We start from the raw sequence: 72,089 nt of genomic DNA, 5'->3' as shown, positions 1-72,089 counted from the left end.
AGATACTAACCACTGTATATAAAATAGATGAGCAACCAGGACCTACTGTAGAGCACAGGGGACTTTAGTCAATACCTTGTAGTCAGCTAGAATGAAAAAGAATAGGAAAAGGAGCATATGTACGTATAACTGAATCACTACGCTATACAGCAGAAACTAACACAACATTGTAAATCCTCTATCCTTCAATTCGAAAATAAAATGATATTTTTACATTGATAGTTTTGCACTTCAGAGGACACCTTTTCCTGGCATTCTTTTTTTTTTTATTGAAGTATATAGTCAGTTTACAATGCTGTGTAGAGGACACTTTAGTTAATACACAATGGAGCATTTTTACTTTTTTAAGTGAAATAGTAAGATCCCAGTAAACAACAAGCAGATAGTTTTAAATTATTGTTACTGTTATCTGGAGCAGGGTGGGTAGAGAATATGAATTTTAACACGTGGTGGGCGAAGCAAAGTCAGACAGGGGTTTCTGAGTAGCACTGGAAAGGTTCTTCAGAGCAGCGTCAGAAGTAAATGTTTGTCTCTGGAAAACCTCGCATACTGTGCAGATTCCGAGAGGAGAGCAAGCTTGCGTCCAGGCATCATGTAACTGGCCCCTGTAATGGAGGGACTCTATTGCCTGTGGGGTGCCAAACGTGGACAGAAACAGCCGACCCGTGACAGCGGAGTTCAAGGCTCATGAACACACGGTGCTTTAACCGACTGTCTTTGGAGTAAGTGTGGAGGGACAAGGGCTCATCTCTAATTAGGGTGTCAGTCCTCAGGCAGAGTGCCATCCATGTGAATGCTTTTAACTTAGCTTGGGACCTGGACCAGAGTACGTCACAAGGGATGTGGAGAGAGGTGTCAAAAGAAGAAACTCACCCGAAGGGCTGGGAGCAAGAAAACTGCATGAATTGCTTCTGACTACAATTTGCATTAATAATCAGGTAAGAATAAATGGAAACTGATACAGAAAAATGTTGTTGTTAAATTTTTGGACTACAGGTGGAGAGCAACACGTGTTTACACTTGGATTAAACTGCTTCACAAGCTAGATGTGTATTCCACAGCAGAGGCTCCCTGCCTCTAGTTATTTTTTTAGCATTATGTGGTTGAATGCTCAAAGAGTAGTTTTGAAGCATCATTTTCAGATGGTAAAATGGTGGGTCCAACTACTAATACTTTCAGACAAAATACTGATGCTTCAAGTAGGAAGATTCTGTAAAACAATATAATTGGAAATAGCCTATTAGTTAGATACATTGTTTTCATATACATTATCTCAGTACTAACGTGGCTTGTCAGTCGATGCTGTTCTGTCTCACGGCTCTAAGCAAAGAGCGACATCATCCGATTTACAATTTTCTAATCTCCTTTAACTGCTCTGCAGATAGTGTGTCACAGAGAATCCAGAATGGAAGTGAGGGAATCGAGCTGGATGCTGTTGCCATGGTAACATGGGAAATGATGGCTGGAAATGAGGACAGGAAGACTGAGGCTGAGGGAAATGGACAGGCTGCAAATATAGTTTTGATGGAGGATTGACAGGACATGACGTCACCATTTCCAATATGGTGGCGAGGATGAGGTGGGGTGAGAGGTGAAAGCTGACAGGCTCAAAATTGGAAGGCTCTTTGCACTAAACCCAGAAGTCCATTTCTAGGTACTGTAATACAGGCACCAAAAGAAAACGTCAAACTAGAAGGACTTGTTGGTAAATTGGGTGACATAAATTTTTGAATTAAAGGAGAGTTTTGATACTGCAACTGGGTAATAGGGTGAATTCCAAGGCTGAACAAAAATAAACTGGTTTTGAATCATTTCACAGCGGCTAGGAGGCCTCTCTAATGGTGGTTCCCTAACTCCTCTCCCTTTTCACCCACCCCCTCAACCAACTTTGGAAAAATACCACCCACGACCAATTTTGAAACAATCAGATGCTTCCTTTTTTCAGCCCCTCCTTGTAGACCAGGGTTGCAAGGTGGACTTGTAATTTCCAACAAGAGGCGAGTGGAAACATGCTTCTGCCACACGGGCTTCCAGAAAGGGTGCTTCTTACCTGATAGGAGAGAGTCAGAGGGTGAGAGGAGCTCGCGCTCCCTCCCTCTTCTTTCCCTCCCTCTTCCTTAAATGCCCCTTTGCTTTCTCCCCAAGCCCCCTAATGTGGGAGCTGGGAACCGTCTGGGCTAGCGACGTGTTTAGCTGTCTCTCCTCAAGCTGTTGCTCTGCCGTTCTCCTTGCTTGGATGGACAGAATGCGCGTGGATGTGAGGTGTCATATCTGGGTAGTGGCATTAACAAGTCCTGCAGAGTTACAAAATACCAACCCCAAAATTTGAGAAATCAACTCCAGACTTCTTGTTAAGAAAGCAACAAATATCTTCATACTTGAAACGACAGTTAGTAGGGTGTTCTGTTATAAATTAATCCTTGCTGATAGGTGGTACATCCAAGTGACAGTTTCAGTAAAAAAAAAAAACAAACAAAAAAAAAACACATAAATGGAGAGCAGGTAAGCCATGCATAGTGTTGTATGGGTCCAACATAACAGAAACTTTAATTGATAGTGTGTGATGGGATAAACTAGATTTTTTTTTCAGTTATTCTTCACTTAGAATCTCTTTCAGTAAACAAAGGAACTTAGTGTCATGGATTTGGGTTTGCCAAGCAGACAAACTTAATCCCCAAATCCACTCCTCTCTGTTTTAGCTTTGTGACTATTGGCAAAGCTGCCTGACCTTTCTGTGGTTACCTAAAGTTGTGAGCACTGAATGAGATAGTCCATGTACACTACACAGTGCACAGGCTTGGGATGTGGTAAGCAAGTGGTAAAGTCTCTGAGCATCAGATTCCTTATGATGAATCCACAGGCTTCCTATGAGAATCAGATGATATAATGCATATCGAATGTCTAGCAGAGAGCATATTCTTAATAAATATCCAACACTTCACCTCTAGAGCAATAACCATGGCTAATTTATGATGAGACCATTAATAAACGCTTAGCTAGAACTGTTTTCATATGTAATATCTGGTGGAAATAAAGTATAGAGTCCAGTAAAGTGTTCATTTTTATTATATGGTGAAATAATTTGAAACAAGAATCTACTTGGTTTGAAGTTCTTTGAGTTCAGGAATTGAGCCCAAAAATAAGGGGGCTATAGAGAACTAGACATTCTGTGTCCAGGGGAATAAACATGTGAATCAATATCAGATGGAAGAGGAAAACTTCTAGGTGTCCAGGCTAGGTGCTCCAAGAGGCCCTGCGATCTGCCAGCTTAATCTGTGTTGTTACAGCTCAGAAGTTTGCCCTATCCCAGCCAAGTATCTCCCTTTGGGTTCTCCCTCTTTAGAATGCTTTCCTGACCCGTGTTCCTGGCTTTGGATCATTAAACCTGTAGCTCTTATAGCCCCAGTTATTGGCAGCTGTGTTTCTAACTACGGTGCGCTAACCCAGCCATGAACCTTGAGAACCACCATTTGGTTTAACGATGTGGTTTTGTTGTTCTCTACTCAAGCCTGAAAAGTTCCACCATCATACTTGCTTGGCCCAATAAAGTGTGAGTGCAGGTAATGTGTAACTTCTGGGTGGCGACGTTAAAATCCAGGGTATGTATGATTCACTTAGTTTCTGCCTTTCCCAGGCAGAACCACGGCTGATCTCTGAGTGACTGCAGTGGGCAGAGAGAGAAAAAACCCTGCCAACCTGTGTAGTATGAGCAAGAAACACAACTTGGTTCTGCTAAGTTTCTGAGATGTTGAGGCTGTTGGCTCCCACTGCATAACCTACTCTATCCAGACAAAAAAAACCCATTTTTTTATCTTATTTTTTTTTGAAGTGTAGTTGATTTACCATGTTAGTTTCAGGTGGAGAGCAAGGTGATTCAGTTATACACACACATACATATGTACGTTTTCTTCTCAGGTTCTTTTCCATTATATGTTATACAAGAAATTGAATATCGTTCCCTATGCTATACAGTAGGTCCTTGTTGTTTGTCTATTCTGTGTATAGGGTGTATATCTGTTAATCTCACATTCCTAATTTATCCCTCCCTCCACCCCACCCCACTCCCAATTAAAGAACTCAGATACCCAGATCAGGACCAACCATCTTGGGAGTACTCAATAAAATGCCCTATTTGACTCAAGATGTCCAATAACAGAGTATGTTTTTGAATGTTCAATTGGAGCAGCCATGTTTTAGCCTCATTATTTGATTGATTATGTTCAAGGACAAAACGGAGCTAGCTAGGATTAGCTAGGATTAACTAGTGGAGTAGCTGGGATTCTCCAGAGAAAGACAGACAACCAACGGGGGGTGGGGGGAACTGGCTTACACAGTTACAGAGGCTGAGAAGTCCCTTGACATTTCCACGTGCATCACAAACTTAACATGATTTGATTCTCCCCAACAGCCCTTTTCTCTCCATCATTAACCATGTTAGAAAATTAGACCACTATTTTGGCCAAAAAGTTGAGAATACATCTTTACCCCTTCTTTTTCAAATGCCCCACATTCAATCTGTCAAATCTTATTAGCATCTCCTTTAGAATATTCTGGAACTTTGTTTCCACCTCCAGTGGTAACTACCCTTGTCCAAACTGGATTCCACTCTTGACACTTTACAATCAGTTTTCCACAGAGCACCTAGTATTATCCTTTAAAATACCAAGTCTCTTATTTTAAACACATCTTTACTAAAAATCCTACAGTAGTTTTCATCATCCTTAGAATGAAATGCAAAATCCTTCCTTCATACGAATCTCCTGTTACCTGAGCACCTGGCTCTCTCTCCAGTCTCACTTTCTCAGTCCTATCATCTGGCTGGAGCCACACTGACTTCCACATGTTCTTTGATGAGCCAGTCACGTTCCCATCATTGTTCTTAAATTTTCTTATCTCTCTGCCTCAAGTGTTCTTCCTTAAGATAGCCTCATGGCTCACCCTTCAGTTCCTTTGGTGTTTCTTCAAACTAATCACTCCTAGAGGGTCCTGAGAAACCTGTCCGAATCTACACTCTATTCTACCGTGATTTCTATCCCCTACCCTGCTCTGGGTTTCTTCATAGTCACAAAAAAAAAAAAAAAAAAAAGAGAGACAAAATAGATGAAGCAATGATCTTCAAGGTGTTGGACATCAGGCAACGAAGAAGAGAAATTCCTGAAAGACTGAAGACAGAGGAAGCCCTACGATTGCCTCAGCCCCTTACTTGAATGAGACTCCAACGGATGAGTCAGGAAAGAGCATCTCAGGGGGAGCCTCGTGTTGAGGAGACGGAACCAAGAATTTGGGGAGCCCAGCACAACTAGAAATGCTTTTGAGAAGAATGTTTATTCAAGCTTCTTTTCCCTTGTTGCTTTCAAGATTCTTTGTCTTTGATTTTTGACAGTTTTAGCATAATGTGTCTTAGAGAAGATCTCTTTGAGTTTAGTCTATGGACCTATGAGCTTCATGAGTTTGTATTCCAAATTTCTCCCTACTTTTGGAAGTTCTCAGCCATTGTTTCTTTTAAGAAGCTTTCCACCTCTTTCTCTCACTCTTCTTTTTGGGCCAATCCAAGAATGTGTAGATTATTTCTTTTAATGGTATCCCGTAAGTCACATAGGTTTTCTTCCTTTTTTATTTTTCTTTTTTTCCACCTGGATAATTTCAAAGGATCTGTCTTCAGGTTTCACTAGTTCTTTCTTCTGCTTGGTCCAGTCTGGTGCCAAAGCCATCTACTGAATACTTTGGTTCAGTCATTTTATTCTTCAGCTCCCAAATTTCTACTTGGTTCCTTTTTTGTCTCCCCATCTCCTTAAGGGACTTCTCATTTTGTTCTTGTATTGTTTTTTTGATCCTCTTAAATTATTTATCTGTGTTTGCTTTTTGCTCTCTGAGCAACCTCAGAACAATTGTTTTGATCTTTTTTATCAGGCAAATCATGTATCTCTATTTGGGGGGGAGGATCGGGTTACGAAGGTTTGTGTGTTTCTGTGTTAGTGTCACACTTCCCCCGATGCTCTGTGATCCCTGTAGCCCTGGGTAGGTGTCTGCACGCTTGAGGAAGCCGTCATCTCTTCTAGTCTTTACAGACTGACTTCAGTAAGGAAAGACCTTCATCTGTGGGTGGGGGATTCACTACAGCATGCTGGGACCCTGGGTCTAATGCTGCAGGGCAAGAAGTGCAAGGGCACATGGTGATTCTGGATCTGGGGTTCGTGATGTCTCAATTGCTCAGGTTGCTGGAGTCCATAACGTCAATAGTTTCATGGTCCTTAGTGAGCACTGCAGGAGACTTCCGAGGCTTCAAAGGCTGTTGGGTTCTTAGGAGCATCTCCAGGTGCACCAGCCAGGGACCAGGGCAGGCAGCAGGGGCAGCTTGAATGGTGGTAGACACATATTCAGCTGCAGGTTGGCTGCAGGGGCCTGTGTAGTGACAAGGACTGGTTGCAGACACATATTCTGTTGAAGGCCAGGGCCAGTAGCAATGGCCATGGTCAATGGCAGGTGCACCCGGTCAGCTGTGGGGCTTCACTGTCAGTGTGTGCTCCCGTGGCTGCTGGGCTGGTGGACCGCCAGCCCACACAGCGTAAACCAGTAACAGGAGCAGGGCAGGGCCATGCAAGTGCACAGATGGGTGGGTGAGCTGCAGGTAAGCCAAGCAGTGCGTGCCAGTGTCAAGGACAGGACTGGATCTGGGTCCACAAGCAGCTGAGGGGCCCTGGCTGTCAGTGTGTGCTTCTGCAGCTGCAGGGTCTCATAACAGGTACACGATGGCATGGAGGCCTGTGATGGGAGTCAGGCCAGTGGCATGCAGGTGAAGTGGAGGGTGAGCCCACAGCATGCACACAACAGTGATGGTTAGCTGCCATGGTCTGGATGGTGTCTGGCACCTGTGCAGCTGCAGAGGTCACGGATGGCTGCCAGTGTGGATCCTGGGCTCCCATGGGGGCTGGAGTGTAGCGAGGGGAAGTGGAGAGATTTTCAAGCTGCTGGCATCTGCACAGATGAAACTATAGCAAGAAAACTTCAGTGCTGGAGTCTACAGGCAGTCCACAGTGGCTGTGCTGGCGTTTGGTTTCTTCGGCCGCAAAACCTGCTGGGATTCCCTGCAGAGTCTGACGCTGGGAGCCATGGCCCCTCCCACCATGTGCTAGTACTGTTGCCACTGCCCTTTTCCTTGTGCCAAGCTGTCTCTATTCATCTCAGCTCTGCTGGTCTCTGGGTAGGGTGAATGCAAAGTGGGTTCTTCATTCAGTGCCCCTAAAAGGCTTGGGAAGCTGACCTGCCACCCGTTTCTTCCTTTCCTGGCAAGGGGAACTCTTTTGAGTTGGGGAGTTCCCTCTTAGCACTGAGCAGTTTCGGCCTGGGGGATGGGGGAACACAAGCAAAATGAAGCCGCTCTTCCTTCCCTTTTTGTGTGGCTATTCTTAGACTTTTTTGTTTCACTGTGTTCCCAGTTTCTTAAGTGGACTCTTGAGCTATTCCAGGGTTATTTTTGTTATGGACAGCTGCCTAATTGTTGATTTTTGTTGAGGAACAGAGGCTGGGGTCTCCTACTCTGTCATTTTGGTGACATCACTCCCTAATATGCATTTAATTGGAGTCCCCAGAAAGGAGTGAGCAGACAAAAAATTTAAGGGAACAATGGATGAAAAATTTTCAAGCTTGATGAAAACTATAAACCCACATGGATACAAGAAGTTCCAAAAAACCCTCAAAACATGAGAAGTATAGCAGGAACATCATAATCAAGTTTCTCAAAACTAGTAGTAAAGAGAAAGTATTGAAAACAAAGTAATGTACATACAGAAAACCAGTGATAAGGGTGACAACAAATTTCCCACTGAAGACAATAAAGGTGAGAAAAAGCACATTTGAAATGCTGAAATTTAAAAAAGAAAACTGTCAAAAATTCTATATGCAGTAAAAATATCTTTCAAAATTAAAAGTAAAAGACTTTCAGAAATTTAAAAGCTGATGAATTCATCAGCAACAGATCTTTTTACCGGAAAAAAAAAAAGTTAGAGGAAGTACTTCAGCAGAAAGAAAATATTAATGCATGAAAATATTAATCTACACAAAGGAACGAAGGCCACCAACAATGGTAACTAGGTAGGTAAATGTATAAAATTTTTCCTTATTATTTATTTAAATTTATCTAGAAGATAAGTAACTATTTGAACAAAATTAACAAAGTACTGTTGGATTTTTGACATACGTAAAAGTAAAATGTATGTAACAAAACCACACAGGGCAGGAGAGGGTAAGTGAAAATACACTATTGTAAAGCTCTGACACTACACACAAAGTGATAATCATTTGAAAGTAAACTAATAAACTAAATAGGTACACTAACAACCCTAAGTAATTACAAACCAAAGTGTGACAGCTAGTAAGTCAACAAAGATATAACAAAAACAAAACAAAAATGCTCATCAAAAAAAGACAAAAAAAGGGAACAAAGAGCAAATGAGACAAATAGAAAGCAAATAGCAAAATGATAGATTTCAATCTAACTATATTAACAACCACATTAAATGTAAATGGTTCAAACAAACCACTTAAAAGGCAAAGATTCATATTGGATATAAAAATAAGACATGATTATATATTACCTATAAGAAATGATGTTTAAGTAGAAATAGTTTTAAAATGGAATGGAAGAAAGTATGTCAGAATAAGAAATGTTATTGGAGGTAAAAATGATTAATTTATTATACTGAAGGGGTGAATTATTCAGGAGAATATAACAATCCTAAATATCTATGCACTTGATCACAGAGCCTCAAAATGCATACAACAGAAACTGATGGAATTACAATAAGAAACAAATCTACAACTGTAGTTAAATGTTTCAATACTCCTCTGTCAATAATTGACAGAACAAGTAGGCAAACTATTATTATTTAGAATACTTGTACAACACTATCAAGCAAATTGACCTGATACTCCATCTAACAATAGCAGGTTATACATATTTTTCAAGTGCACATGAGACACTTATCAAAACAATCTCAATAAATTTAAAAGATTCAAGTCTTATAAAATATTTTATGACAATGAAATTAAATTAGAATCAATTACAGAAATACCTTTGGAAAATCCCTAGATATTTGGAAACTAAGTAATACATTTATGAATAATTTATAACTCAAGAAAGGAAATAGGAAAATTATAAAGTATTTTGAAATTAAAATGGATTATGATGCATTTGAATAAAAATTAAAACCAGTATATTAAAAATGTGGGGATTCCTCAAAAGCAATATGTAGGTGAATTTGTATTACCAAACACATATTTTTTTAAAAAAGTCTTAATACCTAAACTTTAGGAAACTTAAAAAAGAACAGCAATTGAAACTCAAAGTAGGCAGAAGAACTTTTAAAAGATCAGAGCTGAAATTACTGAAATAGGAAACAGACAAAATAACAGAGAAAATCAATGAAACCAAGAACTCATTCTTTGAGAAGATCAATAAAATTAACAAAGCACAAAATTTCAATATCATAAATGAGTTGACATCACTACAGAATTTATGGGTATTGAGAATATAATAAGGAGATAATATGCAAAGTTTTATGCCTAGAAATTAGAAAATTTCAGAAAGATGGACAAATTCCTTGAAAGACACAAATAATCAACTTACTCAAGAAAATATAATCAGAATAGCCCAATATCTATTAAAGAAATCAAATTTGAAGTTAAAATTTTTCCTAAAAAGGAAAATTCCAGGTCCAGATGTCTTTACTGATGAATTCTACCAAGTATTTTAGGAAGAAATTATACCAATTCTACAAAAACTATTCCAGACAGCTGAAGATGGACTGCTTCTCAGCATTTTGTATTAGGTTAGCAATATCCTAATACTAAATCCAGGCAAAGATTTTATACAAAAAGAACTACAGACCAATATTCTTCATGAACACAGGATGCAAAAATAATAAACAAAATTTTAGCCAGCTGAATCTATGCTGAGTTAAATCCCAGAAACACAAGATTGGCTTAATATTTAAAAATCAATCACTCCAGAGACAAGGTGACAAAGATCATGGAATACGAAGACCCTAAACTCTCCTCCTCCCATGGACACACCAAAATTAGAACAACTTACAGAGCCATCTGTGAGAACACCCTGAAGACTAGCAGGAAAGATTTTCCACAATTAAAGACATAAAGAGGGAAGCACAATGACATGCAGTGTAGTCAGGACCCACACACCCAGGGCAGCAACAAACAGGGGAATAATCCCTCATTGCAGACGTTCTCCCCAAGGAGCAAGGGGTCCGGGCCCCACATCAGGGTCCCAGTCTGAAGCTCCTGCACCAAGAAGACAAGCCCTCAGAACATGTGGCTTTGAAAACCAGTGGGTGTTACTTTGGGAGAGCCAGATAGCTATAGGGAACAGAGACTCCACGTGTAAAGGGTGCTCACGAGATCTCACATGGCCGAGTCCCAGGGCAGAGGCAGCAGACTGACAGGAGTCTGGATCAGACACATTTGCCTATCTGGAGAGCCTTCTGGAGAGTCAGGAAGCAAGTGAGACTCTTCCTGGGGGAAGGGGACAGTGGTGGCAGGCACTCCGGGGAGCTCAGTCTGTTGTGATAACACCAGTGCTGGGAAGCACCATCTGGAATCTCACTCTTACTGGTGTTGAAGGCCCAGCCCCACCCTCGCGCAGGTGCACAGCACCCTGTGTCCCCGGGACCATGCGGCCAACCGCGGGGGAAGCCTACCCTGTCTTCCAGCGCGCTCACAGCCAACATATGAGGCAGGGCCTCCCAGCCAGCAGGGCCGGGGGCCAGCCCCACCCACCCACAGTGGCCCCACAGTAGTTGGTCCCAGAACAACAGAAGGGTGCAGGCAGCCCCCGTATGAAGTGAGCGTATTGTACACCTGAGACATATAAGACTGTACATCAACTATACTTCAATGAAAAAAAAAATGATCTTCTCCATTGATGCTGAGAATGAACTCGACAAAATTCAACATCTTTTCTGATGAAAATTATCTGCAACAGTTGAGAAAGAAAGGAACTTCCTTAACCTAAGAAAAGGCATCTGTGAAAATCCTACAGCCAGCAAGTTCTTAATGGTGAAAACTAAACACTTTCCCCCTGAGATCAGAAGTGAGATCGGGTGTCCACGCCCACCGCCCCCTTTCATCGTATGAAGGACTCCAAGCACTCAGCCCGGAGCAGCCAGACCAAAGCCGCCTCGAGCACTAAGAGAGAAGCGCGGTTGTCTTCATTGAAGACAACGTGATCATCTTCATAAAAAACGTGATGGACAGTACACCACTGGGGGAAAAGTTAATTTAGACAAGGTGCAGAAGAAGATCAAAATTGCATTTCTGTATAATAGCAGTGAACAATCAGAATTGAAATGCTTAAAAATACTATTTACAATAGCATTTAAAAAATCAATTACTTTGAGATGAATCTGACAAAAGATAGGTATGCTCTATAAACTGAAAGCTGTGAAACATGGCTGAAAGAAATTAAAGGGAATTTAAGCAAATAGGGAGAGGTTCTTGGCTTTTGGTCAGAAAATAAGATTTTTTTTTAATATTGATTTTTCTCAAATTGTTCCATAGATTCAATGTAGTCCCGATCAAAATCTCTGGACTTTTCTGTACAAATTGATAATCTGGTTCTAAAAGTTGCATGGAAATTCAAGGGACCTGGAAAAGCCAGAACAATTCTGAAAAAGAAGAGCAAAGGAGGATTCATTTTACCTGATTTCAAGACTAGAGAATTAAGGAAAGGGTGGCATTGGTATAAAGATGGACAAAAATCAATGGAACAAAGAGTGTCCAGAAACAGGCCCAAACGTAGGTGGACAACTGATTTTTGGCAAAGATGGAAAGACAATTCTGTGGTGGAAAGACTGTCTTTTTGGCAAATGGCACTCAGACAAGTGGATAATTATATTTGAGATGTATACTTTGAGTCACACTTCACGCCACATACAAAAATTAAGTAAAAAGGGATTCTACACCTAAATGCTAAACCAAAAACTCTAATGTTTCTGGGGGGAAAAAGAGAATCTTTGTTATCTTGTGTTAGGCAAAGATTTCTATTGATATAACACCAAGAAATATATCAATAAAGGAAAAAAATTGAATAACAGTATTTCTTTAAAGTTTAAAATTCTCATCTTCCAAAACTACTATTAAGATAATGAAATGACTGTTAAAATGATGAAAAGTCAGACTGGGAGAATGTTTTCAAATGGTAAATGAAATAAGAAACTTGTATTCAAAATATACAGAACTCCCAAAACTCAATAATAAGGAGAAAAAAGCCCAATTTTTAAAATAAAAACATTTTTTGAAAAGCCATTTCAACGAAGAGTTTATGTGGATAAGAAGAGAACCACATGAATGGATACTCAGTTTAATTAGTCATTGGGGAAATTCAAATTAAAACTGCAAGTTACCATTCCTCTTACAACAGCGAAAATTAAAAATGCTGACCATACTGAGTGTTGGCAGGAATGCGGAGCAAATGTGATTCTCTTACATCAAGGGTGGAAGTAGAAAATGGTGCAGCCACTTGGCAAAACTGTTTGGCATCTTTTTAAAGAAATTAAATGTATGTGTATTATATAGTCTAACCAATCCTCTTCGTACTGAGACTCATACAAAAGTGTTCCGAGCAGTTTTCTTTGTGATGGCCCCAAATGGCAAGAAGCCAAGTGCCATCACAGGGGAACAGACAAACAAGTGTAAGCCTGTCCACACGATGGAGTACTGCTCAGAAGGAAGTGTGGCACCGTCTGACACTTACACTCAGCAAGATGGATCTCAGAGCAAGTAAGCGGGGTGAATGAAGCCAGGTAAAAATGAGTACCTGCTGTGGGATTCTATTAACATAAAGCCAAAGGATACAACCCGCTTTATAGTAACAGAAGGCAGATCGGTGCTTGCCTCTGGGCAGAGCTGGGTGGGGAGACCCGGGACAGAAGGATCCGCTGGGCACCCTGGAAACTTTCAGTGGTGTTGTATCTGTTTACAGCCTTGAATACGGTGATGGTTTCACAGATACGTACATGTGTCAAAACATTAAATTGTACACTTTAAATATGCGCACTTTATTGTATGGCAATTATGCCTCAATAAAATCTGTCTTTAGAGGAGAAGTGTATGGGATTCAGGTTGCAGCTAGAGACGGTGTAGCCACTGTCTTGATGGTGATAGTTCATGAGTCTCTTAAGAGGAGTTCAATGATTCTGCTAGCGATGTGTGCGGAACCTGAGCGTAACTGTGTACTTATAGTTGGACTGCTGGGCTCTGAATCCCACCCGAGCGAACTTGGCAGGGGTAGCTCTTTGGCAAGATGGCTCCTCCAGCCTCATGAGGGAACTGTTGGGAGGATTTAGCTGATCCCATCGCAAGTGCTCAGTGAATGTTCACTGTTACATTTTTATGTTAAAATTTGGGTGGTTGCGGGGAGTGGGTTTCACAGCTTTGATCAGCTGCTAGTGGAGCCCCAGGACTCAGAAAGTCAACAATTCCTCTGATAATTGAAGCTGTGGAAGGAAATGAAAGAGGTTGGAGCCGTGGGGGAGCATCTGAGCACAATGGACGAGAAGAAGAGGAACCAGACGAGACAACTGAGAAGTGACACGGAGGAAACCAGCAAACGACAGGGTCCCAGAAGCTAAAAGAGGAAATATTTTCAAGAAAAAAAATGTTATTAAATCGTGCAGCCCTGTGATAGAAGCTCAAATAGAAGAAAGATCTGTTGGATTTGACAACACATGTTGTGCTGCCTTTTTTGAGATTTAATTGACATCTAACATTATATTAGTTTCAGGTGTACAACGTAATGATTTGATATTTGTATATATTGTAAAATAATCAGCACCGTAAGTCTAGTTAACATTGACCCTTGACAGAGCAATTCCACCAGAGAGGTGGGAAGCGGGCACGTGGTCGGGTCCTGCGAATAAATGGTTAGGGAGTGTAGCTATTTTTAGAGACCTTTTCAAGAAATTTAGAAATGAATGAGAAAAAGAAGAAGAAGGAGGCTATAGCTGTAGGTGTTAGCAGGGCAAAGAGAATATTTCCCATGGTAAGGAACACCTGAGCATGTTTTCAGGACAAAGGGAAGAGGCCAGGAAAGAACAGGTGATTGGAAACGGAAAAAACAAAACAAAACAAAGTGAACTCTTTCAAAGACAGGTTTTGAAAGAAGTCAGTGAGAACAGGAAATAGGGCACACATGGAAGTCCTAGAAAATACCCCAAATCTTACATTTTATGGAAGCTGGAGAGAAAAAAATGGAATAGTGAGGACCAGAGACATCTGAGCTGGACACTGTATTGTACAGCTGCGCCTTCTTCATCATAGTGGTTACCAAAGTCATTATCAGAGAGAGCAGAGAGCCCGGCTGATGTCGCCAGCACCAGAACGGTAAGGCGAACCAGCCTGAATTGTCAGGAGTTTGCCCACAGACATAGAAAACATACGTACGGTTACCAGAGGGGTGGGGCGGGCTAAACTGGGAGTTCAAGATTTGCAGATATTAACTACTATATGTAAATTAGATAAACAAGTTCATACTGCACAGCACAGGGAACTATATTTAAAATCTTGTAGTAACTTATGGTGAAAAAGAATATGAAGACAAATACGTGTATGTCCATGTATGGCTGGAACATGATGCTGTGCACCAGAAACTGACACAACATTGTAAACTGACTATACTTCAATTTTAAAAAAAGTTTATCCCCTCCAAAAAGAGTTTGATGTTACCACATAGGTGATGTACTGTATGTATATTTGTTGAAGAATTTAGACATAAAGAGTACTGCAATCTCATACACCTGCAGATATAATGAACCTAATAAAATGTTAGATGGCCATTATATCTTAGCTAGCCCTTGGTTCTGATTCTGATTCTGTCCCGTGGCCTTGGATGAGATGCTTTGCCTTGGTGAACCACAGGGTCCACTATAAACTTTGATTCAGTTCAAATTAAATATTTTTATTTCAATTCCAGAGATGAAAACATCCTTTGTTTAATGTGGCTTGCAAAGTTTCTTTTTTTTAAAATTCAAAACAACATATGTATTCTCATCAACTGATGAGAATAAATACATCAGAAAGCATAAAGTTAACTGGCAAGCCCTGTACCTGTCAGTTCAAGCCAGCTGCAGCTCCTGCAGTCACTTTAATTTTTATCATACGAAGCTAGAAGCGGCCGTCTGTCCAGCCACATCCTCCCCCACCACAGAGGCAGCCACTGCAAATACAATGCGGAGTTTTATTTTAGGAATAAAATTGTAGACAGTTTATCTTCATGATACTTTCCAGGAACTTGACCTCACATGGCGGAAAGGGGTCCTTTACTTGAGAAAGACTGGAGCTGAATAGTTACATGTATGAAGGCTCAGGAACCACAACCCTGGAGCTTGAACTCTGGCCCCACTGCCTACTAATTCCAGGTGGGCCCCTCCAAGCTTCCTTCTCGCCATCAGGAAGACAGCTCTGGCGAACATTTTAATGGTAACAGTTAACAAGGAATAACTTCGCTATTCTTAACAGTGATACATTGCATCTTTCCATCTGGTCCTGTTGACACCTTATGGGCAGAGCCAGAGATTCCTGGCAAAGCCGAGGGCCCCCGGCTCTAACAGAGGTCAGTAGCAGAGACTACGAAATTCTGGATTCAATCACACATGGGCTGTTAAACGCTGCCTTTATAAAATATAAATAAATAAAACCACGAATTTGTTGGCTGATTTTTGCCAGTCCATCTAGAACTGAACCGCCCCAGTCCCCTCTAACCAAGGCTGTAAACTGCCTGTGATTAAATTGTTTTTTCCTGTGGGAGGGAAACAAAGATACATTGAAGCCAGGCAGGTAACAGCATCCTTCTCCAGACTTTACGGAGCCAAATTTCACGTTGCCAATCAATACAGAGCCATAGGGTTGTTTTTTAAATATCTTGCCACAGGAGTTGGCCTGCAGCCACGGGAGCAGAGCTGTGTAAAGGAAGCTGATATGCAAGAAAGGAGCGAATGTGTTTTGCCTCCCTGAAGTCTGCGTACTGCTATATGTTACTATACAATCAGTATTTTGAAAGAAAGTTGTAAATTTAGATCCCCCAGGTCAGAACTCCTGGAGTATGGTTTTAGTCTAGGGAGGAAAATTCTGATATCACACTCTTATTTGAAATCTTTTTTTTTAATTGAAGTACAGTTGATTTGCAATGTTGTGTTAATTTCTGGTGTATAGCATAGTCACTCATTTATATATATATATATATGTGTGTGTATATATATTCGTTTTCATGTTGAGATCTTGAATCACCTCATGTGCCCATCCTAATCATAAAGGGTTAGAGATCTAAATAGTGATTTATTAAATTTTGAATATTCAGTTGAGTGATTTTAATTTTCATTATATTCTACACGTTTGGAGTTCTCTACCCACTTACAAGTTTGTGCTGCATGCAGTGTCTCCTTCCAAGAGGGATCTAGTTTTCAGATGTCAAAATCCAAGAAAACAAAAGATAATTAAAACCGAGGTGGGGGGTGGTAATATAGCTCAGTGGCAGACCAGATGCTTAGCATGCACGAGGTCCTGGGTTCAATCCCCAGGACCTCCATTAAACGCACACACACACACACACACACACAATCGAGGTGACTATCAAAGGAAGTTCAAGTATGTTGTTTCCAAGCCCCACTTTTAGAGCTCAGTTTCTTCCCACGTATATGTATTTTCTGACCTCACAAGAAGGCAGTATTCTTGCTACTTTATAATGATTTTCCAGCCAATAAATCAAAACAGGTTATCTGGATTTTTTTTCTTTTTGGTGATAGAAGAAAACATTTTTCAAAAAGGCCATTCTGAGCAGCACTAGGAAGTAGAGAATTTAGGTTTGATTATTGTATTTGGAGATAATGTTGTAAAGCAGAAAGCCAGATTTTTGAGAATTCTATCCCCCATAAATAACCTGCCATGAATAAGAGAATATTTCCTGTTATTTGCTGCTATATGAAATGGAAACCCTTCAGCAATACAATCAAGATAGGCATTGATATTTCTCATATTGCGTTTTTTATCCTTTATTATAACTCAGGCCTCTGAAAGGTTGAACAGGTGTATCTAGGGGTCGAGTAACATGAAACTTTGTCTTCTCCACTTACTTTTTCTCATTCCGGACATATAAGCATTTATTAATTTTTGTCTCTCTAGGGAACAACATTATATCCTCCAAATATGCACAATAGATGTCACGGTTGCCCCCAGGAGGGACATTTGTTTGTTCAGATGAGGGGAGAGTGGAGTGTGGTTATATATCTGGGGGAGTCAGGAAGGGTTTCAAAATGTCTTAAAATCATGTCCAGATGTTATAAATCTCTGATAACCCTTGGAGCTCAGATACTGGTTGGCAAATTCGTGCTGGGAATACGTGCCACTTAAGTGAGCTGTGCACCTCATTTCACTCACTGATGTGCAAATAGCAACACTGTCAAGTCCTGCCTCCAACCAAGCTGGAGGAGCAGGGTGCTGTGTGGGGCAGCACCCTGCTCCTCAGACTGGGTTTATGCATCCCTCTGCAGACACGGATGGGAGGTGGGAGGGTCTGGGAAGAAAGCCACAGGATGAATCTGAAGCCTTTTGTGCAGAGGCCATTTTACTTAAGGGAGAGGGAGAGTCAAATAATTTAGGAAAGTCTGATTCGAAAGGACACCTGCACCCACGTGATCACAGCAGCACTATTTACAACAGCCAAGACATGGAAGCACCTAAATGCCCAAGGGCAGATGACTGGATAAAGAAGATATGGTATATACACAATGGAATACTACTCAGCCAAAAAAAAGAGTAAAATAAGGCCATTAGCAGTGACATCGGGGGAACTGGAGATCATCATACTGAGTGAAGTAAGCCAGAAAGAGAAAGAAAAATATCATATGATATCTCTCATATGTGGACTCTTATAAAAAGACACAAATGAACTTATTTACAAAGCAGAAACAGATTCACAGACATAGAAAACAAACTTATGGTTACCACAGGGGAAAGAGGGTGAGAAGGGATAAGCTGGGAGTTTGAGATTTGCAGTTAGTAACTACTATATATAAAACAGATAAACAGCAAGGTCCTACTGTAGAGCACAGGGGTCTACATTCAATACCCTGTAATAGCCTATCATGAAAAGAAGATTTATATATATATACATAACTGAATCACTATGCTATCCACCAGAAATTAATACATTGTAAATCAACTATACCTCAATTAAAAAACATAATAATAAAATAAAGTAAATTGTTACGTTATTTAAAAAGATAATATTGAAGCAAACATGCAATGGAGGAGCACACTAAAGTTATACAAATTTCAAGGTAATTTTAAGATAAACAAGATTCCGATACTCCACTGAAATGCCAGGTTGGGTGGGACATGCTTGGCTGCGTGCAGCATCCTGTCCCCTCCTGGGCTGACAGTTTCTTCTGCTGCTAAGACTCCTTGGTGGGAAAGGGGAGGAAGTAAAGTAAAGCTTGGGTCACACCGAGCTCCTGGTTCCCCCACCGTGAGCGACGTGAACCTGGTCAAGACCTGCTCAAAGGAGATACAAAATGGCCAAAATGCTGCCACCAACCCATATCACACAAATCTGTAAAAAGACTCAAACAGGATGGTATACGTAAAAGCCCTTTGGGAACTGGAAAAGAAAGGTAGATTTTTTTTCCATCTATTTATTCTTTTATTTGGCAGACATTGAGCATTTACTATGTGACGAAACTCTAGTAGGTAAGGTTCTTGTCCTCAAGGAGCGTCCGGGCTGTAAGAAAAGGAAACAAATGAGTTGGTCACTTCAACTCAGTTCTGGAGGCCAGGGATAGAGGTTTCTCCGAGTTTAGTGCTGACATATAAGGGAAGACCTGATGGTCGAGGAATAAGCCACAGAAGACAGCCCAGCAAAGAGCCCTCTGGGCAGAGGGGACGCTCAGAGGCCCAGAGCAGGAGCATGTGTTGTTCATCAGAGGGACGCCTTGCTGAGGAATAGCATTTGGAGAAGTCAGTGCAGTTGTATGTTTCTCTCCAGCAGTATTTCATGTGAAGTAGACACAATAAAATCAATTTATTTTTGAGGTTCAGTGTTTTACCAGGTGATCCCAAAAGGGGATTTGAATGCATAAACAAAGAAGTGATGGAACAGAAGAGCAGAGAGTGGTTGGAGAGAACACATGATAAAGTCAGCGTAAGTTGGAGAATTCCCCAGGAGAGATGCTCAAGCAGCCAGAACACATGAGGATTCGTCACATTAAAAAGGAACTCAAAGGGGAAACGCAGGTTACAAAGCCACCTGTAGAGCATCGTGTCCTTTTTATAAACCTTAAATACTTGGGAGGATGCACAACAAAATGCTAGTGGTTACTGCGGGGGCAGAATTATGAGCCAGCTTCATTGTCCCTGTCTTCCACATTTTCCAAGTTTTCTTCATGGAATATATATTGCTTTTGTAATTGAGAGAAAATGAAAAACAGATGTGGTAGCGCAGAAAGAGGGGAGTGAAACCGAGCAGGTAATTAAAAAGAACCATTCCCAGACCCGAAGAAACGAAGGGTGACACTGGGCACCCAGGCGGGCTCTGAAGTGGGCGGAGGTGTCTCGTTTACTGCGCGCCCTTCGCGCCTCCGCCCCGCCCCTCCCCCGCCTCTCTCACCCGGAAACGCGCATGAAAACTCACACGCGGTGAGAAACACACACGCGCGCACACAAACACACACACAGACACACACACACACTCTCTCTCTCTCTCTCTCTCTCTCTCTCTCTCTCTCTCTCTCTCTCTCTCTCTCTCTCTCTCTCTCTCTCTCTCTCTCTCTCTCTCTCTCTCTCTCTCTCTCTCTCTCTCTCTCTCTCTCGCTGCTGCACTTCCTTCTTCTTGACAGGAAGCCTGAAATACCGTGAACGCAGGCGACCCCACCCAGGGCATCTCAGTGCATCTCTGCGCATCTCTGCGCATCTCTGCGCATCTCTGCGCGGCGGTGGCTGGTTTCGCGGGGCCTTGGGGTCACGTGGGAGGCTTTGGCACGGGTTCATGCAGCGGCGGAGGCTGGCTTAAGTCAAGAAAATGTAAGGCAAGAAAATTAAGTAAAGCAGCTTCCCCTCCTGCTTCCACCTTTCCACCCCCACCTTCCCTCCCGGTAAAACAGGCCAATAGGGATAAACGCAGGCCCTTTTCCAGCCTGGAGGGGAACCGTGACAGACAACTGGCAAGTGCATCCTCTCCCCACATTCTGGCGATGCTGCTCTGAGTAACTCGTCGCTGCCACTATCCAGGCAGTGAGCAACTTCTTTCCAAAAGATCGTCCTCCTGCAACCCAGAGACTGCTCCCCGTACACTCCGAGCAGCCCGTCCCCTGTGGCCCCGGATCCATGTCTGCTGCGATGCAGCACGTGGGCCTGGCCACTGAAACGTTTTTATCTTCAGTTCAGGGAAAGGGTGACCGGTGCAAACCGGGCTCAGATCGCTCTCCTTTGTGAACCCCTGTTGGTCATGCCCTTCCGCCTGGGCCCCGCTCTCTGACCCATTCCTTTGGGGCTAGCCTGTCCCTCCACGTCCAAGGGCCGCATTTTAATTGACCCCCACGTCGGCCCTCGGGAAGCAGAACTGCTTTGTTGAGGGAGTAGGTCTCGGTCTAGTTTCAGGTGGGCAGGAGGGGCCCTACACTCAGCGGCGTGGGGGTTTGTAGATTGTGGCACAAATGTTTCCATTTTCTTTCCCAAACCCTTCTGCTGTCATTCTGTGGGGACTTGTGTTACTCATTCTAGGAAACGCAGTACACGTGACTTCAGAAGGACTTGAGAGCTTAAAGGAAACCAAGGCAGTGTGCACAAGGCGTCCTGTTAGCTGAGGGAGCGGCCCCATCTGCGTGGACAGGAATGACCCCAGCCCTGACGCAGATAGACTGCCTCCAGATTCCTCCAGGGCCACTTCTAGCTGTGTGTCTTTTAGAAAATGAAGGATGTGAACACCAATTTCCTTAACTAAAAATGGGGCTCCAATCACCTACCACCGTTGCTTTGACGTTTCCAGGAGCTGAGAGACCACACAGCTCCCAGCGCAGTGACTGGCAAGAGTGCAGAGTCATTCTGTCCCCTCCGTCTGTGCCTCACTGGGGAGTGACTGTCCTTTCCTCTGTCAGAGGTGAGCTGTAATATCTGCACATCTTTAACCTAAGTAAACAGGGACACACCCCAAGACAAACTTTTTTGGATCCTGCCTAAGGATCCAGATGAGGATTGTCAAGGGGTGGTCCACCTTTCCAGAGCTTCTTGGAAATAATCTAAGGCCAACTTGAGGGCAGATTCAAACACTCAGTTGGTTCTAGAATCAATCCGATTTTCTTGGGTAACAAAGAACCTCCCTTCAGGCCCTTTATAAGCCAAGCCCACCCCAAACTCCTAGGATCAGTCCCAGCCTACAACTGAAGCCCGAAGAAGGAGGAGGAGGAGGAGGAAAAGCAGAGAAATAAAAAAGAAAATAGAACTAGTTGAATTACTTGGAGGAGAGACCGAAAAAAAAAATCATTCTGTTAAGGTTCACTTTCTGGAACCCTGCGATCCTGTATTACACCATTAGCCTGGAGACACAAATCTCTGCCAAAATAAATGCTTTCTACTACTTCAGTGAGGTGTCAAAGTTTCTTTCAAAGTTACCAAACTTAACATTTTCTAATTGAGCTCAAAAATCAGAAACTGCCTTAGATCATATTTTGTTTAATGTAACCTCTCTCTCTCTCCTCTATCTGAGACCATTTTTATCCAACTCTTCTTTTCCCCAAAGTTAGAAGGGAAAGATACTCTCCAGATGCCAGAGCAGATACTCCCAGAAACAGCCCTCCAGATAGACTCACATGAATGGAAAATCAAGGCGGGGTATAAGATTAAACTAAGAGCGCGAACAGCTTGCCTGGGGTCGGCCACTTTTTCTGACTCTCTCACTTAGAGGCTGCCCCGGTTTCTTTTCAGACTTAGCTTTTGAACTGGTGCGCCCTGAATTTTCCAGACTGTGTGGTGAGGGGTGTCACATGCTTCCATTTGTCTCCTTGTCCTCAAGATCACAGTAAAGAGAAGAGACACAAAAGACAGTCAAAAGAAACTGAGGCCCATTCCGGTAACAGCCCCAGCAGCGGCAGAGGAACCAGGGATGTGGAGGCGACACCATCGATGATGCGTGTGCCACAGTCAAGGCGCCTGCTTTCCTTTCGTTAAATACTTAGCTTCCCTTAATAAATCCAGATTCAGAAAAGCCACAGCAGATTGCAGGAAGGGCCGAGGTAAATTTTTCTGAGTGTTTCTCTGCCGGACCTAATACTGGTAATCTCAGGCAGAATAGTCTGGAAGCTCTTTGGAGTCAGGTGGGCTTTTCAACACTGGAAGCTTTGAGGGGAGGGAGATTTTGAAAGCACAGACCCAAATCCCCAATTTGATTCGAATCCTCCAAGTAGCAGATTACCGGTGCACGGGGCACCTGCGTTCCCACAATTCTGCGTTCGATCGAGGCCTCCTGGTCCCTAAGGGCAGCCCCGGCACTGGCCTCCTGGGAGACAGGGCGTCGTGGGCGAGTGGTTTTACCTAAAGCCTTTGTATCTTACAGGGATGACACTGACCTGGTTCCCCACGATAGTCTTAACACCCGGAATAGTGCCTATCACGTAGCAGCAAATCCTCGCTCTCAGTGAATCTGTGAAGGTAGGGCTTCCATCACGATAGACCCTTCGCTACTTTTTGTGCGTCATTGCACTTAAATTACAAGCTCGCCGTCACCCTCCAGGCATTAGGTCTCTCTGTCCCCATTTTACAGTTAAGAAGATACACCTCAGAAAGATTGAGCAACTTGTCCAACCTAGGGAAAAAAGCTGTTTGATTCCAAAAGTCCTGTAACGAGGCACCATCCTCTCACTCGTCCTCAGTCTTAAAATCACGGGTGAATGAAGAGCTATTTGGTCGTGGTCCTAATGGCAACAAAATAATTACCTCAAGCGATCTAAAACATCCGTTCAAAAAAATCGAATGTTCCTGTGTTTCCTCATGCGTTCAGGCAACAGATATTTAAGTGCCTGCTGCTCTGTCCCAAGGACATCGCCAGGTTCTGGGGAAGTGGACAAAGAAGACTCGAGTCCCTGACCTTGGAGAGCTGGAGAGACCCACAGGACGGTGGGAAATCGTCACCCGGAGGACGGAGCACCGCGTGAGAGAGAAGCACGGGGTGCCCGGCGTGCGGGGGGAGCCCCCGGGGCCCTTCCTCCAAAACTGTCAGACGGACGGGGAGGATTAAGAAGCAGAGGCTGGAAGCACCATGGTGGGGTCTCAGCAGGATTCGACCGAGATGATCCCATGACCACGCCTGTATTCACGTGGGAGACTCCCTGCTCCATTGTCTTGTTGGCCGTTGCCAGCCACAGAGGATTCTCTCGAGCTCTAAGTGGTTTTCACAAGCTGCCCCTAACCTCCCTGAACACCGTCCTACACGCGTGGCTTCTCACATCCCCCGTGGCAAGGTGCTTCTTTGGCCGAGGGGAGGTGGCATCCTTAGAGCCAAAGTTGCAGACCTGGGAGAGTCCCAGGCAGGACGCAGAAGGCGGACGTGGGGACAGGACCTGCTCCAGGAAAAAGGCTGCACCAGCCACCCCTTTCTCTAGGTCTGCTCCTTGTCACTTTCTCCCTGAGACCTCTCCTTCCTTCTGCTGGGGTTTCCTGAACATTCTGCATGGTCACCAAAGGGTGGCCCCGTGGGTGTTCCTTCCTTCCCTCTCCCATGTACCTGTAAAGGGGGAAGCAGGGTAAAGGAGTGTGTCAGGCAGTCTTAGAAGACACGAAGCCTCGTCAAAGGGCGGCCTGGGGCGAGGGCAGGAGGAAAGAGGAACGCCGCCCCCTCTTTGCCTCCCTGGCGCGCGTTTCTAGCGCAGAGGTCACGGGCAGTGGCGTGTAGTCTCAGTTCTCTATAAAGCATGCTGGGAAACACCCTCTTCTCCCCGATCTTGTGATGCCCTAAGTCCCTCAAGAGCAATTTTCACCCGGCTAAGCACAGGGCCCCCAGGGGTTGCCTCACCAAGGCCTCAGCGGGGCTCCAGCCCAGGGCGGCTCAGTCCCACTCGTCTCAAGGAGTCAGCTCGGCATCTTCATCTTCCAGCCCAAGCTTACTTGCTGCTTTCCTCCTTTTTAATGAGGGTAACAAATGGCACAGGGAAGGACAGCCCAGTGGCTGTCAACGATGGACGTCTACCAAAACACTAGGGTGCTCCAAGCCCACTCCCGGCCACGTCGTGCCGCATATAAGCAATCCAGTCCACGTGCAGAATACCCAGTCTTTCCCAAGCAAGTCCACGGGTGTTTGATTGTTAAACCTCCTCAGAGGAAGACAGGATATTAAGTAGAGAGAACATTAAAAGCCAGAGTAGGTGTCAAATCCTGGTCCTACCTTGACCTTTTAGGAGCCCGATAACTAGGACAACTCACCTGACTTCCCTGCATCTCAGTTTCTTCATCCCTAAAATGGGCACGGTTGCACTTCCCCCGCCAACCTCATGGTGTCCTCGCGAGAGCCAAGTGAGGTCACACACGCGAAAGCGCTCAGCAGAGTGTCCAGGGCTACGTGTGTATTCTTGTCGGGTCAAAGGCCGCATCATGTTATTAACATCACCCGAGCGTGCGTCCCGCCCTGCTCTGCGGTGGGGGCCGCTGCGGTTGCCACTGGCATCATGCAATGTATGGAGTGTAAGTCGATTAATTTCTATCACAAAATGTACTGTGGAGGGTTATTGATTTCCCAGAACCTGTAACCTCTAGGCTTATCTAAAATATCTCCAATGAAAGAGCCTTTTCTGTCATGCATGTGCCTTTGATGAGAGCTTTTCCTAGAAGACCCAGGGTGGAGTCTCACCCTAAGTCTACTGCGTTGACACTAAAATCTAACTCTGAGTGACTTGCTCCCCCCATTGCCCTGTTCCGTCCTCACAAAACCAGGCACATCTAATGGCGTATGTTATGGTTACAGATTGACAGTAAAACAGAGGACAGCAAACATTCCAGGCACTCAGGACTGTTTCCCAATTTGTCCAACTCACCCCATTCACCACTGGGCATCTGATAGTTGTCCAAAAGCCAGAAAACCTGGGATACCCACATACTCTTTCCTTGTGTTCTTTTCTTTTGGTTTATGTCAGTGGTTTTCAAACTTTGGGACTCATGGAATTACTATACACAGTTTTTTTTTCTTTTTGATAAGCCAATTCAATTAAGCCAAACTTTACAGGTTTTCAATTGTATCTCAACATGGCAAATCATGGACTTCAGGACTTAAAATGGCTTTTTAAGCTGCAAATCGACCCCAAGACGGCCAGTACGGCTGCCTACTGCTGACACTGCAGTCTCCTTCACTCGGGCACCCCAGTAACCAGCAGCCACCATGTACCTGAGCTGTCTGTGTGCCACCATTACGGCAGGTGTCTTTAGTTGACCATCTCTGATTCTCACAAAAACAGGAAAAAACAGATATAACAACAGCCATTTACAGAAGAAAAGCCAGAAAGCAGCCCTTTGGCGGTCACCTGGCTGAAAAACAGTATAAAAACCAAACCCAACCAACACGGATCCAGTGCGAGGCTCCTTCCACCAGGATGTCCCACAGGGCCTGAGAGGGACTGCCCAGTTCAGAAGTCCACTAGACAGGGTCACCGCCACAGCCAAGGCCGTGTAAAAGGCAGGCCGCTTCCACGCTGTTTTTGGTACGATCTCTGCTTTGTCCGCATCCCACGATGGCAGCGGCACTCACGGGCCCTGCCTCCACCATAGGCAGGTCTCACTTTTGGTCCAGCGTCACCTCGTGCTATACCCGTGACGCAGGCGCTGTTTCATCCGCGGCGTCTCATGGCGAGGCTGCACAGCACGCCCAGGATCACCAGCCTCACCGGGGGCAGAGGCTTGGCCCGGTCTCTTGGTCTTTGGCCGCATTACTCTACACCCGAACAAGCCAGGGTCGAGCTGCCAGGGGTTCAGCTTTCGGGGCAAAGGTGGCTGAAATACAAATGCCTAAGGACCTCCAGTGTCTCTTGTCCAAGGGTAGTGACGTTGGGCTGCAGATTTGTTGAAAAGGATTCTGAGGCAAAACGCATGATGCACATCCTTGAGTGAAGGATTCTAATAAAAATCTGCCCTTTCCGTTGGGATGCGTTCTGAACACTGAGGACCAGAAAATGTCTTTAATGAAAGTGGCTTACTTTCCTCCAGGCCCTCCCTGGATTCCTGTTTAAGTCCTTTCATGTTGTCTCTGAACGGTCTATCTGATAATGAGAATTCTTGCCTGATAACAGAGTTGAGCCGCGTATTGTCGCTAATTCAAACCGTCACTTTTCGTAATTGGAAATCTATAGAGGCTTTCACAGCAAAACGAGGCCAAAAGACGGGCCTTTTCACTATGTTATAATAAGTCACAAAACAAAGCATTTTTTCTCCAGGTCACCATTGCATGAGAAATTCCTTTCAGCCAAAAAAGTTGTCTTGAGAACAAAACTTTACCTTGAAATAATAAATTTGATTTAAAAAAAATAAGACAGGGCCTGGCAGAGTGAAGGACGTGAGTTGTCTCAGCGGGCAGACAGAAAACTCCGAAGGCTGCGAGCAGTGAGGCTGGCAGGGTCAGGGGACTAAATACAAGGTGTGGGGTACTTGTCATTTAATTTTTTCACTTTAAAAAGCTAGCACTCACTTGTGCCAGACACTCTTCTGAGTGCTTTGTAAGTATCAGCTCATTTACTCTTCGCAACAGCCCTGTAAGGTCGTGCTGCTGTGCTGGGTTTTTTCTCTCATTTCACAGCTGAAGAAAGCGGGGCCCAGCTGAGCCGGACACAGACTCAGCTGCCTGCTCCCGAGCCCCTGCTCTTAATTCGTTTTATGTTGTTTTATTTGTGACAGTGCATAATCCCAACTAGAAAGTGAGAGCGTGGAAACTGAGACATATTCACGTAATGACTTGATGAGCAACTGTGGACTATATGTAGCCCAGATTAAATCTAACTGAATGACCTCCCAGAGGATAAATTATTCAGGACCAGGAGTGACGGACGAAGCCCCAGAAGCTCCAGAGACGCCCACGCGACCTTTGCGGCAGCGCGGGGGCGTTTGGGGCTGTATCTTCCATCCCTTTGAATCAAGACCCAGACTCTTCAGTGCCGCCAGCTGGCAGAGCAGGGAGTGGAGACGACCACACAACAGTCTCAGGACAGCGTCGCTCGACTAGAACGGTCCAGACTTTCCACAGACTCCACCCCGAGAAGTGACACCCGCTTCACTGAGGATGGGGAAGCCATTCCACCCCACGAAGGAAACACGAAGACCTGAAGCGACAGCACTGTACGTCGCCCATAGGAAGTGGAGTTATTTGTCGTGCTTCATCTGGAAGAAGGTCCAATGTCATATACACACAGAGTGAGAAACGCCCTCCGACAGGTCAGTGCCGAGTCCTGTGAAGTCAGAGGTGAAACAAGGACGTGTCAGGTCCAAGAGGATCTAGGAAGCTTCATTCTTTCAAGATGACATTGGAAATGGGCTTTGAATGATTTATTTTCCAGGCAAATGAAAGCAAGATATTCCAGGCAGAAGGAAGAGTCAATAAAGGAACAAAGGAATGATTCTGGGGGGAAAGAGACCATGAGTAGTAGGTGAACGAGCTGGAGGGAGAAGAGGGTCCGAGGAGGAGGGACAGGAGCCAGGAGGACTGTGTTCCTGCCCAGCGACAGAAAAAAAGGGAAGATGAACGTAGGTGGCAGATACGTGCTTCACACATCACTGCTCAGCTGTAATGAGCAAGCGATGTGAATGGTGATACTGCTCCCTGGAGAAGCACCCGCACCAAGTCTTAAAGCTTTGCCTAAAAATGGCAGCTTACAGTTTTGAAATACCTAGGAGCTCCAGACTTCCAGGAAACCAGGAATTAAGCTACTTTTCACTGTGATTCAGACGCAGGGGCTAAACCAACATGGGCAGAAGGATCATAAGATCAGCTGAAATCGGCAGAGGAGATGGCAGGATGGACAGTAAGAGGAAGTCTGAGCAGAAACGAAACTTCAAACAAGAGAAACCCCAAAAAAAAAAAAAAAAAAAAAAACAGGCTGAACACTTGCTACATTTATAATGGTAGCTATTCAGAACTTTCAATGTCATTTGTTTTCCCAAGTTAAGTACAAGCAAAACGAAGAGGCATGTCACTGTAACATTCAACATTCAACAGGGAAACATGTCCAAGGGGGCAGGTTTTGTTTTTAAGGTTTTGCCGATTTTAGTAACGTTTTTGCATTTTGCACTAAGAAAAAAGAAATATGAACGTATTTTAAAAAGAGAATCAAAGAACAAAGACCTAAATACACCCTATTCTGGTTCTTGCACTTCCTTTTCACCAAGCCCCTGTGAGTGACATGTCTGTTTCTCTACCTCGTCTGAAAAATCCCTTCTACGCTTCAAAATTTTTATAAAAATATGTAACATAAATACTCAGTTTATTATTGAAAATAGTGATAAATAAGAATAAAATAACATCATATAATATATTAAATAATATAAATAGTAAGTAATTGTATCAGTAAATTGTGTTTCTTACATGGTTACCCTTAGAAACCATCAACATTAACGTCAAAACAAAAGAACAATTTATACCCCTCAAATTAAAGAAAACTGTATTATTTGTTTTAATCTCTAGGTATAAAAGAAAAAGATAAAATGGAATAGAAGAAATGGTAAAACCAGAACAAATGGTCCCAAATGAAAAGAGTAACAACTCGGGTTGCTTGAAACAAGCATTTCTGAGGAGGAACCTTCGCTAACTAGGAGACCAGAGTTCAGCCAAGTCTCATTTTGTTTTGCTGTTTGTGTTTTCAATTGTTTGAGCCCCTGGCGTTTTATTTGATCCATATTTTAATAGTGATTTATACAGAGGAAGATGTCAACTGATATTCCTTGTTTTCTGTTCATCTTCTTCATCAAGAAAAAAGAACTGTGGGAGGAAGGAGGGAGGGAGGCTTGTGCAGGAGGAAGACGGCCGACCTGGAGTCCTCCCGCTGGCCGTCCCTGGCCCTGGGTCTGTCACGCAGGTTTTCTGAGCCACCGTGTCCGACATCAGCCGTATCACTTCAGTCTCTTTGCTGATGAAATCCGCGTGGTATGTGACACCAGCACCCATTTCCAGGGCCGCGCTGGGAATCAGACGGGTTAAGGCAGGGAAGTGTGCCTCGTCACTGGGAAGTGGTCGGCTCGGTTTTGTTGGTGTTTTGCTACCAGATAGAAAAAGAAATGCTTGTGCGTGAAGGGCCCGACAACACAAGATCTGTGAAAACCAAGCTCAAAATCTGGGTTACTGACAGACACCAGGTTTAGGGTATGATGAGCTTGAAAATCTTAGATTTTATAAATGGAAAGTTGATGAGGAGTTAGCTTTGATTTCAAAAGGGACTAACTCAGTTATAGCCAGTAACCCACTAGTGTGATAAGAACAGTCCCTTCCATTTATAATAAAGTCCAGGCCCCCCTCCAGGCCGCCGGCCCCCGCCCCACGCTGCCCCCTCCGCCGACCTCACTGTTTCATTAGTCTCACAGTTTAGACCGCGCGCTCCCGTCCGGCGTGCTTTCATGTCCGCAGAAGACCCTGCGCTGTCCTCTCCAGCCCACACAAGCGCAGGCCTATAGTTACTTCTTTCCTCCCAGAGCCCAGGCTGAGATGAGATCTTTCTCTGCTTATAGGCGGGTTTTTCTGTCTCTCCTCCTCACTGGGAGGGTGGTCCTTCGAGGGTCAGGGGAGGACAGAACCGTTCTGACCCCCTACTCTGAGTTACGCTCAAAGCCCCCTTTCTCCTGTGTGAGTGGACACCCCCCCATCGGCGTCCCACTGGGCATCTTGTTGTCAGGAAGGATGCCACAATGCCCTACAGGTATTTTTTTGGTCCAGGAACAGACTCCTCTGTTAATTAAATGAAGAGAAGGAAAACTTCTGTGATAAAATGAAAAATGATGCGTGAGATCTTAAAGGAAACATGATGACAGTTTTCCGTCATTGACGTGTTCACTGCAAGTTACAGGCATTTAGAAAGCGACCCACAATAGAACTGTGTTAGCAACAGCTAGCAATGGTGATCCCTCTGTTCTGACTGGACATCCAGGTTATTCAAAAGTTGTCATTACTGCTCTCAGAGTTTGCATCCAGGATCCTGACCAGGGTCGAGAACTGCGCAGAGCGAAGTTCAGCCGGGGCGGGGCGGGGTTCTGTGTGGCTTGCACAGCTCGTCCCAAGGGGGTCACTCACGTGCGTCGTTTGTGGTGGTGGTGGAAAGCGGTCTTTTGTATTTCACGTAACGCACATTTTCTGTTTTAAGTAAATGTCTGCAAGTATAATGCCCTCTAAGTTGGCTTAAAACACATGCACGTTAGTATTATATTATTTTGGCAGATTTGAATTTAAAAAATGCAGCAGCCAGGAAAGGAGTCTTAGGGTTAGGCAGGGAGGCACTTACTGTGGACTCGGGAAGCCTTCGCTGGTGAGAATGTGATCGCGCGCCCAGATCCTCACAGAGTCACCCTGTCTCTTCAGACTTTTAGGAGACGGTGTATTTATTAACGCCAGTCTGAGGAATCAGCCTTCTTATCCAGATCCTCCCCAGTGATCTCCCTGCAGGATTATCCCTTCTCTGTGTCTCAAGATCCAGTTCCCCTGAACTGGCCTCATCCAGGGGGATGCACTCAGGAGAGAGTCAGTAGACATTGTTGGTATCAGATTAAAGCAAGTTGCTTGTAACGACCTCCACTGGACGTTCACAGAAGTCGCTGGTGGTCCCCACTCTCGGTAAAAAGTCCGCCGACGCCGACGCCAGGCCCCGCCGGAGGCTGGCGAGCCAGTCGCCGGTTTGCCTTCACGCTTCTGCTCTGATGGGTGAAATGCACGTTTACGAAGAGCTGTGTTTGTTCACAGACTTGTTTATTCCGGATGTACCAAGGATGGTAATTATGCAATAACAGTTCACTTTTATAAACTAATTAAATATGAACGCAAAGAGAAGGAAAGGTGCTCCTGTGAAAAAGGGCTTTTGTGTGTGTGTGGAAAGATCTGTGCATGTGATGAAGCCGGAGCGCGGCGTTGTGATGCACGTATCACAGCAAGATCTCTTTAAACTGTTAGGAGAGAATCATCACTAAACCCTTACGGACGTAACTCGCAGAACGCTTCCCATTACTCTCTAACTTTGTGCATCTATTTAAAGAAACTGCACCTAGTATGTAATGATGAGGCAACAGAGGTGCAGCTGGTGAAAGGTATAAGTGACGGTCCAATCCGCCGATTATTTCTGAGAAAAAAGCTTTGGCCCTGTGTGAAAAGACTAGCTCTTCATTTCAAACAAAACTTCCAATTCATGTAAGTGAGATTTCGTATTTCTCCACTGTCCCCGCCGTTCTGATCTGTCAGTCACTAGCAGGTTGAATCCACTTGAATAAGATGGATTTTACTGGACTCTCTTATTAGGACGTCCCCCAGGACAAGCCCAGAGTAACACAACACGCATGTTTAGATGATTTTAAGCGAACCTCAAAACCTACAGTCCCATTTCCTCTAATGCTGATTTAATCAGCACACGGCAGTCTTCCGGGAACCCTACCACGCAGCATTGCTACAGCGCCTTGCGACACCCCGAGGAACCTCTTCATTCCTGTCACCCGAGGCCTAGGGGAAGAGAACAGTAAACGTCTTGACTACCTTCTGTGCACAAAGCCAGGAGATGTCCTTCCTCACAAAAGGCTGATGCACTTGTCCCAAGCAGATAATTGAATCATTGGAAACAAATAAAGAAAAAGACCTCAAACTAGAACCACAAGGACAAAGAACAAAGAAAGGTCTTGCAACCTGAAAGAAAAAGTCAGCAAAAACATCAAGGTTCTTTGGAAGAAGAGAGAAGTTAACCTGCCCGCAGAGATCTTACTCCTTTCTTTGTCAGCAGACTCAGCACCTCCAGAAACTCTCTTGATTGCATATAAAAGACCTGAAGCTGGCAGAAGTGAGCTCTCAGCTTCCTTGACTTGACTTGTTCTTCTGGATTCCACCCTTGGGCTCTCCTTGGAGCCCCGCTCCCCGACCCGATCAGGCCACTTGGGAGCCAACAGCTGTGCGGAGTGCTCACTGTTGACACAACAGTGTGAGCTATGTGGTGATTTCCAGCCCTTCCCAGATTCTCAGAAGCCACCTGACTTGGAGCCGGCCACCACGGCCAGCCAGTCCCAGGGGATCCACCAGCTCCTCCAGGCAGAGAAAAGGGCCAATGACAAGCTCGAGGAAGCCAAAAGGAGTAAGCCCCCTCCTGTCTGCCCTGTGAGGGACTGGTCACAAAACGGATGAGGGGCGTGCAGGAGGAAGAGAGCGGACCTCTCGGACAGGTTACTCCCTGGTTCCACCACGCTCTCAGGGAGACCGTGGCCAGCTCCCTAAAACTTCCCAGTTGCATGTCTCCCATCACTAGAGCGGGGATGAATTTCCCCAGCCCAGATCTTTTGGCCACATCGCGCTCCGTGGGAAATGATGATGGACACTGAAGTTGCAGAGACTCGGGCTTGAGCTTTGCCTCCAACTTCCCTAAAGCCGCCACGCCTCGGTGTCTCAATATTGCAAAGTGGTTAAGAGAAGACAGACCACTTCCAGACCGAAGTGACGGACTAGTGAGAGAGCTTGGGCAAGTGTCTTAGCCTCTGTAGGCATAGGTTTCTGTTTCTGTAACGTTGTGATAAAGTTACATTTGTTCTCCTCCCTTTCTTGATGGCTTTTAATTTCCAGTCTTTAAAAATATTTCCATTTTATTCTCACTTTCTGATTTCTTGTTATTTGGTCATTCATCTACGTGCTTACCCAGAGAATGTTTCTTTGATATTCACAGCAACCACAAGGATTAGGCATAATAACTATATTTCCATTTCACTTATGTAGAAATTGAGAGTCTATAGTTTGCCAACAGCCATATTTTAAAAAGTAGAAAATAGGGTGCCAGGCACCATGCTCATCTTGTTTACCAACTTACTCCTTATCTTATTTACTCTTCCCACAACCCTCTTTGCGAAAAGGGGAAAGTGAGCTTAGAGAAATGATGCAACTTGCTCAAGATCACACAGAGACAGGGTTTGGTGGGGTCTGGTCCCCCAGCCATGATCTAAACAACTGCACTGTACAAAATGTATGTGATTTTCATAACGAATAAACTAATGTCACAGATCTACACCCCAAGTTCTGGTCCCTGGGGGCCAAGACCTCTGTTTCTCCCACTGTCCCATTTCACTCACATCCTTACTTAATCTCCAACATGGTGTGTCATTTACCTTCCTAATTACATGTCCTGTCTCTGCAATTCGATTCCAAGCCCTGCCAGAGACAGGGATCACGTCTTAAAGCGTTGCTTGTGTAAGACTTTGGCTGCGTGGAGAGATCAGAACAGAGTCGGTATTGACAGAAGCTTGTTTCTATGCGTTGAATGTAACGTGGGCACAGGATGTGATAGTGTAAGAAAGGAAGGCAGAGGGAGGCACTCACTACTCAGTCCCCTGGGGTTTTCCATCACATATAAAATCATTTTCCTTTCTTAAGATCAATTGATTTCCTGAACACTCAACAATGTGGGCACCAAAGCACAAAAGAAAAAGAGTCCACGTGGAGGTGCTGGAAGAGAAGAGGAAGGCTCAAGCTAATGAAGGCAAACTTTACCAACTTCTCCATTTTTTTTTTCGCTACAACAAACCATGCAAATGATGGCCAAATGGGATGAACACAGAGTAACTGTTGAGAAAACAAAGCAGCCCAGGACCTGCTGGTTGAAACAGTGTAGAAAACTCCCTTATCTTTTATTCAAATTTCTTTTCTATATTTAAAATGTCCAGAACAGAAGATCAGTTTATTTTAAGATGTGATCATTATGTTACCATTCCTTCCTCAAGATGGAAGAAACAAAGTGACAATATTGAGCACATAGTCAATATTGTCATTTGATCCAAATGACACTTACCACCTCTCATTTTTCTTCAATTTTTGGGTGGGAGGGAGGTAATTAGACGTATTTACTTATTTATTTTTTTAATGGAGGGACTGGAGATTGAACCCAGGACCTACTGCATGCTAAACACCTGCTCTGCCACTGAGCTGTACCCCACCCTGCCCCCTTATCTCTCATTTCTCAGTCATTAGAGAGGCACTGGGAATCAGGCAAGTCGTTTGGCGGTGGGAACCTCTCAGAACAATCTAACCTCAGCTTTCACAGGAGAGGTAGAAGCCAGGCTATTTTTCCCTCCCCTTGGTCAGTATGCTGTGTTCAGGCAATCTCTCCTCGGAAGTCAGTACCGGAAGGTCCATACTGTATTATTTGTATACACAATGTTCATTTTGTTGACCATTCACTTAAAATACTTATGTATTTTTTTTTCTTGGTCTTTGTTCATAAATCTTTGAACAAATACCAACCAGTAATAGTAAATACCCTGGCCTTAAAAACATTTTGGAAAATATCTTTCCAACTGTTACTCCAACCAGTGAGCTCTGCGCTCACTTTCTCAGAGGAAGCCCGTCCTCGGCCTCGGGGAGCACGGGCTTGAGGGCCGTTTTCACCGGACGGGAGCCGTTCCCTGCCCAGACGCCGCGCACAGGGGCGGCTAGGTGACAGCTCTGGGGCCCGCGCCCGTCACTCGCTTCTTCAGCTCGCCGCGGCCAAGTGCAGTGCTGCCTTGTGTACCTGCTATTTCGTAGCTTTTCTGCTATTTCACTATTTTTTTAATTTTATTTATGTGTTTAATTCAGTAAGTACTTGTTGGGTGCCAGTGATTTCCAGGCTGCTCTGGTATATTCACTGATGAGAAGACCTTCCTCAGAAGACTCCCCCAGGAGACAGATGTGGAAATGCCATGCGAGGTACAGAGAGCCGTCATCTTTGTAAACCCATAGATTTACTCGCTTTTCTTCCAAAAAGAGATTCATTTGAAAATCTGACACAGGCAGAACAGAGACTCAGAACAGTAACTAACCAATCGCAGCAGTGACACACTTGTAGACTTAGCTTCACTATCTCTTTCTTAAATCCATTTATTTACAAGACTTTCAGAACTTGCCCTGCTAGAGCAAGGCTTGTGAGTGTATTTCTAAAATTTAATTAATAATCAAATTTTTTTTTGGCGGGGGAGGTAATTAGGTTTATTTATTCATTTCTTTATTTCTTAATGGCAATACTGGGGATGGAACTCAGGACCTGTTGCGTGCTAAGCATGCAGTCTACCGCTGAACTAGACCCTTCCCACTGTGAAATATATTTTAAAAAGGGAGAAATGGAGGGAGGGAGAGAAAGACAGAGAGAGAAAAAATAGTAAGTCACATGTTAATCATTTTAGAAAAACACAAGGTTAATATAGTGCTAGTATGTACATATGATGTTGCAAAACTATGAACATATTCCATTCAGGAGGACGGCCTCAGATCCCAGGGAAGTTACTCTACAGTCCTGTACGTGTGGAAATGCTTTGGCTTTCGGGACACAGACAAGGGTATTAGGGGCTCTCCTGAAGGCTGTTAGAGCCGTGGAAATGCAATCACAGGTCCCTGCTCTCGAGACTCCAGCTGCAGAGAGAGGTGGGATTGGCAGGCTGGTTTGCTGTTGGGGGGGCGTGGTACGGAAGTGCGGACATCCAACAGACTCGCAAAGCTGGGATGTGAGGCAGCAGAGTAGAAGAGCACTGGCTTTTTTCTTACATTTCTTTGTTTAAGTTACTGAGCATCTCTGAGCTTCCATCTTTGCTTTTTTTAAAAAAGAAAACAAAAATATACAGAAGAATAAAATATTATATGTAATATTTAATATATGTGACCAAAATGCTTGAAGGATCAGAAAAATGGTACCTAAGGTGGTAGAGTAAAAACTAATGAGTTAGTCTTCTTTTTAATTTATACACTATGTATACTTGTATGTGACTGTAGGTAAAAGCAATAGAAGACTGGAGTAGAAAACCAGAATCAACAGTCTCGTTTCATCCTTTTTTACAGTGGCTGCAAGTTCTTGGACAACTTTTCTGTTTTCTTTTTTTTGGGGGGGTGGGGGGGTGGGGCTCAACTTTTCTTCCAATGAGGAGACCAGCGCTGCTTCTAGTAAAATGAGTAAAAGAACTCAGACATTCGCCTCTATTCACTGAGTGCGGATTGAATTGTATTTACTAGTTAAGACACTCACCCAAATTTTTATTTGTAAAACTGTTTGAATTTAGGTGGAATTGCAGTAGGTTGGCATTATTTTTTATTATTTTCTTTTACCTCTTGCTATGGCATTATTTTAATTTATCTCACTTGAAGTTAACACCTTTTGCTTAAAATTATGCATCCTTCAAAACATAAAAGTGAGTGTATTGGTCGACACAAGTTACACTTTTACAACAGAGCATCGGACCTGCCCTGGAGCTCCAGCTTTGGGGAAATTACCTGCATCTTTGATCAGAATTAGAATACGAAGTCAGGGCCCCCTTATCCATGTTTTCTCTGAAACACGTGATTTTTTTTTACTTTAAGTTACACCTTTTAGGAGCACAGTGTCTATTTCATTTACACCCACTGCAAACCTGGGAGGCTCTACCGTTCTGCCCTAACGCTGTCATTTGAATTGTTCCACGTCACATAAAGAATCCATATTCCTGACATATTTCCAAACGTGCACCGTGGCCTCCCCCACAAATTAACACTCCACCTGTCTACTTTGGCAGCTGCAGTAAATAGCATTTGTGTTTAACCCAAAATTACAATTTGCATTATGGGATACAGATCAAAAGATGCGGTAAACATAAATGTTCAAATCTGGGCATGAGAAACACTGAACAAGCAGGTATAAGAAAGAGTTTCTAAAAGCTCCGGGCAGTCTTAATAAAAGCGAGGGATGCGACCCTGGGGTGTCCGACCCAGACAGCGCAGACCCCCCTCTCCCCCAGGAGCGAGCGGCGGCTCCGGCTACAAGCCCAGCTCACGCCTCCAACTGGCCGGGCGACGTGGGGCCGGCTATCCCTGAGCCCCCTGGTCTTTCCCCTACTGAGCCTCACGGCAGAGGTGGCCCCGTCGTCCTCAGGGAGTCGTCCTCACGGTTAGCTGAGCTAACGCTCATCAGGGACTTAAAACACGCCTTGGTCCCCAGCAGGGGCTGCACCCGTGTCAGCTGGGAAAATTCCTCCACCGCTTAGTGAAAAGGGTTCTGTGCCGAGTCCAGGGCAATCGCAGGGCCCCCTCTGATGAATCCAGCACGACCTTCTACTGAATTCTACTGCAGTGCAAATAAAATAAACAAATAAAATATATTTTTAAATAAATGAAATAATTTAAATATTTCTGTGCATTGAGTTGTACTTCAGTGCAAACTAAAGCCTTTAAATATTTCTGCTTTCTCCCTAGATAACTCATCAGCAAACACAGTGAGGCATGTTCACTTCTGTGGGTCTCGAGTAGGCCTCCCGCTGATATTTTTTTAATCACAATTTGAATTGCTGATTTATTTCCAAATATACAGAGATTCCAAATTACTTCACCAAGCACCTTGGTTTAATAAACGCTTCACTGTGCCAGGGAGTGTTTTGATTTGTGAAGACATAACTTCTAATAAACAAATAAAATGAAAATTGTTATAGGAGAAATTCATGACCCTGCTCTGTATGTTTTGTAGGCCTGTAAATCCTTCCTTCTTCTTACAGTCCACAGACTAATGGGGTATTCATGGCTACGATGGCCTTTCATTTCTTCGAGTGGGTCATATTAAAATAATAACCACAGGACATTTTCATTTATTAATGATGTTTGGTTATATTCAATCCAGGATCTACACAAAACTACTGAAGTTTTTTTTTTTTTTTAATTAGGATGTACAAGAAAAAGGAATAACAAAGGATTCACAAAGAAGTCAGAGGTACGAAAGGAGAGATGTGGTTCAGCAGAGAAGCTCGGGAACACTCAAGGCACCAAAAGAGAGGTGGCTCCTTTGTTTCCTGGTGACGGATCACTGTTCCGATGTTTGTAGGGCGAGCAGAATAAGAACACTCTTTGAATGAGGTTGTTTATGTCATCATATTAACCACCCCCAAAGCCAAGAAGGCCTTTTTCTTCTTCTATTTGGTAGAGCAGAGTAAAAATGTGTAATTAGTAACACATAGAAATCTTCAAACATTCCCAGAGTGCCCTTTATGTTCAGACCACATCAAGGTGGCCTCTGTTCTGTCTGTGCATTTTTTTTTTCAGGCGGTGCATTCATTTGGAAACATACTCCTAGTACCACACTCAAGCACCTGACTTTGCATCCGATGCTCAACTGACCTTGTGTCTGTGTCTCTGAGCCACTGTGTTAGCTTCCTAGGGCTGCTAAACAAATCACCACAAACAGGATGGCTCCCAACCACAGGCATATATTAGCCTCCAGTTATGGGAGCCAGAAAGAAGTCCAAACACGAGCTGGTGGTTCCTTCCTCCAGAAGGAACTGAGGAAGGATGTGTCCACGTCTCTCTTCCAGCTTCTGATGGCCGGCAGCCCTTGGCTTTCCTTGGCTTAGAGCTGCATCATTCAAGTCTCTGCCCCTGCCATCACATGGCCTGCTCCCCGCATGTCTGCTCTGTGCTGCTCTGTCTCTGTGTCCAAAGCTACCTCTCTTTATAAGGACACCAGTTATCAGATGTAGGACCCATCTTAATCCAGTAGGACCTCATCCTAACTTGACGACATCTCCCAAGACCCTATTTCCAAGTAAGGTCACGTCCATTACGTTATAAACACACCTTGAAGGACACAGTTAACCCACAACATCCTCTTGACAAACCCAGTTGGCCATCTTGGGTCCTTATCTTCTTTGTCTGTTTTCATAACTGAAAACTTCTCAAAGAAGTTGCCTAGATTCCCTGTGTCTGCATTTTTAAATTCCATTTTCTCCGAAACCCACTCTAATCAGGCTTCAGTCCCTCCAACTCCACCAAAGCTTCCCTTGCGAAGACCAGCAGTGTTGCTAACCCCGGTGAATCAGCTTTCTCTGTCACAACGGGGTCCCTCTCTCATCTTTGAAGCTCTCCCTTCACTGGCCTGCATGACCCCGCCCTCCTGCTCGGCCTTCCTCTACCTCCCCCCTCCCTCCAGAGTCCAGCCCCCACTTGGACTTGTTCTGTCCTGCATCTGCAGACACTTCCCAGGTGATCACACCTAATCCTACGACTTTAAATCCCGGCTCTAGGCCGATGTTCCCCAAACTTCAGTATTTCCAGCCCGACTTGCTTCCCTGATCTTCAAATTCACATTAACATCTGCTTTCTCACCATCCCCACCAGATATTTAACGGGCGTCTCAAACTGCATTCTTGCCCCCCCCCCACCAAAATAAAATGTCGGAGCCGTCATTGATTTGTCTGTCTCTCCTGCTTCTCCATCAACTCTGCCTTCAACGTCTATGTGACTTCTGAGCAACTGCACGGCCACTTCGCCACTGCCAGTCATCACTAACGTTTGTCTGAACTGGTGCAGTAGATTTCAAACCGCTCTCCCTGCATCTTCCTTGCTCTTACAGTCTCTTTCGCCACACCAGCCAAAGAACTCCTTTTAGATCATAAATAACATTATGCCACCCATTGGTAAAAATCCTTCATGGATTTAGCGTCTCAAGGACCGAGATCCTCGCCCTCCCCATGAGAGCTCTGTGACCTGGCCCTACTGCCACCTCTGTGATAGTCCTCCTGACATTCAACCATTCTGCTCTTTGACCTTTGACCCAGCCATGATGATGTTTTTACTTGAATGTGTAAAAGTGCCCTCCGACCTCAGGGTCTTTGCCCTTGCTGTTCCGTCTGCCTGGAACGCCCTTCCCTCTCAGGTGTTTGCATGGCTAATTGTCTTATTCCTTGGGGTCTCTGCTCACATAGCACATCTTCTGAGAGGCTTGTCTGATCTCAGTTAGCTTCCAGCCGCCTCTCTCTGTCCCAATGGCTCCTTTATTCCTCTGCCCAGGACTCATCACCCCTGTTGCACTGTGTCCTCCTGTCGGTTTTCCATTTCTACCTCTCCCTGCGACAGTTGGGACGCCACAAGAGCAGAAAGTGTGTCTGCCTGTGGTTTTCACTGCTGTATCAGGGACCTAGAAGAGTGTGCGACACGGCAGACCCCCCGGAATGATGGCTGACTGAGGACGGCCCGTCCACATCCAGTCCATGTAGCATCTGTCGGCCACCTCCTCTCTGGGCTGTTCTCTATTCTGGTTCCCCTCCGACTCCGGTGACTGCTCTCGGCTTTTCCTGGCGCTGTTCTTCCTGTTCTCATCCTCCCAACGTCGGCGCCCCCCACCCCCCCCCCGCCCCGGCTGAGACCTTAGCCCTCTTTTCTGCTCGTTCTGTGCACGCCCCTTGACTTCAGCCCAAAGCCACTGCGCTGCCTCGTGCACGCCCAGGCCCAGATGACGCCAAAGCAGAGCTCGTCTCCGCTTCACAGCTTTCTCCTGGATTCCAGACTTGCCTGTCCGGTTGCCCTCTGGGCGTCTCCCTGTGGGTGTCCTCGGGGAAGCCCGCAGGGGCTTTTTTGGGTGACAGCCCGGAGCTCTCTCCTCAACCCCCACCTTCCTCACTGCCTTCCTCACTGCCTTCCTTCTTAGCAAACAGCCCTGGGAATCGGTCTTTCTTTCCTAATAATGATTGGAAATTGTTGAACATTCTTCATCAAGCACTATGTATGTGTTGCAAATCCTTCCAATGACTCTGCAGTACAGCATTAAATCTGTTTTATAGGTGAGAAAGCTCAGGTTCGGAAACTACCTTGCTCGAGGTTACAAAGCTTCTAACGTTTTACTGTAGTGGTGCCCAGGGTACAGTTCTGATTTCTTTCTGAAATGATCAATGAAGCCTCTCTTCCCTTCAGAAAAGGGATCCAGAACCAGGTTAGCAATCCCAGCATGGAGCGGTGCTCATAAGCATCTTGGGGCCCTCAGCCCCTCGGCTTTTTCTCACCAAGAAGCCGAGCGGAACCCGGCGCGCAGCCCTGCCCACTCCCCCAGCCCCGGTAACCGAGCTCAGTTCTAACCTGCCCTAGATTGATTTTTTAATCCTTTCCCCACAAATCACCTGGAAATCAATCCAAACACCTTCCTTTCCTACTTTTCCTCCCACAGAACACCCTATGGAATATATCTCAGCAACGGCTTGTTGAAAGCAGGGTGTAGCAGACCAAACGTCTAAAAGCGAATGATTTAAAGTGGAGCTATTTATAAAGAGTCCCCAGAAATAGAAGGGGTTGTCTTGACATTTTTTTTTTTCTGATGCCAAAATACACTGTCCACTCCCATGTTTGTCCTGGCTAATGGGTCTCTTCAGCGTAACAGTTTTCTCAGACACCTTCCCTGATCTCCGCTGGCGGCTCCTCTGAGCCCCCACCCTGCATAGGTAGGTCTCTTTTTTGTCTTCTTTACTAACTCTGCTACCACAAGACATGGCGTGACCACTGGGGTGCGGGCATGCACCGATTCTCGAGAGTTTTAGTAGGAGAGGTTTCCATAAATGTAATTTTTCGCTGTCACAAAACACACTGAACCAAGACTTACATTCCATTGTCTTCATAGTTGGTTTTGTGCCTTCTTGACATTCTTATGCATTTTCTAATTCTCCTCATGGACGCTGCAGCAGCATGTACGTATTTCCAAAATACACTGCATGCATGTCAGCTAGAAGCAAAAACCATATCGCACGTTTGGTTCTGGCCCTATGTGTAATATGTAGCAAGTACTCAGTAAATACTGAATGAATAATGGATGGATAAAGGGAAACCAGCCTTTCTCACACCACTCGGCAGCACCTGCTCCGGAGTATTTTTAATCATGATGAGGGAGCATGGGGTGAGGGGTGTAGCTCAGCGGTAGAGAGCGCGCTTAGCATGCACGAGGTCCTGCCTTCAGTCCCCAGTACCTCCGCTAAAAAACAAACAAACAAAAAACTTTCTAAAGTAATAAAATCATGACGCACGAGTTGTCTCATTTTCTAAACCAAAAATCAGAACATTTGGCCTCGTGTGACCTTATAGGAAATTGGGGACCAACATGTGACTGTTCTACTTAAAATCCGGACTGTCCCAAAAGGTCACCCCTGTGTTTGAGAGAGAAAGTATTGAGAAATAGGAACGTGATCTCATTTGGGTTCCCAGCAGCCACGTTTTTAATGCTTAAAGAAGGAAGAGGTGTAATTGTAAAATCTGGAAGGCTCCCACGCAGACGCAGAAGCCAGCAGAGGTCAGGCCGCGCGGGCTGGCCGGCGCCCTGCGCCTCCCCCTACCCCCGCGGGCCGCCCGAGGTCCCCGTGGCTCCCCTGTTTAAGTGAATGAGAACCAGCAGGTGACCGGCGCCACGCCGGGGAAGCAGGCGCACTCGGAGCTCACGCAGCCTCCGAAGAGGGGCGCCAGCTTCTGCTCAGGGGCCGGGCACACAGCGCTTTTCCTATTATTAGTTTTTTTTTTTTTAATGTGCTCGAGTTGCAACTTGGAAACAAGTACTTTTACACAATATGCAATTAAGATGGAAAGTAATGATGTTTTATGTGGTTTTTTGCTGGATCCGATAGTGTCTGACCACTCGTTACGTAACCCACAGCACGTTAGGACTAAGACATCTTCTCGCCTCTTACATAAATTTTTGTCCTAATGTTAGTGACAAGCGGGGATAAGAAAGTGAGCTGGGGGCTAGGAATGGTTTTCCTTGCCAAAATTTCGCCTGTTTGTCCTGTGAACGGTGTGTGTGTGTGTGTGTGGTTGCCACGAAGTGGTTAGAGCTCCAGAGAGGAAGAAAAGTATGTATACAAAATGGTAACGAGCATGAATTGAGGAGGAAAAAGGAAAGCGTTACTGGTAATGTTCCATTAAGGCTCAGTCATCGGAAGAACACTCATTTTCACTAGACCTTGGATTCTAAGGACAATTAAGACAGAGCTAAATATGCGTTGTGAATGACGTCTGCTCAGTCCCGCTCAAGGGTAAGAGGTACTAAAAGAGACACATTTCAGTGTGTAACACAGTGACTGTCTCTTGTCCACACATATACAGTGACTCGCAAAGCAACTTCTGTGTAGCAGGGAGAGAAATTTAGGACCCATCTCTGCTCAAATGCAACAAAGTTACACAAAAACAAAGCCATGTAAAACTGTGTATCTAGATGACAGATAAGGTTTATGTTAAGATTTTCTTTCATGCTACTTAATGAAAACACATTTAGTTCCAAGTCTACACAGTGCAACAAACCATTGACAAAAATTACAAACCAAAGCTTAAGAGATCTTACCAGAAGAAAAGAAATGATGTTAAACGGGCAAATGAATCAAGGCATTTAACTAAAATAGAAAGACAATAGATTCTGAAGAAAATTAGTTTCAATACAGTTCAGAGATTTTTTAAAGTTTTAATGATCACAGAGCATTAGTACCTAGCTTCCCCGAAGGTGGTGGGTGGTAAGGGCTGAGCAGTGATTAACATGACTCTGTCACTCCCCCCAAAACTTCCTCTGGTTGTCAAAAAAGTCATGTGCTTACCTAATGATCTCCACAGTTTTTCGCATTTTTCTGAAACTTTCATCTACCGTGCTATCTGCTGGCTTAAGGCTTACACCTTTGCTCTTAATAAAAGAAAAGAGAGCTACTTAACTAAATCTCCTGACCATTAAACCCGTTGGTTTTACAACCACTTTCAAGTCCCCCTCAGAGAAAGCAACTACAAAAAATGTCTACTTTGATGTGCTTTGGGGCTTAATCAGACATTCTAGAGTCAACACACGGTAAGGAAAACACCCCAATAAAATGCTTTAAAAAACTGTAAGTTGGTTTGAGACAGTCTGAGCCGCATGTCTGTAGCGCCGTTTGGAGGTCTGCCAGCGTTAAATAGATCCAGTTGGTGTGGACTGAAGGATTCCTGGCAGCAAATCAGGACAGAAAATCTGACCAAATAATGTCTTTCTGAGTAAGTGACAGCTCAGATCTGCTCTCTGGTTGTTACTGCTGTGATAGTAAACGGGAAGATGTTTCATTTAACATGTGAGTGTAAAAGAAAGTTGTCATTTCCGTGTTTGAAAGAATCCAATTGAAAAAACAAGGAATTTTTCAGTATTGCTTGTTTCTAAACAAAGGGCATCATTTGAGGCGGGGGGTGGGGGGAGCATCCGAAAATCATGTAGACCTCACCTATATTTCTAAAAAGCAAGATTGAAATTCTGTATGCTGAAGAGAAATCTGTCCTTTCTGTGCCACTGTTAATTTTCAGGAAAAGCCAAGCGATTAAGACAGGCCAAGGAGGAAGTGATGGCAGAGACTGACCAGTACCGGATGCAGAGAGATCAGGCATTCTGGCTGAAACACGCTAAGGTGAGCGAGACGGCTGGCACCGATTTCCACGCAGCTTAGATGGTAAGACACTAACATCCATGAACAGTGATGAGATCTTCATCTTCATAAGGTCCAATGTAGGATATCAGGAGAGAACACACCGGATGGGGCAAATAGACTTCACCATGGCTGAACCGCAAATCAAATCAGAAACATCCCAGAATCACCGATTTGACATTTTCACATTCGTCATAGAGACTGTCAATCCATAGTTCTTATCTAATATGTCGTATGTGTTAAAAATCATATTCTCAGATATACAAGTTGATGGAATTGGTTACAGTTTTATTCCTACTACAGATGATTGACTAACACATTTTAGCAAGAAAAAAAAACAGAACTTTTTTTTTTGTCTATTAATGTTTACTAGTAGAATCAATAAAAAGTGTTGAACAATGTTCTACAGTGAGCTTGTTAGGCCAAATTTCCTTTGGTTAATTCAAGATTTATAAATGATCAAAGTCGATATTGTTGCAAATTGCTGCAAAGGCTTCAGGTATTTCGTTACGATTTCCTTTTCAACTGGCTGGCTCCCTTCAACCAATCTTTAATGAAAATGTAAAGAAATGCTTTTTCATACATTAGCGTTTAAAAAATATCTGCAGTTTACAGTAAAATATATAAGTGCAGGAATTTTTCAGAGCTGATTTGCAACATGAACTAAAAGGAATTATTAAATTCCATGTGCCATAACTAAAGTTTATGTATTTTCTCTTTGCCTCGGCAAAAACACAAATAAAGGTCTGTGCAGAAGCCTGACACGGCAAGATGAACTCCAAGCAGTTTGTAAATCTCTCCGTTTACAGCTTTGATTTTAGTGGGAGTCAATGCAGAGCTTGCGTTAGATCAGGTAAATGAGATCCCACGATAGGAAAAACTTTTCCAATGGGCTGTTTCTTAAAACAAAAGGGCCTTAGAATAAAGTGGACCACTCAGCAAAAATAAATTTTTCTTATCGATATTTGGAAAAAGGAATCACAGACTCCCCAGTCCACACAAGCACATACACCCTCCACGACTGCCCTTCGGCTCTCTCTCTGACCTGTGGGCTCTGAGTGTCATGCACTTGCCTTTGAAAGTGCAGATATTTTTTAAATGCTAGTATAGGGAACAGCATGTCTTTATATTTTGTATGAAAGATTTATTGAGTGGAGCCAGCTAGTTGAAAAGAAAATCATAAGGAAATACCAGAAGACTTGTCAGCAATTGGCAACAATATCTACTTTGGTCATTTGTAACATATTCTACTCTCTTTGTCTCTACTTGTTCTATTCTAGCCACATGTGTCTCCCTGCTCTTCCCCAGATGGACTGAACAGGCCACTGCCACAGGGCCTTTGCATATGCTGTAGCCGCTCCCAGGAATCCTCTTCTTTCACAGACATTCATTGCTCTTTGATCTCTGTTCAGTTAGTTGTTGGCTCTCGTTCTCGATCACCTTATCTAAGATTGTGTCTCTCATAAAAAAAGAAAGTACTAATTATAGTCATAGCATTTATCACTACAGGATATACTATACATTCACATTTTTTGCTTATTGATTATCTTTCCTTCTGGACTGTAAGCACCAAAATGGCAGGTTCTTTGTTTTGTTCCCTGTTGCTTTCCTAGACGTTACTGCCCCATTGTAAATACACAGTAAGTATTCATTGAAAGAATGAGTAACTCAACATTTCTTCTATGCTTTTATCTTTCCTATCGAGTCCTGTCATAACCATGACTTATTAGGATCCAAAAAATAATCACCCTTAACACCAATCAGCTTTTCTGATCCTGCATAAGATATTTCTAACATATGAATTATTCTTCTTCTTTAATTGACTTCTTTTTTTTAATCTTTTATTTTATTTATTTTTTGTTTTTTTGGGGGGAGAAGTAATTAGGTTTATTTATTTACTTACTTATTTTAATGGAAATACTGGGGGTTGAACCCAGGACCTTGTGCACGCTAAGCATGTGTTCTACCACTGAGCTATACTTTCTCCCCGTATTATTATTTTTGTAAATAATTACAAAACTGACCACAATTTTAGAAAGTGGTTGGGTTTAATCTCTTGAAATATTACGTCTTGTGAAGAATCTCATAAGATGTAAGTCTGGCTCACGATATTTATTCTCTGAGCTGGAGAATAATTAAAACTCCTCACCACTCTCAGAATGAGAGCTCTAAGCCAATTTTACAGCTAGTTGATCAAAATCTCACATAGGAAGATCAACGCATTCGGGCCTCTGGGGCTTCAAGCATATTGTGAAGCGTGAGCTCAGCGCCTTCCCGCCACGGCCCGCGGGGGCCACAGGCCGCTGTCCTGCGCAGAGCTTGTCGGCGCTCACCAGGGGCTCGGAGGAGCTCCGGGAGGAGCCCCGGGAAACCAGTTTTCCACCTGCTGTGGCTGTTGCCACGCGGTGTTACTCTTTTGGTTGCTTCTTAGCTCTTGCTAATGTATGTTTTTTCCACACCCCCTGAGTTATTTTCCACCCCCCTCCTTTATCAGTAGAAGTGAGTATCCCAAGGTGGGCTGTGTATCAAGGAATATTTTTATAACAAAGATTTACTTTGCTATCTCTTGCTGTACACTTATCCCTTATTTTACTTTGTCTCTTGCTAAACTGCAACGCCACTCAGCAATAAGAAGGATCAAACGAGTGATACACGTGACAACGGGGGTGATTCTAAGAAGCTCTGCTGAGGGGAAGAAGGCGGCCGTTCACACTGCAGGGCTCCGTTGCTGTGATTCTCTCAGAAAGACAAAACCGTGGTGATGGAGCTCCCGCGGCCATCCTGCAGGACCTCAGAAAGTCCTGCAAAATAACATCCCCTACTGGAGAAAATAGTGCTTGGCCAAAAAGAGATCCGGACTGCAGTGGGAAATTATATCTACTGTTAATGCAAGTAAAAGTTAGACGGACCACGAATCTGAACAAAAGATCTAAAAAATGTCTTTTTTTCTTTCTTTCTAAATTCCTATCATGAAAGCATTTTTGTTTCCTTGAAGCAACCACAAGTTGAGAATGCAAGACTGTGTGAGACCTGACCCTCTGGTTTCCCTTAAATTGGAACATTTGAACAACTTACAAGGAAACTTATTGAACGCTGAAAGATTTCGCCAACACCATCAGTCATTACTCTGCAAAGCTGCACACAGCGGCCTCAGCACTGAAGGGTGGGAAATTTGCCTGGAGAAGTCCTAAAACGGCACCCTTCGGCCAAACATACCAAGTTCCATGTCACATAATTATCGACTTTTAATTTATATAGCGTCCCAAATACTCAGGCAGCAGGCTTCGGCCGACGAGAGCAGTAGAACACAGGTAATCAGTTCTCCCTGATGCCTGGTGAGCAGCTCATTCTATTCTGTTCAACAGGGATGCACTGAGCACCTACTACGCACCAAGCAGTGTTCGAGGCACTTATCTTTTTTTTTTAATTATTTATTTAGTTAGTTAGGGTTTTTTTGTGGAGGGGATAATTAGGTTATTTATTTAGTTTTGTTTTTTTTTTTAACAGAGGTACTGGGGTTGGAAGCCAGGACCTTGTGCATGCTAAGAACATGCTCTACCATTAAGCTATATCCTCCACCTTTTTCTTTTCTTTTTTAATACTATAGAAAATTTTACGTCACTTATATGGGTCATTGGTGGCTCATGTTACAATTCTATTGGGCAGCACCACTCTGCATACTTTGCACACATGACTCTGGTTGACTTTTTACAACAGTCCCATCAAATAGGTGATGTTCTGATGTTATCCGTATTTAAAAAATAAAGAACATAAGGTTGAGATGAACTTTTCCGAAGTCCTTCAGGATAGCTGCAGTAATCTAGCCTAAAAATAACCATTTTTAACACTGCTCCTAAGAAAAATAGATAATCGTTTCATAACAGTTTGTCTTTTAAATTTTTCACCACTTAAGACATTGTATTTAGGAAAAGTAATTTTTTTTTTTTTTTGAGTTTGGTAGAATCTCACTTAAGATATTGGATTTAGAGGAAAAATCTGATTTTGGTAGAACTATTTTGGTAAGTAGTTCTCTATTTTCAAACTTACTTGTAGCAAGGGAAATTTTATCCAAATGTCAGTTGTTCCTGCATGCATACTTACCAAATGTTATTTTATGAAAGTTATTTGGTGTCTTAGAAGCTGTGTCTCCTCAAAATGATTTTCTTTGAACTAGGAAGCCCCTCTTGCCCAGACTGTAAACAGGAAAGAACCGGAACCGGACAGCCTCAACTGCATTCTATTTCAAATTCAGGGCCCAGAAAGATCCTGTGGATTCTAGGATTTAGAACAGTCTAACAACCCGGCAGTAAAAATCAGTCATTAGTGGAGTCCTCTTGGATTAAATTAAATGCATACCTTCCCTAAACACTCACAGGAGAGAAAAACAAACAAAAACCAGCTGTGTCACCTAATGATGCCCTGTTCAAGAAAGTCTGAGTTTACGAAGGAGATAAATTAGGAGCTGGCTGTTGGCTTCAGCAGTGGATAATTTCACAAAGGGTTTCACTGAAGAATCCTTTTAAATTGGTAACTCTCCTGGTAAAATTGCATTTCAATCTTGTCATTCCTTGACAGGGAGGCTAAGACACAGAGGATAAAGTAGGAAAGACCAGAATCACTGCCAATGAAAGAACAATCAGAAAGATGAGTTATGCTGAGTCTAGAATCATCATGGAACCAAGTGGACAAGTACAGCTCTTCCTCGACCACGATGGGGTTACGTCCTGACAAACCCACTGTAAACTAAAAATAGCAAAGTCGAAAATGCATTGAAGACATCTAATCCATCGATAACACAGCCCAGCCGACCCTACCCTAAACGTGATCAGAACACTGTCATTAGCCTGCAATTAGGCAAAATCATCCCACACGGCCTATCTTATAATGAAGTCTTGAATAACTCATGGAATCAGAATGCAGTACAGAAAGTGAAACAGAGAATGGTTGTCTGGGTGCAGAATGGTTGGGTGAGTGAGTTGTTGACATTCGTGGCTCCTGGGCTGGCTGGGAGCTGGGGCTCACCTCTGTCCAGCATCGCCGGAGAGCGTCCCACTGGACATCACTGGCCTGGGGAGAAGCTCCAGAGGCAAGTTACGGTCCCTGCAGCATACGCTATCACTTTCTCACCATCAAAAAATTCTGAGTCACAGCATTAAAATTGGGGACCAAATGTCTGTATATCTCAGTTTGAAAGAAATCCAGTTTATACCAAAATTTTCAAGATTATATCTATTGCCTAAAAAGATATTTATCTGCACATGTAGAAGCATCTCACTGGGCACACTGCAGCTGTATCTTTCTGAGAAACAAGATTTAATCAGTTCAGATAAAGTATTTTAAAAATTGACAAGCCAGTTATTTGCTCTTTAAAAACCAGCAAAAATGGGTTGAAGTCTTTCAACTTTAATGAAGTCTTTCAACTTTATTGTCCAGACTTTTAATTCAGAAAGCAGTAGGGCAGATACAGGGACTCAATTATAAAACCATGAAGAAACTTCTGCGCGTGGTGTAATGGCTGTGAACTTTTTATTTGATTTCTACTGTGCAAAGGTCACCTTGAAGCAGAGCTCACATGCCGTGGCCAGCTTCCATTTGCTCTTTTTAATTGAAGTATAGTTGATTTATAATATTTCATTAGTTTCAGGTGTATAGTATAGTGGTTTATTTTTGTTTTGTCTTGTTTTTTTTTTTTCAATTATATTTTTTAGAAAAGTTTATCCATCCTCCTCATAGCATTGGTGATCTTTCCGTTCTCTGAGAGAATTCTGGAAAAATAACACATACACCAGAGAACAATCATCCATAAACAGGTGAAGACAAGTTTAACTTGCAAAACAATGAGACTCTAACCCAAAGCGTCATGTGGTGAACTCCGTCTGTTCTGTTCTGGCAGACGATGGGCTCCCAGAGCAATCTCTCCAGAGAGATAGAAGCACAGACACTGAGGAATATAAAAGAGCTGGATGGGAGCTACAGCAAGTCCATGGAAAGTGTCATCAACCAGCTTTTGAGCATCGTCTGTGACGTGAAACCAGAAATCCACTCGAACTACAGAGTCACCAACTACACAAGCACTCCGTTGTTCAATAAACAGTGTCTACATGCCACCTCATTGCTATGGCTCCTGTTTATAGCAAGAGATGTGACATAGATGTCTTAAATTTGCTAGGCACCTACGGGTTTTAATGTGATGTGGTCCATATATGAGGACTGGATTTAAAAGCCAACAAACAAAAAGTTGTTAAAGCTTTCCTGGTCACAGGTACGACCTTGTCGCTTAACTTGGAGCAAGTCAAGAAGGCAGGGTAACATATTTTGGGACACCTGAACGAAAAAACATGGACCCAACCATTTTTTAATGAGTGGGTATTGCTTTTTTAAATTTCTTCTCCTTTCTATCAATTTAGAAAATATATTCTTCATTTCAGTTGCTAAAAGATTATCTTTAAGGGGGATATCATCATTTCTCCAATAGATACACAATAAACATGTGCTAAGGGTTTTATTTAACACATTAATCAGTGAGGAAACCAGTAAGATGTTACCACTAGTTCAAAGAAAACACTAAGAACTTCATAGAGAAATGATAGGATGGATAGACAGACAGACAGATAGATGATAGATACGTAGACAGATAGATGATAGACAGACAGATAGACAGACAGACAGATAGATAGAAAGAAATGGGTTACATAAGCATTCTCTCTGCCTAACCTCAACTAACCAAATATTTTTCTTTTTCAAGTATAAATTTTTTAAAAAATTACATGACAATTAAATGAGTTGCTAAGATATACGTTTAGGCTAAAAAAGACAAAAATAAAAACAAAACAAAAACAACAACAAAAATCTTCCCGGGAGATATAGTAGCTTAGGTATGTGTTATGAACAGAATATGTGCCCTGCACCCCCCCCCCAAAAAAAAAGCTAATGAAAGCTAATCCCCAACATCGTAGTATTTGGAGGCAGGGCCTTCAGGAGGTGATGATGCCATGAGGGTGGTGCCCTTGTGAATGGGATTAGTGCCCTAATTATGAGGCCAGGGAGCTCTCTCACCCTCTTTGCGTCGTGAGAGGATACAAGGTGTCCTCTGTATGTAGACTGGAAGGGGGTCCTCACCAGAGCCTGACCACCCTGGCACCCCTCATCTCAGACTTCCAGCCCCCAGGACTGTGAAACATAAATTTCTGATGTTTATAAGCCTCCAGTCTGTGGTTCCTTGTTATCAGAGCCCCCCAGCCTGACTAACACAGCATGCCATTAGCTCAGTTGCCCACATGGTAAGAGCTAATTTCTTGTGGAGTACCAGGTCATTTAAATGCAATGTATAAACTACCCTGATCCTATTGTGGGGTTAGTATTGGCAGCCCCATCTTACAAAATGGAAAACAGAGATTAAGGAACTTGCCTGGAATTGCCTGAGAGTGGCAGTACTGGGCTTCGACCTGGCACTATGACTCCAGTGTCCCCACTCTTCATTCACTACCATGCTGCCTCCCTGAAAAGTTTCTATACCTTTATCATTAAGAATCCAAGGTGCTCTGATTTTCCAATAATGTATGCAGACAAATTTTATTCCAGTCCAAACAAAATTTAGTTAGTAAATTCTAATTGTTACTCAACTATTCACACACTCAATTCCAAATATAAACTGAAATAACTCCAACTGCTCACCAGTTCAGGCTACTAGCATCATTGTTCTCTTAGCAGACAAAGGTAAAACTTCAGCGTAAAACTTCAGCACAGCTTTAGATCTCAGAGAGATTCAGTTTCACATTCATATTTGGTAAATGGAAGAGAAATTGAACTTCATTTTTTTTTCTCTATTTTCCCAACTTTGGGAGCAAGGAAAACTAGTTTATTAGTTTTATGTGGTAGATGTCTCCATTTGCCAGGAAGACAACTGATTTCCCAATTAATGACCAGAAAGGTATCAGCCTTGCCTGGGACACTGTTCTTCATCTTTCAGGGGGCAGCGGAGACAGGGAGACATCAGTAGAGCTGCCTCCCTAAGACGAGGACGGCTGTGGAGGATTTCCACCTGGACACAGATGTCAGGCTCCCGTTACTCCCCCTACAGAGCGAGGTGTGTAAAACCACACGTCTGAGAAGTTACCACGTGAAAAGATAAATTTGAAAAACACAGCCTTGTGATTTGCCTTTTATCTCCTGAATAGTATCTTAAATAGCTTATCTCATGAAAACCATCAAGATGTCCATTTTCTGAATGGAAAAAGGCTCAGACAGTGTCCAGAAAACCCAAGTTAGTAAATCCTTGAGCCTGCGCAGGAAATGGGCTCACTTTTCAGGTGCTGAGCACTAGACAAACACACTAAAATCAGCAAAGGCGTCTTCTCAGGAGTGGAGGGGCTACCACGCCCAGAAGACGTGGAGGGAGGTTGGGTGTGTCTGGTCCTGGCTGTGACCCCAGGGTCTCTCTGTCCTGAGTTGGCAACTCAGTCTCTCTCGGCCTTGGACCCTTTTTCTTTTCTTTTTTTAATTAAAGTATAGTCAGTTTACAATGTTGTGTCCATTTCTGGTGTCCAGGATCATGTTTTGGTCATACACACACATACATATATTCCTTTTCATATTCTTTTTCATTATCGGTGACTACAAGATATTGAATATAGCTCCCTGTGCTCTATAGTAGAAACTTGTTGTTCATCTATTTTCAGTGGCTTAACAGACAAAATGACATTGAACTAAATGACCCCTACAGGCCTTGGACAGTTAATTCCAGCAACTAAATCAAAGCAATTTCAAAGAGCAGTGCTCATTACTGAAGAGCTTTCCCATCCATGTCCACGGTATCTGCTCGTTTTTCCATGACCCCACCTCTATTCCAAACACTGTACTGGGAAGTGTCTGTGCTAATCCTTGCATCCTAGGTTCTCTGGAACTCAAGTATTTTTTACATTCAAATCTGGTTTCACGTTTTTGCTGAACTGAATGAGTCATTTTCCAGGAACTCTCAGCCTCTCACAGATGGCAGAGCCGCTACAGTTCACTTTATTTACATATTTTAAAAAAAAAAGAGGTTTTCCGTATTTCAGAGATAACTCATTTATCTATGATAGCTTTCTTAGCCACAAAAAAACTTGACTTTTTGTACATGTACTTATCCTAAAATGCTTTTTCTGCTCACACAGGTCTTCACACAGAAATGGAGTACCCTAAGGATGTTCTGAATCCTGCTCATTTTTTGTTTTGCTCCTTTGCAAGATGAGAAATGACTCCACCATGGTTTCACTCATTTCCCAGGTACCTTAAAATGAAGCCATGCAGCTTACAGAAATGGGGAGGAGTAAAAAGGTTTCAGATTATGTTTTCCCTAGATTAGCACACAAGCACACACAAAGTCAGGAATTGCCACCAATAAATGAAACCTATTATTTTCTGGAGGGACTGAGCTAGAATAGAGTTGGCCACATTCTGCAAAGCTGTCAGTTTTGAAATACTGCAGCCAAGGCCATTCCAGAACCAGCCAGCCCACAGCCTCGAAGAATCCAGCCTAGATCTGCAGAGCTGTGTCACCTGCACTTGACCGCCACACTTGAGTGAGACAAGAGGAGACCGCATAAACCACCCAGGAGACCCACAGACTCAGGAGAAACAGTAACTCGTCATTTCCAGCCGCTGAGTTTGAGTGTGATGTGTTCGGAAGCAATCGCTAACTGGTACACCTACTAGGTGTCCTTCAAAAAGGAGAGGGGGGTGGTCTGTCTGGAATGCTGCTGGGAGTTCCAGTGAAATAAGTCAGAGATGGTGACACTAGATTCAGGCAGGGGGAGGAGGAGTTCACAGAGCGAATGAGTGTGATGAGAAAGGGAGACACCAGCTCCCGAGAACCCTAAGCTGTAAACATCATCAGAGATACGGAGCTGCAGCTTGAGACAGACATGTACTGAACGTGTATCTTTTGTTTGGGACAGGACATGTTAGAGCATATTTGTACGTCGACTGAAATTCCACTAAAGAGGAAAATATTTCCACGTAGCAGAGAAGAAAACGATTGCAGAAGCAACGTCCCTGAGGGGTCAGGAAGCACTGGCTTCTGATCACACACAGAAGAGCTGGTCTTGGATAGAACCAGGGACTCTTGTCTGAAACGAGAAGACGGCGGTGGCACTGACTTACAAGTGCGCACGCAGAATCTCTTGGCGCTGGCGGGTTGGCAGCAGCAGGCCGGGGTGGGCAGATAATCTGGTTCCCCCTCCGGACTCAGCAGCCAAGACCTGAGAGCAGAGCTCCTGCCCTGCTTCCTTCAGCTCAACACTTGCACCGTGATAATTCTCCTCCAGGTGGCTACGATAGCCCTCGACATAGAGAAAACAAGATTCATGGGAGAAAAGCATTAAAATTAAAGATGGGAATCTAAGCACAAAGGTCACTGAAGATGTTATGATTCTGTTTCACCAGCAGGAGGGAACGGAGCTGCTGCCGTCTCTGCCTGGTGGTCCCGTTTCCCATTCTCCTCTGTCCACTCGCTCGGGGCTGGTGGACACTGACATCGTGGGGACTTAGATGCAGCAAGTTTCTTCACTCACCTCAAAGAGTGGCCTGAAGGAGCTACTTACCAATGACATGACTGGGACATGAGCACCCCATGTGACAGTAATCAACTCACTCATTTATTCAACCAAGACTTACACCCCGTGTGACGGTAATCAGCTCACTCATTTATTCAACCAAGACTCCTGAATTCTATTAAGTCACACATTGGAGATCTGAAATACAGCAGCCACGGTTATTCTGCAGTTGACAAGTTCCGTGTCCTCGCTCCCACCTCCAGTGACCCGAGTTCTCACTTCCAGTCCAACACGCACTACACCTTGAGTATGTGGGGTTCCCTGTGTCCTCAAATCAGTGACACCCCTGCTATGTGAACAGCACACATGTGAACTAGGACCGTGCTTAAACACAGACTATCACACAGTATAAAAGATCACCATCCCTGCAAATAAATCATCTGGATTCATACCCCAAAACCATCAGTGACTAACTCAGTGACTTTGAGCACGTTACTAACCTCTCTGTGTTTTAGCTTCCTCATCTGTAAAACAGAATAGCAACGGTGTTATCACAGAGAGTTATTGTAAGTATTAAATAACTAGAAACCCAGAAAATGCTCAGAATGTTACCCATATCACACATAGTGGTTATATATAAGAGTTTATAATAATAATGGCAATTATTACGAGTACAGTTGAAAGAGAACTGAGCCAAATAATCTGATTAAAAGATAGAATGAGAGGGGAGGGCGTGGTGAGGTAGGAATGGCAGAAAAATTACTGTAATTTACTTCTGCAGAGTTTAAATAGACCCTTATGAAATTATCTTATTTTTAAAGTAAACTATTTCTCTTTGGATAAGTGGACTCCAACAGAGCCGAAGTTTGACGGGACTGTTGTAGCATGCTAGGTCCCCTTGCAAAAGCACCCACGAGTGTTAACTTGTTACCATTTTTATTAATGTGTAATCAATTAATAAGAACATATGTGTTCCACAGACCAACCCCAAAGATATTTAAACAGAGCTTACAGTGAACATGAGAACCTTGCCAATATTCTAAAGACCCGTTTCCTAGTGAATTCACAGTTTGTAGTCACAGTTCGGAAAGATGCTTTCCTAAGCAAAAATGTAAATATGCCCAAACATCTCAAATAAAACCACCAGCACCGAATGTTCTGTACAAAGCAGTCTACACAAGAGGCAAGAAGTTTCCCACGGTGACTGCATCGGAGTCAGCAAAGTTTGAAAGAGCCGTGATTTTGCTGATTGAAACTCGGATCGCCCACCATTCATGAACGCCCGTCCAAAACCATCCACCGCCACGCAGAAGAGGTATCAGTGCTTGGCACACTGGGTTGGTTAAGGACTAATGAACAAATTTAATGTTCACGGTAAACAACAGTTATCATCGTAACACGAGAAGAGCTTCTCTCTCATGAGCACGGCAACAGGAATTTCACAGAATTAGAACTTAAAACATTACTTAGCACAGGGAACGATAGTCAATATCTTGTGACAACCACAATGGGAAAAAAGTCTGAAAAAGAATATGTCTATATGTGGGTGAATGACTGGATCACGGTATACCTGAAACTAACAGCATGGTAGATCAACTACACTTCAATTTTTAAAAATTAAATTAAATTACATTTTTAAAGACATTACTTAGAATCGCTTACTGGCCTGCCAGAAGGACAGAGAAACCCCAAACGTGGCGCTGATTACGAGGCAGCCTGACGAACATGGGAGGGCCGGGGGTGCTACACCCGGAGAGAGGCGCGTGCACGAAGCGCGGAGACGGGGACAGCCGAAGGGCTGCATTTGGGGAGAAGAAGGCTCGCCTTGCTGTTGGCGAGGCTGGCAGGGCCGCCTGCGAAGGGCCTTTGAGGCCGTACTAAGTAGTTCGTTCTTTACCTGCAAGGGAGCAGGAGCCACCGAGCAGCTGTGAGCAACAGTCACAACGAGAGCTGCACGCGCGCTGCTCGGAGCGCGCCCGGTGCGTTAGGCGAGGGGCCAGCCCGGAGACCGGGGGAACAGCCGGCAGAAGAGTCAAGGCCCGCGAGCAGGGGGAGGTTAGCGGAAGCAGCGCCCCGGAAGGGGCCGGGTCACGCAGGGCCCCCGTCCCTGGCGGGGAATCTGGCTATTCCCGATGACGCGGTGACCGTGGCCGGATCTGAGTCGGAGTGACGTCATCTAACGTCAGCGTTCAAAGGGTCACGAGGGCGGCTGCGTTTGCCACATGTGACCCTAACCTTGCCCTCGTCTTTGTCCTCCCTTCCCTCCCTCCGTGCCTCCCTCTCCGCCCGGGCCTGGGTCGCGTCCGCAGATCTGTTACCCCGTTTGCCTCGCTTTCTCCGCTCAGTCCCACGCCCGCTGCGCGGCCTCCTCTGCGCGTGCGCGCTGGATCCCAGACAAAGCGCGCTGCCCTGAAGGCCGCTCCGCCCGCCTCCACGAGCCGCCTTCTCCCGATGCCGCTCCCGGGGAACCGCCTATTTACCCTCCGCTGTTGTGTCTGTGTCTCTCTGTTCCCCCGCCACAAGCGGAATGCATGCTCTTTACTTTCCTCCTCCCCGCGCGCTGTCTGCACCACCGCCCGGGAGCTCCGGCGTGCAGGTGGGTGGACGGGGCTCGCTCCAGCGTTTGCACTCGGACCCTTTCATCCTGGAGCCCGAAGAGGGCACGGCGGCTCCGAGTCCGCTTTGGGACAACGAGCTCTGGGGAAGCGCGTACTTCTGCGCCGTGAAGGTTACACACTGTGTCACTTTGACAAGGGACTTGTGACGCCCGGCTCTCTACACCCAAACCACTCTTGACAGCACAGCAACACGGTGACAGTGACCTCGCTCTCTCACCCTGTCCAAGGCAGAGCCCTTCCTCTCTTACCTGCAAAGTTACTTGCAATTTATTAGCCGCTCGTTGCCTGCACCGATCCCACCCCTGGGCTGTTGCCGCCCCCCGCCGCTTTCTCAAGACCCCCTTTCCTCCTGAAGACACCCTCCCAGGTCCCCAACACACCACGGAGCGCAGGCGGTGGGAATTGCTCTGTATCCTCAGACTTGCTCTTTTGCTGCCAAATGTCCCTCCGTGTTCCTACGTGGCAGCTGATAATAGCCCTGAGTTCATGGATTTAATCAATCGTGGGGCTTCTGGAGTCTGAAAGAGGAACGGGCAAGTCACACCGCCGCTGCAGTCCAGAACCGGAGCTGCTGAGAATGGCTTGGTCAGGCCTTAGAGACCCTCCGCCCGGCAGGGACGCCCACCACCCACGGCACGCCCAGCATCCCTGGGACCTGCTGCCCCAGGAGATAAGGGAGATGTGAACGGAGGTGGGGACTCCGCAACGTGGAGTCTCCGGTATCGTCCTCATGGAAGAAGGGAAGAAGAAAGAAAGAAAAAGGAGGGAAGGCAGCAGCATAGATGCTAAAGTGCGAGCTGAGTTTTTCCCGGTTAGAAGTGATCTTCTTTGTTTCTGAGAGAGAATTTCTCTTCTAAGAAGCTCATTCTGGAGTAGGATTTCCTGGGTTTTCTGTCTCATCACATTCATCACACTGTGGTGAATGGCAAAGATGTCAATGTGGCCCCAAAAGCAATATCGTCCTGTGACCATTATAGGTGATAACATAGTAACTTCTGATAAGCTAATCCTTTAAAAAGACTGCATGTTACAAAACAGAAACTGAATTTGAAACGTTTTATAATACTTAGCATTTAATAGTGGTAACTTTGAATTTGGCAGTAACTATTAAAGCTCAAATAAAACACTGGAGCAGGAATTTAAAGATATTAGAATTGCATAAAGTGTACACTATTTCTAGTTTGTACCATAATTTTGACAATTATTTTACATGTGCTTCTGTGGAGTTTCATCATTTCCTGTTGTTGGATAAGTGGAATTTTAGTTTTTAGTGGGGAAATATTGTGAATAAAAGCAGTATTCAAGAAAAACATCTTTAGAAATTGATTCTTAATACAGGTGGAGGAAAAAAATCTTACATTCAGCTAATATTTATCTTAATAATCTCAGTATGAAAAATGGCATATCAGAACTAGGCTGAGTATTGGGAGAAAAAAGAAAAGCATATTGAGGAATTTTGAATAATATTACATAGCATTAGTCATTTTTTACATGGTTATTAGCCATGGTAGATAGAAATCAATTAAAGACCACCTGAAACCAGGATAATATTGTAAATCAACTATACTTCAATTTAAAGAACAGATTTGCAGATTACCATATGGGCACCAGGAGGCGTTAATGCTGAGAAAGCTGGGGAAATATCTAAGGAGGGCTTAACAACGAAAGAAGTCGTGTACTTAAATAAATATGCAAACAAACAAAAGAAATAAGTTAAAGATGACTAAAATGAAGGTTGAGTAAGAAAATAATTAATGTACTTATCAGAGAAAGGGGAATCTAAAAATAGAGCTTTCGAGAAAGATACAGTTTTATTTTACACATACTGAGAGTGATGTCATCTCAGAACAATCAAGTGGAAATATCCAACAAGAAATTTAACAATGAGACTCAAAATTGGACCACCATCGGAAGTAACAGTAATAACACTTACTTTGCTTAGCGCTTAGCATGTGCTGGTAATGGTTTAAGCGCTCTCCAGAGGTTACCTCTGTACTAAACGGAACTATAGGCCAAGGTCGGAGCATCTCAAGATCTGATGTCAGGAGAAAATCAACAGTCACTTCAGGACACCTCGATGAACTGGTACCAATCATTTTGCCCCCACGCATCATCTACTCAAGGTTAAACATCAGAAGTTCCCCCGAGGAAAACCAAGGTCGTGTTAAGAAGTTAGAGGAATGCGCGTCAGGCATGAAAAACAACAGAGCTCACTGCTGAAGGCAACTGTCCCAACAGCAACGACAGCTGAGCTTTACTGAGCACTTACTCTGTGCTGGACGTGCTCCCTGTGGGTGGAGATTCTCACAACAAATTTCAGATGCTGGCACTCATACTAGTTTCCCGAGGCTGCACAAAAAAATTGCCACAAATTGGGGGGGCTTAAATCAACAGAAATGTGTTTTCTCAACAGTTCTGGAGCCTCGACGTCTGAAATCCAGGTTTCCGCGGGGCTGGAGGCACCAGGGGAGAATCTTCCCAGCCTCGCCCAGCCCCTGGTGGCTGCCAACGTGCCCGGCCGCCTTGGCTTGTGGCCACCTTGCTCCCTGCAGCTCCTCTTCTGTTTCTTCTGTTTCTGGATGTAGAGTCCAATCCAGGATGAGTTTATCCCAAGATCCTTAATGACAGCCACCAGGATCCGTTTTCCAAATAAGTTTACATTCACAGGTTCTAGAGGTGAGGATGTGGAGTTATCTTCCTGGACCACCATTCATCCAACCACAGGGGTATAATCATCTTCACTCTGCAAAGCTAAAGCCTGGAGACAGCAACTTGCCCAGAGGCTCACAGCTCTGAAATGACGACAGAGTGACATTCAAACCCGGGTTGTCCAACTCCAGTGCCAGTGGTCTAAACTGCTGCACTGTAGTGTGAGCCACCGGGTGTAGGAGGTGGAATAGCCTGGAATAATAACCTGAATCAGAAATCTAAGAGGAAGTGTTTCTGCTACTATCAGGGCAGAGAACATGCCCGTTGGCCACAGCTGGCTGTGTACCACCCCCATTTTTTAAGGAGGAGATACTGTTTGTCACCATCAAGATCACACAGCAGAAATGTAATTGTCATCTAAGTTAGTTATTCGACAAACTGTATACATGTGATTTCACAACATGGGGCTCTGAACGAATCTTGTTGATTGTCTACACGTAAGTCCTCCACTGAAAGGCTGATTCTGAAATAGATGGATGTCTCCCACTAGAATTAGTCAAGACTTTAGTCCACAGACTTGGAAAGCCAGAATGTCCCATCAGAATGGCGCTTTGACCATTCAAATCCACGTCAATATGCACCCATGTCTGAATAAATCAAGCGTTATATCCATACATTTCCTGGAGTTACCACTGGCCCCCTATTAAATTACACACTATTGAATTGCAGGATATGTGTGTGTGTTCCATCCTCCAATCAGACTGTGAGATCTTTGAAGGCCAACTTCTATTCCCAGTAAGCAGGCCAGTGCCCTGCCTGTAAATAGGACCAATAAACATCTTCTAAGAGACTAATTTCCTGACATATTAGCAACTACCTTTGGCATATGCTTATCATGAAGCAGATGGATTTCAAATAAAATAAAATTCAGGGTCCCTGCCCATCCAGAGTTTATAATGTGGTTGTCTTTTCTTCCGTCTTTTTCAAAATCCCTATTCCTTATATTCAATGTCTTGTAATAACATACAATGGAAAAGAATCTGAAAAACAATATATATACATATATAGCATATAAGTGAATCACTTTGCTGTACACCTGAAACACTGTAAATCAACAATATTTCAATCAAAAAACAAGCTATATAAAAAGAAAAAAATCCGTATTTTTTGAGGGCCATGTTTCAGAAGCTGGACTGCCCATAAACAGCTATGAAACTTCCCAGTGTTCTTATTTAATTTTATTAGGAAATTGTATAGTGTGTCTTAGAATTAAACTTGATACGATCTCTGGAGAAAAAAGGGTTATGAATTCAATTCAATTGTTAAATAATAATGCTCAGGTTCATGGTTCAAACTGATTAACCTTATCAGATTAATCTGTTTTAATTTGCTTTCACTCTGTATGTGAACTTCACAGTTCCTAAAGCGTGAGCTTCTGATCTACTTGCTCAGAGCACTGTCTAGCAGACCTTGGATCTCTATATATCTCAGTTCAGTAATTCATACAAATACAAAGTGAAGGGGCCGCCTCGTACACAGCACCCCGCTCACATCGTTCGGATGCATCGCGGCTGCTCTGACTTTCTATCTTCTGTTGCCCTTCGTGTGATGATAGTAAAATACAACTGAAACCACAGGAAATTTCCATAAGGAATGGTAGCACAGGCTGTGAACACATGATCCAAATATCGTCACTGCAAAATTCTAGTAAACAGGACTTTGGAATATTATTAATCATCAACATAGCTCTTACAGGACGTGACCACACGTGGAATTCCACGTCAACGTGTCAGCTTGTCATACTTCGGGGAACCCCATTCTTTCTTGTTAAGGATGTACTAAGACAGTTTTGAAGTTCTTGCTGACCATTTCTCATGGTAAACACACTACCATCTGTGGCCCATTCTTCTGTCACGTACATGTGGATTTTTCTCCTATTTTTCTCATTATTCAACCACACAGACTATTCCTTTCTTAAATCCCTGTGTCAAGGAGACCTTTCTTGACCATCTATCTGAAGTAGCCCCAAACGCCATCACCCTGTTTTATTTTCCCATGACATTCTTTATTAACCATCTTGATCTTTTCTCTGTTCATGTGCGCTGCCTGCCATCTGCCCTACTATTACTGCTGTTCCCAGAGCACAGAACGGTGCCAGGCACTTAGTAGGTTCTCAATAAATATTTGTTGAATGAATTAACAAATAATTGATCCAAACTCTTATGTATAATTAAAGCCCTGCATTAATTCAGACTAATAGTAGAAGTGATCTGCTCCTGGGCTAAAATGGGAAAGGTCCAGAAGGGACAGGGAGAGCTCTAGGTGACTCTCAAATTACACTGCAAGTTTGGGTTTTATTTCTGGGAGGATTTTTCTCTGTAGGTCAACTCATTCACTGGAAAGAAATCCTTTTAATATTTCAGAAGGTAGCAACATGAATTTTAATATTTAAAGAGAATAATTTTCTAATAACATTAGTCGTCATGTTCTACTTAATGCTACACAGATGTAAGAGGCATCACATTATGTCTTCAAATTCCCACTGAGAATATTTTATGTTTATGTTTAATCAAAATCAATTAGATCTGAGTGGCTCATCTAGGAAGACGTCAGCCTCTGCCGTCAAATAAAGGTCCTTCTCCTCTCCCAGCCCCTCCTCCCTCACACTCCCCTTCACACTTTAGTCCCAAGTCCAGGTTGTCACCTGTGCTTCTGAGCTACCAGCTGCAGACTGGAGGTTCCCACGACCCCCTCCTTGGCTTTGATTGATTTGCTAGAGCGGCTGATAGAACTCAAAGTGTTTTATTTCCTAGACTCCCAGTTTATCATGAAAGGATACAACTAGGAACCACCAGATGGAAGAGATGCCCAGTGAGACGGAAGAGATGCCCAGCGAGATGGAAGAGACGGAAAAGGGCACCGAGCTTCCTCACTCTCCTAGTGGCCACTGTCCCGGCACCTCCACATGCTCACGGATCCGGAAGCTCTCAGAACTTGTCCTTCCGGGTTTTTATGGAGGCTTCATTCACAGGTATGTTTGATTAAATCATTGACATTTGGAGACTGATTCAGTCTCCAGGCTCTCCCTCTCCCCGCAGGTGGGGGTGAAGAGTGAGGACTAAAGTTTCCAGCCCTCTAATCACAAGACTGGTTTCCCTGGTGATCAGCCCCCAACCTTAGGTGACCTAGAGCCATTCCTAAGGTCACCTCATTAAAATAATAAAAAAACACTTTTATCACTCTATCCCTTAGGAAATTCTAAGGGTTTTAGGAGCTCAGTGCCAGAAATAGGGATGAAAACCAACTACATATATATTCACCTATGTTCTCTTGCATTTGTTTGCTTGGCTGCAATTCTTCTTACAGACAAGGTAAACTCACCATGCACAAGGATTCTCTAGTCCTTCCCTAATTGCAATATTCCCTAAACTCTTGTTATCAGAGTTGATCTGCAGCATAAAGTGATCTTTTATTTTTGTAACAGAGAATGACCACCCACACAGTTGACAAACCACACTCTTTTTTGTTTTTTTCCTTTCTTATGAGTTATTGGGTTTCAACAATAAATGATGAGTGTGATTCATACAACTATGACCCAGAGAGTCAACAAAGTATCTTGGGAGAGAGGTGATTTTTGCAAGAAAGGAACTAGCATTTACCTAAAACTTTCAATCGGAAACTAGTCTGGCACTGAGACAGGAGGGAAGGGGGCAGGGCACAACCACTGAAAGCATGACACAGCAGGTGAGGACACGACAAAAACTGGTTGGAACCAACTTGGCCCAAGATGGCAGAAGATGCAACTTCCAGGAGACCTTGAGCCTCATTATACTCTCATTGTAATAAATTAGCTGCTAAAAGGCACTCACATAGGCACCACAACTGTTCTGAGGCTGGCCATAAAAGGCCAAAAGTAGGCAGCGGTCCAGTTCCTGGAAATCCCCACCCCTTCCCCAAAGTAGCTGGCATAACCCTCACAAGTGTTAGCCTATGAAATAACCCAGCTCATAAAGACTAACTCTCCCCACACTCCAGGGCGCCGCTCGCCTTCGGAGACAGCCTGCGCTCCGTCTGTGGAGTGTGTGCATCCCTGAATAAATCTGCCTTCCCTCTGCCTTGGCTTGCTCTTGAATTCTTTCCTGCAAGAAGCCAAGGACCCTGACTTGGTGGGGAGCATCCCAGGGACTGGCTGGGGACCTAAGACACGCCCATCCTCTCGGGCCCCATTTTCCTGCAACAGGACCACTACCTCACCCACTTCCTAATTTAATTTTAACACCAGATTGTAGGGTAGGCATTATGATCCTCATTTATGGATAAGAAAACCTAGGAACCGTATCACAGCGTCGCGGTTAGTGAGGAATAAGTTATCCTCTGAACTCATGTCATTCTACCACTAAAGCTGGGGTTCTTTTCTTTTCGCAGAAAGACTGAATGTCTGTGGAAGAAATCTTGAGAAGATGACTACGAGTGGTCCTTGCATGATGAAGAGATACTCCATAAAAAGTAAATTACAGGATGTTACGAGGGAACGGGAGGCAGGAAAGGATAAAATCGATGTCAGGGGGCTCAGAGATTTTCACCCTTCAGAGTAATTTGCATTGTAACAAATGAAAGATGAGGAGGATCAGAGCCAAGGCAGAGCAAGGGTTGGGAGCAGAGAGAAGGGGTAAGAGTCAAGAAATGCCAATGACGGACATCAGTGCAGAGTCATTGCCTTGCAAAGTGTTCTGTGTGGAGCCACCAGCAGGCCCTGGTTAACTGGCTTTCCACCCAAAGTGCTAGAGTTTTGTCTTACTGGTTGTATCCCACTGGGATGGGGGCCCTTTCTGAACAATATACCAAGCCTTTAGTTTTTGTTGTCTCTTAAATGCAAAAGTTCTATAACAGTTTTGTATAGAACAACTTAACTCACACAACAAACTATTTACTAAATGGTAAGCTTATGTTCATATGCCAATCAAAAAGTCATTGTTTTTTAATTAACTGTTTCAATATATTGACATTGTAGTATTTGTCTTTGATAACAAACCTTCCACCACGAGGTGAAGCACTTTTTAGCCGATGTATTTAAGAAAAATGTTCTGGTCTTGATCCTACCCAGTCCTCTTTTGTTGCCACTGTGCATGTGCCTGCGTGCATGTGTGTGCACGATTCCACATGTGTTCTGTTCGTCTGTGTTTTATGCTAAACAACTTCTCTCATCTCAGCTGGACATTTTGCCTTCTCTGCTCAGATGTGTTAATTACAAAATGCTATCAGTCTTTCAGTCTGCGATCATTGATGTCTTTCAACTATGGTATTTCCATACCTTTAACTTCTTGGTTTTGTTTCTCCACGTTCTACTGCATAGATCTAGGCACACGTGGGAACCTGATAAGATAGCACATTCTTCCAAACAAGCACTTGGAGCTATTTCTTCACACATGACTATTTTAAGCAGGACTTTACATGCTGCCATGAATTTTGGTAGGAGGAGAGCAACTTCTGGATTAATGTACCCTGTGTAAATCCCTTAGTGTGAGAGAGAGAGAGAAATTCGAAAGGAAGAAGGGTAGGAGGCAAGGAAGATAAAACTAACATGATTGTTTCCTGTCTTGTATCATTAAATGTTTCTTATAATTACAGCAGGCTGTATTAATTCACTTGAATTTGGCATTGAATCATTGTCTGCTAATTTATTTACAGGCAACACAAGCTCATGTAAAATTAAGTTCCTTGAACATAGTTAGACCTGAACCAATGCTGATTTTCAAATTCCTTTGAAAAACAATTTTATCTATTTTTAGAAACAGATTTTCATTCTATAGAAAGGAAGCAATAAAAAACTGTCTTCTGAAAACAGAAAGTTGGCTGTTTTTGATGGTTTACAGGAAAACTAAAATATGATTAAGGAGGAACAGGTTGCCTGACAGGCACAGGAGCAAGACATGGTTGGGCACCCATGTTAATACTGAGACGAATCACGTATTTATCTACACTCTGCCATTTCAAGAATATACTTTACTCGTATATAACACGATCTTGCACTGTCTTCACCTTAATTTAATTGCGAAAACTCTCTTCATTATATTGCTAGGGAATTTTGTAAATTCATTCACTCAACAAATGACTATTCAGTAGACCCTGCGTCTGAGGCTTCGTGTGATCCTCCAGGTGATGCAGAGAAGGATGATTTCCAGAGTCCACTCTCTGAATCTAAAAGTACATAAATACAATGCGGTTTAACGTGTTTGCTGCCGACGGTGGTTTTCAGTAAAGCACTGCGACTGCGTAGCCGAGGCAGAAGGCTGATATTTTCAGGAAAGCAGAAAAATGCAACTGAAAATCACTCACGCTTTTCTTTCCAGAGGCTCAAAAAAATTACTTGGTTAGCTCAGTCTGAACTGTATGTTCTTTCTGATTTGGGGGGTTGGCACTCACTTGGCGTCAGCTCGCTTTTCCTGCCAGCACCCGAAGGCACTCGGGGCACAGGCTGTGAAGGCGGCTTCACTCCACGCCCACGGGCAGGGCCACGCCCACAGCCAGGGTCACACCCACAGCAGGGCCACGCCCACAACCAGGGCCTCACCCACAGCAGGGCCACGCCCGCGGCCAGGCCACACCCCTGTGGGGAGGCTCCAGGCAAGAGGGCCACCTGCCCTCTGTAGACAGACCTTACTCTGTGCCACCAAGCTTGACAGCTAAGTCAAATGAGGAAAAAAGTAAATCCAGTCAAACAAATCCGTGCTTCTAACTGCTGTGGCCAATGTTTTCTTCCTTCTGGCAGCCGGCTCTTTTCAAAGGTGACTCCCAAAGGCGTTTTTCGTTTGTTTCCATTTTGTGGGGAGTCAGTGGATTCGTGATTTATTGTTTGTTATTAAAAAAATAAAATGAAGGCAAAATAAAACAAAAAAACTTATCTCTTTCCCCAGTCTTCCTCCAAATACCCGCAGGAACCCACCCAGGAGTATGGCCGGGAACAGAACACTTCTGTTCAAAGGCACTGAGGCTGGCAGGGCTGCGAGGTCTGCCCACAGCTACCTGCATCCCGGGTCGCAGCAGAGGACTATGCAAACTGGCAAACTGGGCACTTTCTACTGTTTTACAACAATATGTTTTCTTGTTCTCTGCTCGGTTCTTCGCCGAGGGCAAGGCGCGCGGAAGGAGCCTGCGGCGGCCGGGGCCCAGCTGTCGGCGTGACCCTCGCCTCTCCTGGCGTTGTTCTTTAGCCGAGAGGCACAGCGACTGCTTACCAATAAGCCCTGATGAGTTGATAATGCAGGTAGACCAAGTCATAAATATTTTAACATGCAGGCATCTTTTTCATCCGTGGTGACATAACCCTGCAGTGGCGAAGGATTTTCTCCCAGGACAGGCAATTAGGGAGAGGCGACGACTGTTAGAACATTCATGAGCGTAAGAAAACCGCTTTGAATTGAATACCTCTTGCCGCTGATCCGCGGTGATTCACACCAAGCGCAACTTAAAACGAAGCTTTATTATCACATTTTAAAAACTAACACCATTTATGTATTTTTTTAATCTGTGAATTATTTACAAAATACGATTGTGCTTCTCTAGCAATGTTCAAATCCGAAAGTGAATGATTGAAATGAATCAGAATGGATAAGAAAAAAGGCAAAAAAGAAAAATGTTGTTTGTGTGTGAGTAGCCATGACGTATGGGGTGGTACCTGCTATGCTGAACAAACTCCCCGGTGAATTTTTATCATCTCTTTACATCAGCAGTTTTCAGTAAGTGTTTGTTAGTTATTAAACTTCTACTTGGGGTTATGTCATTACAGTGGGATTGCTTACAATTGTCATATTTTTCCATCCTTTTGGAACTGTAACTTTATGGGTTACGAAGAAGTCTTGTATACAGTGTTGCATAAACCTTGCCCAGCTCGCGTCTCTTGTCTCTGATTTGAGCCACCCTCTCTCCCTGACCAGTGTCCCTGATTCTTCCTCCTTTTCTTGCTGTCTCATCCCACCTTTCAAAATGCCACTAAGAAGAGGGGTCTAAGACACACACTGCAGTGTCAGTGCCGTGGAGGGAAGGAGGAAGCTTTTGAATGCCAGCTCTGCTGTTCACTGGGAAACGGGGCTGATCATACTTCAGGAGCTACTGGGAGATGGACTAGCACATACACGTGCTCCTAAACTTTCAGTATGAGAGAAACAGAAAATGTTATTAGATTTTGATGACCAAGAAAAAAAATGTTAAGTATGTCACATTTGTGTCTTGGTCAGAAATGGTTCCAAATCAACAGTAGCTTCACATGGAAGCAATCTAAGATCCATTGACAGATGATTAGATACAGATGTGCTACATATATATACACACACAAATATATACACACACAATAGGATACTACTCAGCCATAAAAAATAAAATAATGTCATTTGCAGCCACATGGTTGGACCTAGAGATTGTCATACTAAGTGAAGTAAGTCAGACAAAGAAAGACAAATATCATATGATGTCACTTACATGTGGAATCTAAAATAAGACACAAATGAACTTATTTACAAAACAGAAACAGACTAACAGACATAGAAAAGAAACTTATGGTTACCAAAGGGGAAGGAGGAGGGAGGGATAAATGAGGAGTTTGGGATTAGCAGATACAAACTACTATTTATGAAATAGATAAACAACAAGGTCCTACTATATAGAACTGGGAACTATATTCAATATCCTGTAATCAACTATAATGTAAAGAATATATGTATGTATAACTGAATCACTATGCTGTACACCAGAAACTAACACAACTTTGTTAACCAATTAAATTTCAATTTAAAAAAAAAATGAATGGCTTCAAAATTCATACAATTTTCTATAGGAAGGAATGGTTTAATCAAGGCAGAAATTGGCAAATAGAGGTTTTGCCTTGTTTACTTGAAGTAGGGCAAAGCAATTGGCTTTTCTTCCTCAGTGAACATCTTCCTTTCTGTATTTTAGTCCCAGACACACTCGAGAGAATATGTATTTTCCAAAAACATAGATCTGCTCACCCTATTTGGGGGAGAGAAGACTTCACTCTATTTGGCCGGGGGGGGGGGGGATGGACTTAATTTAAGGTTGCACTTTTCACTATTTATCTTGTGTGATACTGTTTAGTTTTACTTGTGTGTTCATTTCATGCTTAATATTCTTAAAAGAAAAGGGGTATATGTTTCTGGCTATGTTTTGAGGATGTTTTTCAAACTGAAATTTAACCCAAATTACTCACACTAGTAAGTGTGATAAAATATCAATACCCAATCAACTGTGAGTAATAATCTTAAAACCAGAAAAAACGCTAGCTTGAACCAGACCAGTGGCTTTGAGGACGCTGTTTACAGCCTGGTTTACAGTTTCTCCGCAGTTGTGCTGACATTCCGTTTTCAGTCGCTAGATGGCAGTATGAATTCACTTAATTTGTAACCAAGCGCACCCTTCCAGAATTTCAGAGAAAAAAAGATAAGAATTTTCCTGAATTGATTTGATAGTCTGACACATATTCTTGAGGAAATGAATTTATATGATGTAACAGTTATTTCATTAAATTTCAGTAAAAAAAAAAGCATCCTCTTTTGGCAAGGAAAATGTGACTGTTTCTGCAAACATAGACCAGTCAAATCAGCACTCAAAGTCTCGGCAGGGAAAAAATAAAAAGGCAGACAGGCTTTTTTGGCTAACGACTGCTTTTTTACTGAATTAAATATTTTCCTGACGACTTGACAGTCAAAACAGTCAAGCCAGTTTGTGTGTGTCAGGACAGGGTGCAGCTTTTATGTTACAAAGTGAGCTTCTGTGTCTGAGAGGTGCCTCCTCCTTTGTAGCCTGGCCAGTTAGCTTGGCCAGTGAGGGCCGCCTGCTAAGAGACAAAGGTCACCCCGGTCCCATCCTCGCGGGGGGAGGCAGCATCCTCCTCACAGAGGGCAGGACTGTTCCTTGGCCAGGAGCTGCCTGAGCTGAGAAGGTGGCCGCATCCGGAAATCAGATGATCAGAATAAACACATCACTACAAGCAGGTGGAAACGGCTCAACACGTGAACCCCATTAACCGCAGGTCTGCGAAGTCATTCCTCTCTGCAAAGGACTCAGTGCTTCCAAACCCAGTTCCATTCACTTGTAGACTTTCATTCCTTATCCATCCACTCAGATCTGCTGTTAAGAGCCTCCTGGATGCCGGGCAGGGAGCCAGGTCCGGAAGGATGCAGAAGTGAGGAAGAGACAGCCAGGGCCACAGTGGCTTCGCAAGCTCACTGGGGGGATAGACAGGCAAACACTGGGTGAGGTGGCAAACGGCACAGTGGACGGACACACAAAGGGCCAAGGAAGCCAAGAGAGGCTCACTGCCAGGCAATGAGATGAACTACAGCCTGCAGGACTGACCTGCACTCACCTGCGAGATGGGGACAAGGGCATCCCCAGGGAATAGACAGCGTGCTTGAGAGAAAGGTCTGGGAACCCTCAGGAGTCCCTGTAGGTGGTAGGGAGTGGGCAGGAATTGAGCTGGTAAAATACCGGGTCTGCATTAAACCAGGTGAGCTTTGCTCATTCTAAAAAAATCTGTGACATCCAAAGTATAAAGTAAATATTCATGGTCCTCATTAATATGAGCAAACCGTTGCATAAGTCGGCCCGTGGGGGAGATTAGGCGAACCTCCTGTCCAGAGGGATGCCTATGGGCTTACGCAGACACGCTGCAGCTCAAGGAAGCGGAGCAAACTGCTCCCCCCTTCAGTGCGATCTGAGCAAGACATCTTCCACACGGCATGGGATAGAGAGAGAGAAGGAAGAGTGGCTTCACCGGGGAGACCTGACAGGCACACCCCAGCCAGGTGGCCGAGGGCGGCTGCCGTAAGTCGTGCTGACGGCACGTTATGGCTACGGTCTTCCTCCCCAGAACCCATAACTCCAGTCTCCCCATGACAGCAGACAGACCCCAAGTGGGGGACGTTGGACAAAATATCTGACCTGGCCTCCTGAAAATTGTCACGGTCACCAGAAACAAGGAAACTGTCCCAGCCAAGAGGGGCCTCAGGAGACAAGACAGCTGAGTGGCACGTGGTACCCAGAAGGCTAAAACCAAGGAGACATGAGTGACGTACGGACTGTACTTAATGGACCAGCAGTACTGGTTCATTGACTGTGGCACATGTGTCTGCTATAATGTGATGTTAATAATAGGAGATCTTGGGTGTGAGATATAGAAGAGCTCTCTGTGCTAGTCTGGAATTTTTATGTAAATATAAAACTGCTCTAAAAATCTGAGTCATCTATTTCAAACAAAATGAATGTATTATTTTTCCAAAAACTATTTGTAAATGTGGTAACATCCTCTCCCTCTGCCTACTCTCTAAAAGGAAGGGGAAATAAAAGAAGGAAGGGAGAGGAAGGAAGGAAGGAAGGAAGGGAGGAAGGGAGGAAGGGAGGAAGGAAGGAAGGAAGGAAGGAAAAATGGACCTGGACACTGGATTCGAAACTGCCCATGCATTGTGACGCCACGTGCCATGTCCACACAGCACAGCAAGGTGACTGCAGCATAACTGAGGGAAAAGAGCCATTGTCCATCCCATGATCCATGGACCAAGGTGAGAAGCAGACACGCAGAACATTCGCCGCAGGTGTGAACAGTGATCCCCATGTTTCTGCCTGGACGGGGTGGTGGACAGCGCCCCGGGGGAATTCACAGGAGGCATTCAAGTTCTCCAGAATCTCAATAAGACAGGAACAACCAAGGGTAGCACCTTGAGTCACTATTACACAGCACGCAAAGCCAGGCTCCTTTAGGCCCCAGAGACAGGGAAAGAGCAAAGTGGGGAGGAGAACCGAGAAGGTACCAGAGAGGTTCTTTCTTCAAGCGTTCATGGCCCGTTACCAAGAAGAACGACCGTGAACAGGCTGCACGTGC

The 72,089-nt window shown here is 44.0% G+C and overlaps 1 protein-coding gene across 1 annotated transcript; it reads left to right on the top strand.

Moving 5' to 3' along the window:
• Nucleotides 1-32,074: 32,074 nt before the first annotated feature.
• On the top strand, nucleotides 32,075-50,551 carry ATP6V1G3 (ATPase H+ transporting V1 subunit G3; the record flags this gene model as incomplete). The annotated part of the gene is made up of 3 exons (XM_031438274.1): nucleotides 32,075-32,330; nucleotides 44,282-44,382; nucleotides 50,294-50,551. Coding segments are annotated over 3 exons (615 nt in total), but the record flags the coding sequence as incomplete, so codon positions are not given.
• Nucleotides 50,552-72,089: the final 21,538 nt, after the last annotated feature.

The sequence above is a fragment of the Camelus dromedarius genome, chromosome 21 (assembly GCF_036321535.1).
Source record: "Camelus dromedarius isolate mCamDro1 chromosome 21, mCamDro1.pat, whole genome shotgun sequence".
Classification (NCBI taxonomy): domain Eukaryota; kingdom Metazoa; phylum Chordata; class Mammalia; order Artiodactyla; family Camelidae; genus Camelus; species Camelus dromedarius.
This window is presented reverse-complemented; position numbering and strand designations above follow the sequence as displayed.